At 36.0% G+C, this 72,089-nt stretch overlaps 3 protein-coding genes across 6 annotated transcripts; 1 reads left to right on the top strand and 2 right to left on the bottom strand.

Annotated features, from left to right (window-relative positions):
* Positions 1 to 36,981: 36,981 nt before the first annotated feature.
* LOC142634519 (fructan 6-exohydrolase-like) lies at positions 36,982 to 41,171 on the top strand. 2 transcript variants are annotated; one of them, XM_075808830.1, is made up of 6 exons: positions 36,982 to 37,185; positions 37,649 to 38,511; positions 38,630 to 38,788; positions 39,182 to 39,420; positions 39,501 to 39,591; positions 40,735 to 41,171. In XM_075808830.1, exons 1-6 carry the CDS (start codon positions 37,002 to 37,004, stop codon positions 40,912 to 40,914), a joined length of 1,716 nt encoding a protein of 571 aa, XP_075664945.1. In that variant the 5' UTR covers positions 36,982 to 37,001; the 3' UTR covers positions 40,915 to 41,171. The 2 variants fall into 2 exon arrangements, with proteins under 2 accessions (XP_075664945.1, XP_075664946.1); XM_075808831.1 differs by lacking the exon at positions 36,982 to 37,185 and adding an exon at positions 37,223 to 37,360.
* Positions 41,172 to 49,093: 7,922 nt separating this feature from the next.
* Positions 49,094 to 53,379, bottom strand: LOC142636348 (nucleosome assembly protein 1;2). 2 transcript variants are annotated; one of them, XM_075810537.1, is made up of 12 exons: positions 53,154 to 53,376; positions 52,828 to 52,871; positions 52,328 to 52,423; positions 51,506 to 51,598; positions 51,212 to 51,299; positions 51,059 to 51,120; positions 50,755 to 50,939; positions 50,497 to 50,674; positions 50,371 to 50,414; positions 49,665 to 49,875; positions 49,516 to 49,533; positions 49,094 to 49,411 (listed from the first exon to the last, which is right to left on the bottom strand). In XM_075810537.1, the coding sequence occupies exons 1-12, from the start codon at positions 53,218 to 53,220 to the stop codon at positions 49,343 to 49,345; spliced, it is 1,155 nt and encodes a 384-aa protein (XP_075666652.1). In that variant the 5' UTR covers positions 53,221 to 53,376; the 3' UTR covers positions 49,094 to 49,342. The 2 variants fall into 2 exon arrangements, with proteins under 2 accessions (XP_075666652.1, XP_075666653.1); XM_075810538.1 differs by lacking the exon at positions 49,516 to 49,533 and having other exon boundaries at positions 53,154 to 53,379.
* Positions 53,380 to 56,092: 2,713 nt separating this feature from the next.
* LOC142637450 (glyoxylate/succinic semialdehyde reductase 2, chloroplastic) lies at positions 56,093 to 67,825 on the bottom strand. Of its 2 annotated transcripts, none has more exons than XM_075811725.1 (12): positions 67,494 to 67,825; positions 66,611 to 66,692; positions 66,262 to 66,327; positions 65,553 to 65,628; positions 65,420 to 65,475; positions 58,443 to 58,527; positions 58,258 to 58,318; positions 57,894 to 57,946; positions 57,737 to 57,807; positions 57,563 to 57,635; positions 56,537 to 56,641; positions 56,093 to 56,462 (listed from the first exon to the last, which is right to left on the bottom strand). In XM_075811725.1, the coding sequence occupies exons 1-12, from the start codon at positions 67,681 to 67,683 to the stop codon at positions 56,295 to 56,297; spliced, it is 1,086 nt and encodes a 361-aa protein (XP_075667840.1). In that variant the 5' UTR covers positions 67,684 to 67,825; the 3' UTR covers positions 56,093 to 56,294. The 2 variants fall into 2 exon arrangements, with proteins under 2 accessions (XP_075667840.1, XP_075667839.1); XM_075811724.1 differs by having other exon boundaries at positions 66,611 to 66,689; positions 67,494 to 67,802.
* Positions 67,826 to 72,089: the final 4,264 nt, after the last annotated feature.

Genomic DNA, 72,089 nt, shown 5'->3' with positions numbered 1-72,089 from the left:
AAAGAAAAAAGAAAAAGAAAAAGAAAAGGAATGAACTTTAGTAATAGAAAAAGATCAGAAGAAGCAAAGACCAAAGAGGAAAGGACAAAAAAGTTCAAAATATATGAACGTTGGCTGGGGTAGTTTGTCTAAAGTACCAGCTAGTGTGTTCATTCCAGTTTTCTTTCGAAAATGGGAGGATTGAATTTTTGTGGGCACAGGGAGAAAACTTCCAAACCCCACCAATTTTCTCGCTCTTCTCCACTCCCGACCAAATACACATTATTCATTTTCTCTCCTATTTTCTCTCCCCCATTTTCTATCCACCATGTTTTTACCCCAAACAAATACACCCTTAAAGAATTGAATATGAGTTTTGCCTATGATAAAATGTGTTCCTTTGAAAAAAAAGATGAAGACATATCAGTAATGGGGTCAGTGTGAAAATTTGGAGTCTGATCCTACAATCTCTCCAGATTGCTTTCTTTCTCCTATCATGCAAAATATTGACCATGCATTTCTCACCTTTGATTACTAAAATAATATATTTTGGTTACAAGTTATCAATGTCAAGTCATGCACCACTTTAGAAAAAGGCAAACTCACTAGGACGGCCTTGTTGAAGATCCTTTACTCCGACAGGATCTAGGGTTCCAAGAATAATATGATATCTCACACTAGGTAAATCCTATCCCTTTCTCCTCTTATTAAAACAACATTAAATTCAATTATAAGGTTGGTTTATTAAACTTTTGATTTTTTTTATTATATTAAATATATAAATATAGCATGACGAAAATATATAAAAACTTAAAGCTCCACCAGTAATATGATTAATTTTTTAAGATTTTTAGAATATAATCAAAGATTTCATGAGATATTAGAACAATCAAGCTTCTTTGAATTATGAGATATATATATATATATATATATATATATATATATATATATATATATATATATATATATATATATATGAACAATAAATAATGAAAGCACGTTTTAGGAAAATTATTTAAAAGTTTTTACTAGTTATAAAAAGACTAATAGTTAATTAGTTGTTATTGAATAAAATTCCATTTCGAAATTAAGGCCCTGTTCTAGAAACATATTTGATAAAAAGGTACAATTTAAGTATGGTTAATTAGATGATCTACCTTAGGTTTTTCTATTTGAATTTAATCATTTAATTATATTGAATAATATCACATGGTTGAATTTAATTGTACTTTGAAAAAGGTAAAATGATTTCTACTGTATTGATCAATACGATTATATAGTTAAATTCAATTGAAGAAGCTAATTTATAACAATTAATGAATTGAATATGAGTTTTTTTATGATAAAATTAATGTGTATCTTTGAAACAATATGAAGATAGATCAATTATGGGGTTCAGTATAAAAAGTTGGGATCAAAACCTACAAACTTCATACTGTTTTCTTCCTCCCATCATGCAAATTATTTACCATGCGTTTCTCACCCCTGACTACCAAAATAATATAAATCACAGGTTCAAATCTAAATAGCTAAAGTAGGTTAGGCAATTATTATAGCTAATTAGAATACTAAAAGAATGTTTAAACTCACTCTTAGTTGATTAGTTGTTATAGAATAAAATTCCATTTCGAAAGGCACATTTTCTACAAACATATTTGATAAAAAGGTAAAACTTGGGTACATTTGTTTAGATAATGTGTCCTAGGTTTTAATAAATCACATGGTTGAGTTTAATTGTACTTTAAAAAATGTAACATTATTTCTACTGTATTGATCAATACAATTAAATAGTTAAATTCAATTAAAGAACCTAATTTATAACACTTAAAGAATTGAATATGAGTTTTGCCTATTGTAATATGTGTTTATTTATATAAAGATGAAGGCAAATAAATTATGGGGTCCAGTGTAAAAGGTTGGGACCTAAACTTACAATCTCCAGATGATTTTCTTCGTCCTATCATGCAAATTAAATAACCATGAATTTCTCACCCCTAATAAAGAAAATAATATAAATTATAAGTTCAAGTTCAAAAGGCTAAAGTAGGTTAGGAAATTATTATAAGTAATTAGAATAGCAAAAGAGGGTTTAAACTTTAAATTCACTCTTCTTAAATAACCACTAGTTGATTAGTTGTTATTGAATAAAATTCCATTACCAAAGGCACGTGTTCTACATATATATTTGATAAAAAGGTAAAAATTAGGCATAGTTGTTTAATTAGATGATGCTCCTTATGTTTCCCAACTGGATTCAATCATGTAATTATATTGACTAATGAATCACATGGTGGAATTTAATTGTAGTTTGAAAAATATAACATTATTTCTACTATATTAGTTAATGTGATCATATATTTTAATACAATTGAAGAACATAATATATAACTCTTAAAATGTGAAAGACAGATCAATTATGGATTCTAGTGTAAAAGCAGGGCCGGCCCTAGGCTTAGGCCACTTACGCAATCGCCTAGGGCCTCTATTAGATAAAAGCCCCCAAATTTTGGGGCAAAAATTGAAATATATATATTTTAAAAAAAATTTGAGATATAGGAAATAAAAATTAGTTTTATATTTTTTTTTACTTTTAAGAAGTACCAAAGAATTGAGTAATACTAGAGATAATACAACTTTAAATATATAGGGCTTACAAATATATGTCACTAATTACAAGAAATAATTTAGATAGAAAAATACTATAAATATTATAATTTTTACTTAAAAACCTTTATACAAATTGATGTGACAATTAATATAATTTGTAGACGTCAACAACCTATTAAATGTATTTTTAAATTATTTAGTGATACATCTTTATGAGTATCATGTTGTAAAATTTATAATATTTCCAACATCATTTATTCAAATACTTGTTTATTAGATTTTCAAAAAAAAAAAAAAAAAACTTGTTTATTATCTTCTTGAAGTGTTATAAATCACATTCATTGCTACAACATTTATAAGTTTTTTTTGGGTAAAATTTGTTATAGTTTTAAATTTCTTCAACAACAAAAAAAATATTACAAGATAAAAAGAATGCATTTTTGTTATATAAAAATTATAATATTGAAAACTAGTTAAATATTATTTAGTTAATAATAAAAAGCCCCAATTTAAATATATCGCCTTAAGTCTCAAAGTTTATTGGGCCGCCCCTATGTAAAAGGTTGGGATCTAAACCTACAATCTCTAATTGTTTTCTTTGCAAACTATTGACCATGCATTTCTCACCCCCATTACCAAAATAATATATTTTGGTTACTAGCTATCAATGTTAAGTCACAAGTACTACTTTAGAAAAAGGAAAAATAATATATTAAAAATTATAGCTATATCAATATGTAATATGATTAATTTTTTAAGTCTCTCAGAATATTTTCAGACTTAATAAGATATTAGAAAAATCAAAATCCTTTTGTTCCTGAATTATTTTAGATAATTAGAATAGCAAAACAGAGTTTAAACTCACCCTTGTTAGAAGAACCATTATAGTTGATTAATAGTTATTGAATAAAATTTCATTTCCAAAGGCACGTATTGAATATGAGTTTTGCCTATGATAAAATGTGTTTCTTTGTAAAAAAAAAAAAAAAAAAAAAAGATCAATTATGGGGTTCAGTGTGAAAAGTTGGGATCTAAACCTACAATCTCTCCCGACTTTTTTCTTCCTCCTATCATAGAAATTATTGGCGGTGCATTTCTCACCCCTAATGTAGCTATCAATGTGAAGTCACACATACCACTTTAGAAAAAAGGCAAAATAATATATTAAAAATTAAAGCTATACCAGTATATAATAAGATTAATTTTTTGTAAGTTTTTTAGTATATTGTCAAAGAGCTCATAAGATATTAGAAAAATTAAAATCCTTTGTTCCTGAATATATATATATATATATATATATATATATATATATATATATATAATGGCAAACCCATATGATTTTTTATAAAGTTCTATATGTATATATTTGTATATGCTGGTAAAATCCAGTTTCTTTTAATTTTCTTTAAGAGAAATGAAATCATTATATTATGTCTCATATCCTGTGCTTCTATCCACACTACTTTTAACATGCCCTCCACGAGCATAAGCATGAACAATAAATAATGAAACCAAGTTTTAGAAAAAAATTTTAAATTTCTGACAAATAGCATACTTCAGATTGTGTGACTATTTTTTTGGCAACATTAGGGACCTCACCATTTTCAACTTTTTCCATCGTTAGATTCGGTAGCACAGAAAGTCTTAGTTATCTTTTTGCAAAATAATATCTGGGCTATATCCTGTGAGAAACTCAGTTGTCTTTTTTGATGGTCAATACGAACTTGACTAGCTATTATCGGGGCTGTATCTTCCACCCAGATTACACTATCAGATACAGAGCTAGCATGCCGCGCTAACAAGTTGTCTTTTATCTACTACATGGGGAACAAAGACTCCTGGTGACCATGTGATACTCATTAAAAATATATTAAATTCTTCGTCCAAATTTTAGTAGTCTCTTCATGTCCTCTCTTGGTACTAAAATGTACCCTACAAACTGAAAACTATGCTTTTGGCAAACAACTTGCACACATACAATGGGAACTCCCCTCACCAAAGGGGTGGGTTTACCTAGCTCTATAGCATGTGAAACTTTTCATTTAAATAGCATTTGAAAATTACCTCTTTCTATCTATATAGAGTTTTACTAATGTGTGACTTTAGTAATTTGAATATTACCTCTCTTTATATATATAGCATTTGAATATCAATTTTCTTTTTACAATTTTTTCAATTCTTCATAAAATGTTTCAAAAAATGAATGATTTATGTGTGCCTTAAGAACATATATTAACCAAACCCATATATATACACACATATATATGGTCATGTATTTCAAGTTTAAGCTAGTAAAGTCTATGCCATATTATATCCCTCCATAGCTTTTCATTAAAATGCATTTTGACGAATAAACTATTAAATTACATATTTTTATTATTGTTAATACACATGTCAAACCAGTAACCCTACAAGACTTAATGATAGAAGAAAAAATGGTAAAACAAGAAATTAAAGAAGATAATTCTACAGACATAAATGAACAAAATATTACAAAAATAGTGAATTGAAAAGAAATTCCTAAACCCATGACAGACCCCCTTTTATTGGAAAAAGATTATAACAATAGACAGAATTTTTTGAATTTAATTGATAGAGTAATCTTTCAAAAATGGCATACAGAAGTCACTTTAATAATTAATAAAGAATTCTCTTTGACAGAAATTGCTCTAATAGACTTAGGTGCTGACATGAATTGTATTTAGGAAGGATTAATACTTTTAAAGTATTATGAAAAATCATTTGAAAGATTAACTCAAGCTAATGGAGAAAAGCTCATAATTACTGTCTAAATATGTAATGACAGAATATGCGAAATATGCTATGAAACTGCTTTTAAAAACCTTTTTCCTAAAACTATTTTAACAAATCCCTTTATGGCTTTATTTTATTCCCTTCTACCGACAGATGAAAGAATTAAAATTAATGAGTTAGGAAAAGATATACTCTTTAGAATCATTTCATCCCTTATTCCGAAGAGGTTTCTTTCCTCAATAATGTCCTATCTTAAAAGAAGAAAGAACTTGTAGAACAAAAGGACATTTGATAGAAGAATCACTTGATAGTCAATTGATAAATAATGAGATAGAGATAGAGATTTATTCTTGTTCTCCCACTGCTTTTTTGCATAAGCATCGACATATAGTCCAAACACATATAGTCCAAACACCTTGTGGAAAAGATATAAATGATGGAAATATGCTTACAATTTCTTTCAATCAATATGAATGGACTAACAATTTGACAGATATATCAAGTAAAATTGTGATAAATGATATACTCACACCTTTTACAATAATTTCAAATATTCATACAAAGGATGTCTTCATAAAAGAAGTCTTGGCAGATTCTTCTTTACTGATTATTAAAGAAAACATTAATTGTGGTAATTTCTTGAGCAAAGACAGATTTAATTTCTTAATAGACAGAATTAATTATAACTCTTTGACAGATTTTCCTCAAACTATTATAGTAGTTGATGAAAGACTTTATGGAGAAGCTTTATTTTACATATTCTTGCAGAATGAGATATATAGTAATACTTATAAAAGGGATAGAATCATAGCAGATTTTGTGAATTTTCTGGATTCCAATTACTCCAATATTAATTGACTTCACTATGGATACTCTTATACCACTACCACTACTCAGCGAGAGCATAACGGTGTACAGAAAGTTTGTTGTTTTATTATATATACTTTAAACATTAAAAAGGATTTTCTTTTAAAATATTTCAAAGGAATTTTACAAAATGATATTGGCCAAAAGATTTTAAAAATAAGTTTGAAAGAAGCTTTGCAAGAAAATATTTATTTTCAAGAAATTTTTTCAAGACATAATCCTTTTACAAAAATCCAACTGTAGACTAACATGGATAAAAGACCCTCCTGAGCAGACAAAAAAAGAAAGGCACCAATGGTGCAAGCTAAAAGAAAAAGAAATCTTTGAGACTATCCCTTCAGGATACGTTGCTAGTAGAGGCAATGTATTCATGTAGTGGCAAAAGTGAAATTCTGCAAGAAGTGCTCCGCATTGATCTTACTTTTCAGGACGGAGAATTTACAGACCTCCCTTTTCATATTAAAATACTTCTTGATAAGTTACAGGCAGCCTTTACCTTCAAACAAAAATCATTATTCTGAAAGACTCTTAAGGCTTTGGAATTACATCTTGTTAACACCAGTGTATTTATTAAAGCACTTGGTTGTCAACTCCCTGGCAAGGAGGATGGAGATTCAAGCTCCACAAAGACAGGATCACAGTCTTTAAAAAGCTATCTTATGGGAACAAGCTTTTCAAAACTCCACCCTAAGATTCAGCAAAAAACGAGACTTGCCATTAGAACTTTACCCCCTGAGTTCCAACAAAATATTCTAATTCATAAAACCCTAACGAGTTCTTATGACAGCTGGATGCAACTTTTTAAAGTTTTAGTCTCTACAGCATTTATCAGGACAGACATGCTAGATGATTTATGGCTAGCCCATAAAGCCATATGGTATGAAAATTTTGGAGAAACTAGAAAGAGTTTATGATGGATAACATCCCTATCTGAGATTACTTATTAACGCAGAGACAAAGGATCCGGTGATTTGTGATCATTCATGGTTATTTGAGATGCTAGAAGCAGGGTTTATCAGCAAGTTAATCCTAACTTCTGGAGATCAGATTAGTTTATTCCCCAGAGTCATCCAAAAGGCAGCTAAACAAATTGGAAGACCTAATTATATAAAGCTTACTATTTGGAGTACTCTTCCAACATGGGATACTAGCTACTATATGGAACTTCGGCCAACACACATTTTGGTTCTCATCAATGATTTCAGTTGCAGCCCTGATCTTTACTAGTATACAAAGGAGACTTATCTATCTCTTGATGATCCATATGATCTGGCACAAGAATGGTCGAATTTCATGAGCAATAAGATTTATGATGTATAGAGAGAATTAGATAATAATTTCCATTTAGATGGCTACACCAATAGGATAGCTGTTTATGGACCAAGACCCCCAGCAAGGAGGCTCATTGGGAAAAGAAAGATCACTAAGGACCATAGAATAATGACAAAGAATCATGCTCCTACCTTTCTTCCTATAGTATACTCTACTTTATGTGAAAATTATGGAGCATTCCATCAGCATGATGCTAACTTTGACTCTGATCTGTTAGATTATGATAACTATGCGGATACAGATTGATAGACAAACAGAAAGGCAGAAAGACATGCTAGACAAACTACTCCCCTAGACAGACAACTATAGCAGATCACTATTCACCAGCACACATGAATAGCCTCTAGACAAATCCCAAACAGTCCAGACAGATGCAGACAAACAGATATATATTTATAAGTCATTACTGTTTACCAGCATGCATAAGACCTGATAGATTCTCAGGCAGATTACTGCTCATCAATAGTAGTAATGATAAGTCTCTATCAACAACTTCTATCGACAGTTTAACTTGAGTTAATCCTACCAACTCAGGTTACTTTTCAAGACTTATCATGGTTCTCTTCATCTATAAAACAGACAAACTCAGAAGACAGAAAACAAGCTTAAAATTTTAGTTCAGAAACTTAAAGTTTTAGAAAGCCTTTGTAATAGCCTCCCTCTCCCTCAAAAAGACTCTTATGATCCTTCTCCTCTTGTAATCTTGTAACCTTTCTCAGACAGATTTTACTTTGTAATCTTGTAACTCTTCAGACAGTTTTTATTTTCAAAGCTTGTATCAAAGACAAAAGTTTTCAGTTTTAATCAAATACAGAAGTTTTATTCAAGTAAGATTTTACTAGTTTCTGTTTTCATATTCCATATTCCATTTTAACCTTATTTTGAATATATCTATTTTGCTATTTTCTTCTTTATCATCTATTTTATCATTGTTTATGTTTCCATATTACTGATGTGCTCTCTCTTGGGTAGTTAATGCAAATTTCATGTGTATATATATATAATTTGATCCCTAAACTCATAATATTTTTTGGGAACAATTTCAAAGTTAAAAAATAATAGTTTTTTTTTTTTTTTTTTGGGAACAATCATGATATTTACCAAGCATGGAGGGTAGAGAGAGATAATAAAAGGCCACCTTTCAATTTTTTGAATGTCATCATGCTGATGTAAGTGTGAGTTTGCCCCTAGCTTTTTCAAGCTTTAAAATTTTTTAAGATATAACTATTTTATAATTTTCATCAAATAAACCTTTTAAAAAAAAGCTGCATCCAAACAAACAGTTAGTCTAACATAACACTAAGCAACCTATTTTTATTTTGTATTTAATTTTTAAATAGAATTTCAACTTATAGTGTCTATTTTTTATGATTATATTCTTTATCATTAGACCGAGACGCCAATTGATTTTTGATATAGACGAAGATTGAACCAAAAATCTTTTATTCAACTATTATAAATTTTACAAGTTGATCTTATTAGAACCCACGATGAATTCAAATTAAAACTCAAACATTTTGGAGAGTTTGCCAATATTGATTTTTATTTTTTTCCTTTTCTGAATTTGCCAATATAAATTAAAGTTAGTGAGGACCAACCTCAAGCCAAAAAGACAGTCTCTGACTTCTAAAAAGGTAATAATCGTACCAACTTGGATTATCTTGTTTATTTTCATTAAACGTGCTTGCATAAGTTCTTTTTGACCTAAAAGCTTTAGGGCAGCAGCTAGTGCTGGACTGTGAATGTTGGTATATATTAATTATCAATGTCAAAGTTTCCAGTAAAGGTAAAAGGAATATTCTTAATCAATTACACACACATACATACATATATATATATATATATATATATATTGTTGTTGATACAAATCAATTATATATTAGTTGGTGTCTGTCTGGCTTTTTAGCAATATTCCACTTCATGAAAAGGCGAAAGAATATACTTATTGGAGTGTGTGGGGTTTTTTTTAGCAGTATTTTAATGCTAGTACTGAAATCAGTTAGTTGACACGCATAAGCATAAACCCTAACCTATTATTCAGCCAAAAAAAAAAACCCTACCCTATTGTTATAAAGGATCCGGTTAATATATGCTCTAAGGACACATATTAAGCTTTTCATTTTTAGAAATATTTTTTCGAGAATTGAAAAAACTGTCAATACTTTTTCAATTTTCGAAAAAATATTTTCAAAAGTGATTTATTATTGTGTGTCCTAAAGGTACACATTAACAAAATCCTATTATAAAAGGAATTGGTTTAGATTTAAAGATTTTACTTCTTTTAAATGGAATTAATACAAGATCGATCCATACTTATGATCTTCATTAACTCATCTTGTTTTATTCAATTACCTTTTTTAAAAAAATTATAAAATATAAATCATTAAAAAATCTAGAGAATCATGATTCAGAATAAAACTTACAAGAGTCTTATAGAGACATCTATATATTATAATGGGTCTGATTAATGTGTGCCCTAAGGGCACATATTAAGTCATCTATTTTTAGAAATTTTTTCTCGAAAATTAAAAAAATTGTCAATACTTTTTTAATTTCTGAGAAAATATTTCTAAAAATAATTAATTATTGTGTGCCCTTAGAGCACACATTAGCAAAATCCTATTATTATAATTAAACCAGCTTTTGCACCTTTGCTCTAGCTAGGATAAATAGAAATGAACAATAGGAGTAGACTAGACCAAACCTGGCCATCTTTTTTGGCTGCAGCACACGCATGCTTTCCTTTTATAATATTATTCTATTTATGTATGAAATTAATCAATTAAAATTTTGGCTAAACTAACCAACTTGCTGAAAAAATAATGTTTTCTTTTAATTTGCTGCAGATATGAAATCATTGTGTTTTGATATTTTTAAGAAAACAGGAGCCATTGTGTTATGCTCCATACGCTTGTGTTAAAGAAACAGGAACCATTGGTCCATTGTATTACCTACTTTACTTTTAACATGCAGTCCATGCGCTTAAGCTTTTACTTAAAATAATATACACATTATGAAGTCACATATATTTTATGAAAATGGTTCCAATTCGTGACCCAATAGCAATATTTTAGAAGGTGAAAGCACTGTCCTTTTGGTCAGAGGAGGGTCCTCCTCATGACTACTATCAATTTTTTCATAATTAGATTCGATATGATAACAAATTTTGACTATCTCTTTGCAAAACTAATACGCCATCGATGGAAGCAGAGACTCAGTGCCGGCTCAAGGCCTAGGCAACTTAGGCCTAGGCCTAAGGCCCCACAACCAAAAAAAAAAATTCCCCACTAAAAAAAGGCCCCATTTCTATTTGAAAAGATCCAAAATTTTATAAAAAATATAACATTTTTTAAATAATTAGTACTTTTTTTAAAAATGATATTAAAGATACTACAAATTTTACTATAGGTTTAAATTTAAATTTAAATAACATGTCACCAATCACATAAAAAATTAATTCAAACACAAATAAATTAAGTTGTTGAATTTTATCAATTACAGTCATTATCACATTATATTGTGAACATTTTTAAAACCAATTGTTCATTTCTAACAAGGCTTCCAAAATAGGAGACCAATAGAAATTAAAACCAATTGAAACCCTAAAATGTTTCAAAAAAAATGCTTCAAATGTGATAGAACATTAATGATGACTAATCTCCTCTAATAGTTTGAGATCTTAATTTTTGTAAACTAATATGCTATAAAGCCAAACACCAAATAATATTTATCTATCTCTTTCTCTTAAAAAGAATATATAAATTAAAATTTAGGTTACAACTATACTTAACTATGCATAGTTATATATCCAAGTTATAGTCAGTTTCTTTTTTAAAAAAATAATATTTTTTCTAGTTCTTTTTGTTTAAATTTATGGTTCAACTATGATATTCAATCCTCTGTATGAAATTAACTTTAGTTTAATTATTATTATTCATAAATTTTTGTATTTACATCAAATTAGTCTTAATTTAATTTGTATTATATATATTTATTTAATTAATGTTTACATATAAAAATGCCTCATATAAAATTTCTGCCTTAGGCCCCAAATTTTGTTGGGCTGGCCCTGCAGAGGAGGTGGTATATCCTGCACCCGGCATATATGCCGGGTGCAAGATATAATTTTCACCTGCAGAGACTAATCACCATGTAATATTTAAAATATTAGGCATATATATATATATATATATATATATATATATACAACTTGGCCAAGGCTCCATCAGATTTTGTACTCTTTTAATTGAATTTCTGGTCTCTTATTAGAATACAATAAAGAATAATATTTCTTATCCAAATTACTGTTAGTATTATTATTTTATGGATTAGTTTATGTTGAAATGTTGTTGAATCACTATGTATCTTGACTTGCCATTAAAAAAACATACATAGCTCGGGCGTACATGATCATCAAGTTGCCCCGTTGAATAACATGCATGGGTGTACGCGTAAGATCAAATTCTGTCGGCATTTATGTTAATGGTTATGGGTTAGTGGTTTGGTTTGCATCTAGCGCATTCACATGATACGAATGCAACACATGTTCACAAACTTTCATATCAATTTTGTGTTCCATCCAATATATTGGAGTACTGAATAACAATTTTATCTATGACTATAAGTTAAATACTTTCTCACTATTGTTGATGGTACACATAGTTTTAAAAACCGGACCAGACCGTCCGGTCTGACCGGTTCAACCAAGAATTGGCTTTCAATTCGGACCTGTTATAGGAAAAAACCAAAAAAAGCTTAAAAATTGAAAACCGGCCGGTTCAACTGGAAAATCGGGAACCAGCATAGTCGAATCGGTTACTGGCCGGTTGGGATATTTTGTCCTTTCCTAGCCTAAAACTACATAGTTTTGGCTAAAACATAAAAACTAACCCTAAAGCCTAACTAAACACTCTTACACTCTCATCATCTCACGCACACGCAGTCATGCCTCACTCTTTGCCTCTCTGCCTCACTCAAGCTCACTCTCATCAACGATCAACCACTCCACTCTCATCTCTAAATCCGAAGACCCCAATAACTCTCTCTTCTTCCTCGCCAAAGCCACAGAAAAAATTGACCAAAATCTCTAAATCCGAAACCAAACCTGAGGATTTTCAATGGACGGCTGTGATTGAGTTCAAGAATTGAGGAATCCGATGGACTGCACCGTAGTTTAAGGTTTTGGGTTTTTGGTGATTAGATTAAGGAAATGAAGTTATGGGATTGGAAATTTAAGCAAAAATGGGTTTGAGAGACAGAGAGATAGAGTTTGGTTTTCGGAGCTAACTAGATAGATAGAGACAATTTTGATTTTCGGAGGTTGCAGTGATGACTGAGAATTTTCAGGCTTTTTTTATTTTGAGTATCATATGATATTTTTGGATTTTGATGTGCACTGTGTTTAATTATTATGACATGCATGAGATAAGTTTGCAAGTTAATGACTATTTACTTATATACTTGTATTTTTTTTAAAGGAAACATATTTATTACTATTAGTTTGTTAGTTTTAGTATATTTAAAAAAATTATTAATTATTTATATAATTTAAATAAATAATATTAAATTATTTATGACGTCACTGGTTCGACCATCGGTCAGACCCCGGTTTGACCATAAAACCAATAATTAGCTTCTTTTTTGGTTCTTTCACCACACCGGTTTTTAAAACCATGATGGTACATACCAACACTTAGTTATGCAAGGTAACTTTTCGCAAGCAAATGGTATCAAACTCGTAACCTCTCTGCCCACTATTTAGATTACAATACATTAATTAACATGTCATAAAATCATTTTCTTTGTTAGCAGTTATCTCTGTCCTAAATTTATATAGTGTTGAATTCATATTACAAATATTACATGTTACAACATTTTTTATAATCTTAAATTAGATTTTATCAATCTCATTATTGGATTATTTGTCTTCCTTATCATGCATACTAATATTTTTTAGATAAGTTATCGTGTGTGTTATATATATTTCTTTTGATTAATTTAATATGATTTTCAATTATCGAAATCCTCATATTTTTAGTAGATATTTAAAATTTGTAAAGAATTAGACATTAATTTAGATAAGATAATTTTTTATCTCGATTATCATGATATATCAAAAAATAATGGGTATTTGACATTTTTACAAAGAACTTGAATTTAATCTTACTTGGGGTGGAATTAATATTTTTTGCTTGGAGAGGTCGGATTATAGCAATGATATAACAATCAAGATAAATTCAATATACACACACACACACACACACACACATATATATATATATATATTTGCAAGTTATTTTTTAATAACTCATCATCTTTCTAAACTCAATAATATTTTTTTATATAAACATGTACAAATATCTAAAAAAGATATTGTAGGGTCATTGGGCCCAGGAATACATATAGGGTGGCCCAAGAGTATTATTCGGGCTAGAAGCCCAGTCCGAGGACGTGGAATGGTCTGATTGTGTATGAATATTAACTCATAAGAAAATACTAGGTAAAGAAGAGATGATGTCTGAATAAATATGTCCGAGGAAGATTGTGTCCTCGGCGAGGTGAAGCTGAGGTAGGAGAATGGTTGTTTGATATCCACAGGCTATGTTCTAGAAATTCCTATAGGATGGGGAAGACATAGTACACGTGGGGGATAAAAAGAAGGGCGGTGGAATATCTAAGATAAAACTGTTATCATCGCCTTTGCATTAAATGCTCTGCAGCTGATATTCTGGCCACATTAATAGGGAAGTGAGACCTAAACATCAGGCTTGAAACTTGGCCCCTATCTCCAGAGACTTCAGAGAAGATGGATGGGACAAGTATCTAAACCAGCGGTCTAACCATGAGGTGGAAAGTGAGGAGGGAAAGAAGAAGAAAGGAGTATAAAAGGGAGAATGGACCTTCAATAAGAGGGAGGATTCTTTTGGTAGAGAAAAATAGAGAGAAAATACATTGTTAACTTGACTATCCATACTTGTAATCTATCTTGGGAAGCAGTAATATAAGTCTTCCTCGGCCTGTATCTGAGGAGAAGATTTCTTTCATATTCATATAAACACTTCCTCATATATGCCATTATGATCAAAGCCCATCATCTTTTGTCATCTGAATATCATTAAAACCTAAATTTCAAGTCCACTCTCTACAAATTTCATTGTAAAAAGGCTTTTCAGGCCCATCCCCTTCTAATTATGGGTCCAGGCTCGAATTGTATCCTTACAATTAGTGCCGTCTGTGGGGGATCTTGTGTTTTAACAGGTTTAACATTATGGTGGGCTCAGGACCACAACACTGTGTGGAGTCTGTGGGGTCCCAGCATAAGGATCACTCATTGCATCTTGAGCACGAAGAAGACCGGGAGGGTAGTGTACATACTACGCACACTACTAGAAGTAGGAGTCACTCACGAGGGGGAAGTAGAGTTCCTCATGAGGAAAATACCAAGGCCATGCAGAAAGAAATTGACGGCCTAAAAAGGAAGTTGCGTCACGAAAGGCGAAGGCGAACTCCTTCTGTCTCCAATCCCTCTTCTGAGGGTTCCGGGGATGACAATTACAGGCAGAGGTCTAGAACTCCCCCAAATGAATCTTTCTCTTACGAGGAAGACAACCTGCATGGGCAGAAAGGTAAAAACTATTCCTCTAGGGGCTTGGGAAACGATGCTATGGGTAGGGCATTGCATCAAATCTCTAGGTCACTATTCACACGCAAGTTGGAGGAAGGGAGGCTACCTCGGCGCTTCACACAACCGGCCTTCACTATTTACAATGGCCAAACGGATCCTATGGAGCATGTGAGTCATTTCAGTCAAAGGATGGCAGTACATTCTAAGAATGAAACTTTGATATGCAAGATCTTCCCCTCCAGCCTAGGACCTGTGGCGATGAGGTGGTCTAATGGCTTGAGGGCAGGTTCTATCAATTCTTTCAAGGAACTTACAAGGGCATTTGGCTCTCGTTTCATCACATGTAGTAGGGTTCATCGGCCTCTAGATTCATTATTGTCCATGGCCATGAGAGAAGGGTTAAGGAAGATCAACAACAAGGGAAAGGAAAGGTGAAGGTTATCCCTCAGGAAAGGAGGGATTTCAGGTCAGACAGATACAACAATAACAGGCCTGGGAGAGATTTTCCAAGGCAAGCTAGTCCTACCCCCCCTCAGGTGGTTAATACTGTTTTTAGGGAACCAGTGCAACAGCTGTTAGAGAAAATCAGGCATGAATCATACTTCAAGTGGCCCAATAAAATGGCAAGAGACCTTTTGAGGTGTAACCAAAGCCTCCATTGCCATTATCACCAGGAGAGGGGTCATACCATTGAGGATTGTCGGACACTGTGGAACCATTTAAAGCAATTGGTTAAAGAGGGAAGGTTGAAGCAATTCTTGTATCAGCCAAATGGGCAAGGAAACCACTCAGGGGCGGCGAACCAGGGTAGCACCTCGTCAAGGCCTCCTCTGGGTATGATCAATGTTATTTTCGTTGCACCTGGAAGGACTGGCTCACATCCTTCCAAGGTGATGTTTGTGTCTCAGACCCTGGCCGAGGAGTCTAGGGATCAACCAAAGAGGATTAAAGTGAATATCCTACCAAGTTCGGTTTTTTCAGAAGAGGAAAAAATTGGGACTATCCAACCACATGATGATGCCTTGGTTGTTACCTTAAGGATAGGGGACTACGATGTGAGGAAGGTGATGGTTAACCAGGGGAGTGGCGCAGATATCATGTACCCTGACCTGTTTAAAGGGTTGAACTTAAAGCTTGAAAATCTTACTGCTTATGATTCACCCTTGATAAGCTTTGAGGGAAAGGTTGTTGTACCAAAGGGGCAAATTAGACTCCTGTGCAGTCAGGCCTAGAAGTGGTAAACATAGATTTCATTGTGGTAGACGCCTATTCTCCCTACACAGCCATTGTGGCAAGACCTTGGTTGTATTCTTTAGGTGCCGTTTCCTCAACCTTGCATGTCAAGGTCAAATTCCCGTCTAGGGATCAAGTAGAGGAACTACTTGGAAGTCAATCTGTGGCTCGACGGTGCATCACGGCTGCAATTCTGCATCAACTTGAACCAGAGTCCTCGACCTCCATTGACAAAAGGCCATAGAAATCAAAGTCTCTGGCCATGACCAAGGTACCATCAGTAGAAGAACCTGCATGTGAGGAACTGGAGAAGGTTCTTATAGACGATGACCTCGAGAAATCTTTCAGGTGGGAGTTCAATTGCCACATGATGAGAAGGCGGAGCTGGTTATGTTTTTGAATTGCATGGAATGCTTACGAAGCCCCTGGGGTTGATCCGGGTTTCTTTTCTCATCATTTGAATGTCAATCCAGCTATGGTACTGAGGAGGCAACCACCTCGGCGATTCTTTAAAGAACATTTTGAGGCTGTCAAGGAAGAGGTGCTCAAAGTTAAGAAGGCTGGTGCAATCAAAGAAGTTTTTTATCCTGAATGGTTAGCTCATACAGTGGTAGTAAAAAAGAAAAATGGAAAGTGGAAAGTATGCGTGAACTTCACAAACTTGAACAAAGCTTGTCCTAAAGATTCTTTTCCAATGCCTCGGATAGATCAGTTGGTGGATGCTATTGTTGGGCATCCTCGGATGAGTTTTTTGGATGCTTTCTAAGGTTATCACTAGATACCTTTGGCTGTGGAGGACCAAGAGAGGACTGCATTTGTCACTCCTACGAAAAATTACCATTATAAGGCAATGCCTTTCAGTTTGAAGAACGTAAGGGTTACCTATCAAAGGGTGATGACTAGAATGTTTGAGCCACAGCTGGGAAAAACTATAGAAGTATATGTGGACGACATGGTGGTGAAAAGTAAAGCGGTTTCCACACATTTGGAATATCTGAACGACACTTTCCAAATGCTAAGAAGGTACAAGTTGCGACTTAATGCCTCTAAATGTTCTTTTGGTGTGGGGTCGGGCAAATTTCTAGGCTACATGGTAACTCACTGGGGAATTGAAGTTAATCTGGCCCAGGTCAAGGCCATTAATAACTTACACCTACCTCGGAATCCTAAAGAAGTTCAGAGGCTGACAGGAATGACTGTAGCCCTCAACCGGTTTATTTCTTGGTCCGCAAACAGATGTAGGCCTTTCTTTCAGTTGCTGAATAGGTGGAAGGGATTTGAATGGACCAAGGAGTGTGTTGTGGCTTTTCAACAGCTTAAGAAGTATCTCTCACGACCACCCGTTATGTCTCGACCAGAAATTGATGAAGTTCTGTTTGTGTATGTTGCGGTGGCTAATCATACAGTTAGTCTGGTTCTCATACGAGATGATAACAATGTGCAAAGGCCAATTTATTATGTGAGCAAGTCTCTGCATGAGGCCGAGGTGCATTATTTACCTTTGGAAAAGGCAATCCTGGCAGTGGTGCACGCTACACGCAAGCTTCCCTATTACTTCCAGTCTCATACAGTTGTTGTTCTAACTCAACTCCTTCTTAAATCTATACTTCGGAGTGCTGACTACACAAGAAGGATTTCCAAATGGGGTACTATCCTAGGGGCTTTTGATATCAAATATATGTCTCGCACCTCTATAAAATGATAAGTCATTGCAGATCGGATGGCAGAGTTTGTTGAGTCCTCATTAGAAGAGAATGTTGAAAGATCAGGCATGGATGAAAATCAGTTGGCATGATCTCGTGCAAAGAACCTTCATTGTGGAAAGTGTATGTTGATGGAGTAGTAAATTAAAGAGGATCTGGTATGGAACTAGTTCTGGTTTCCCCTGAGGGAATTACTTTTGGAAAATCCTTGAGATTGGGGTTCTTGACCACCAACAATGAGGCAGAATACGAAACTCTATTGGCCAGAATGGACATGGTTCATAAATTGGGTGGAAAAACGGTACATATGTTCTCGGATTCACAATTGGTGGTAGGGCAAGTGGAAGGAAAATTAGAGGCAAGAGATCCAAGAATGCAAGGATACCTAACCCAGGTTAGGTATATACAATCCAAATTTGAATTTTTTTCCTTATTACTTATATCTAGGTGTGGGAATACCCATGCTGATGCTTTGGCCACACTCGTAATGTCCTCGGCGCAAAGCCTACCTCGGGTCATTATTGTTGAAGATCTGTGGAAACCCATTGGGACGAATGGTGATGCCATCCAAATTCATCAAATTAGGGTGGGGCCTAACTGGATGGATCCAATAGTAACATTCCTCAAAGATGATATCTTGCCTAAAGAAAGGTCCAAAGCAGAGAAGGTACGCAGAAAAACACCTCGGTTCTGGCTATCCGAGGATCAGAAATTATATAAGCGCTTTTTTTTAGAACCATATTTGCTATGTATACACCCAGAAGCAACGAAGTTACTTTTAGAAGAGTTGCATGAAGGAATTTGCGGAAGCCACACTGGAGGAAGGTCTTTAGCTCATAGAGCTCTTACTTAGGGATATTAGTGGCCCAATATGTAGAGAGAAGCACAAGATTATGCGAAGAAATGTGACCAATGTCAAAGATTCGCTCATAACATACATCAACCAGGAGGTATTCTTAATCCTTTGCTCAATGAGGTTTGGACATTGTTGGGCCTTTCCCAAAAGCAGCAGGGAATAGGAGTTGGTTACTCGTTGGAACAGACTATTTCACCAAATGGGTTGAAGCTGAGCCATTATCAAATATAAAAGACGTGGAAGCAAAGAAGTTTGTATGGAAGAACATTGTCACCAGGTTTGGAATCCCTCACACTCTCATTTCAGATAACGGTCTACAATTTGATAGTAAGGCCTTTAGAAGATAATGTTGCAATCTAGGCATCACGAATAGATACTCCACTCCAGCTTATCCTCAAGTGAATGGACAGGCCGAGGCAGTCAATAAAGTGATAATCAATGGGCTCAAGAAAAGGTTAGATGATGCTAAGGGAAGATGGGTGGAAGAATTGCCACATATCTTGTGGACATATTGAACTACACCACGAAGGTCCACAGGAGAAACACCATTTTCTATGACTTATGGAGCCGACGCTGTAATACCTTTAGAAACTAGGTTCCCAACACTAAGGACGAGCTCCTTCACTCCAAGCAGTAATGATAATCTGTTGTAGAAGGGTCTAGACTTAGTTGAGGAATGACGAGAGATTTTCATGGTTCACCTAGCTTATTATCAACACAAACTCAAGCAGGGGTATGATTCTCATGTAAAGCTACGGCCTCTTGCACTTGGAGACTTGGTACTAAGGAAAGTTTTGGGCACTGCGAAGAATCCAGCATGGGAAAAACTGGGGCCCAACTAGAAAGGACCTTATCGTATTACCTCAGTCATGGGCATAGGGGCTTATAATCTTGAAGATCTAGATGAACATGTTGTACAAAGTCCCTGGAATGTAAATAAACTAAGAATATACTATTATTAAATAAAAGGTACTTTGGCCATTTTTATTTTCTATTGACACTGTATTACGTTGATTATTATATTTTTCTAAGTATCAAACTGAAACTTGGATGTTTGGATCTTCGGACCACATACCTCGTCTAAATTGATATCTTATTAAGTGTTGAACAGGTTCTTGGTTATGCTTGGTCCTCGGATCATCTACTTTGGTAAAATTAACACTTTAGTTCATTTTTCTAAATATCAAATTGAAACTTGGTCATGCCTGGATCTTTGGACCACATACCTCGTCTAAATTGATATCTTATTAAGTGTTACACAGAACCTTGGTTATATCTGGTCCTTAGATCATCTACTTTGGTGAAATTAACACTTCAATTCATTTTTCTAAATATCAAAATGAAACTTGGTCATGCCTAGATCTTCGGATCACATACTTCGTCTAAATTGATATCTTATTAAGTGTTGAACAGAACTTTAGTTATGTCTAGTCCTCGGATCATCTACTTTGGTAAAATTAACACTTTAGATAATTTTTTCTAAGTATCAAACTGAAGCCTGGTCATGCCTGGATCTTCGGACCACATACCTTGTCTAAATTGATATCTTATTAAGTGTTGAACAGAACCTAGGTTATGACTGGACCTCGGATCATCTACTCTCGGGAAATTAGCACTTCTTGCTATCCGTGTATCTCATGTACGTTGGTATTCTATTAGGCATTGGTCAGAGTTTAATTGATCCTTAGCCTGTTTATGATTAATTTGGATCCAGGCCTAAGTTTGCGCTTCTGCTCGCCAAACTTGAAGACTCCCAAATATAGTGATAAATGGATAGAAGCCCATGAACATCACTAAATACATTTGCAAGTATATTGAACATATTGCTTAAATCATTCCAGATTGTCTCCTTAGGATTGTTAGTTATTTTATGAGAGTAAAACAGACTATTGTTCTAAGTGTGGTAAACAAACATCAGGAACCGTGAACAAATATAACAAAACAAGCATCAAATAAAAGAGATAAACTTGCTTTTTTCATTGATTCAAAATTTCTTTGGAAATACAAAATACTTGCGAAATAGTCAAAATTACAAAAGATAAAGGTAGAAGTGAGAATAGGGAAGAATAGGGTGATAATGGCTTTAGCTTTATCTTTAGGGGGCCTGTGGGATCTTTTGGAAGCTGAGGTTGCGCCGAGAAGTCAGTAGCTATCCTTTTACCTTTTGGATCTTCCCTTAAGGTTATCGAAATTGTAGCTAGGACAAGCTCCACTGTCTGGTCACCCTGCTTGCCTTTGGAAGATTCCTTAGGGTCATTGGGAGGCTGTGTATCCTCAGATGCCACCCCTTTTGTTAGTTCAGCATGCTTGAGAGGCTGATTTTCATTGGAGACAAGATCTTCAGCTACCTCACTTTGTTTGTCATCTGCTCCTTGTATGTCAACACTATCTGTGATTTGGGGAAGGGTAGAGGCTCGGATGGTTGGGAGGAAGTAGACATTCTCTGCCTTCCAAAGAATGGAAGAAGCGTCAATCCCAGCTCGGGAAAGTGCCTCATTCCATACTTGTAGGCAGTAATGCCTACATACCTCAGGGACTTGAGCCTTGAAAGTTGTAAACGCTAATTCTTTACAAGCCCAGAAGAGTGGAAGGCCCAAAGTCATGGGCTAAAAAAAGTATTGTGGAAGTGCCATTAAGCGAGTGGCAGGAATAACGAATGGTGGGTCTAACAAGTAAATAAATGAATCCTGAGGAAGTAAGTGGGCCTAAAAAGGCCCGGAGAAAGTAATCATGAACCAATAGGCTGTATGGATGTGGAAAAGTGAGAATGGGCCACAGCTGCTACGGCAGCACCAAAGTAGTGCAAATAAAGAAAGTAAGAGATTGTGGAAAACCCATGAGCCTCAAGGGAAATGTGAGAAATACTTGGGCCGAGGAAGCCCAAGAAGTTAGTAAAAGCCCATGGGAGACGTAGAATTGAAAAAAGGCCGAGGGCGCCCGAGAGAGTAAGTGGGCCAAGGACGCCCAAATGGAAGTAGGTGGGACAATAGGAGCCCGCAAGTAGCAAAAGGGCCCAATGAGATCATTGGGCCTTCGGAGAAAGAATGAACAGAAAAGGTCCAAAGTGGCCCAGCAGGCTTGGGGTCAAGTAGGCCTCATGGCAAGCATGACAGAATTGTATGGTGGGAGGCAAGTAACAGTGGCTGGGAATAAAGGCTTGGAATGGCCCATGAACAAGCATGGCCCAATCCTCAGAAGATGCAAGCCATAAATGAAAGGTTGGGCGAAATATCCCACGCCAAAAGAAGCCAAAAAATGAGCAGCAGGCTAGGCAGTTTGATGTTTAGACCGCGGCAGACAAATGAGCAGCAGGCAGGATTTGAACAAGCACAGAGGTAAGGCACGCGCAAAGCCCAGGCACCACCATCCTATACCCAGCCAATATAGGAAATGGTGAGGTCATGGGTCAAAGGTAACGAGATATGGTCAGACGGTGGGGAAAAGAAAATACCCATTTTTGTGTTTCCTGCTCAAGCCCTTTTGGAAGTAATGTCCTGCTGGGAAGGCATGGGAACCAAAAGAGGCAAGGTTGAGTGGGAACCACCAGGTGCATGCCGTGAGGGGTAAAGGGAAGGGGAGTATTCACTCCGTGGTAGGTAGGAATGCCCAAGGAGTGAGCAAAACAAAAAAACAAAAACAAAAAAAACCTTCTCTGACTGAGGCAGGGTAGCACTGGCTGGGTGACTGACCAGTCAGTAATAGTCGGCAAAGGAGCCCATGCCAGAAAAAAACAGTTGAGGGCTAAAATGGTAAAAAGCCAAGCATGGCTGGCCCTATATAAGAAGTCCTACAATGCACGACGGGAGGACAGACGCAAGGGGAACCTCTGTAAAATAGTTGCAAGAATCATAGAAAACAGGGGAATAAGTAAAACGCAGAGGAGAAAGGAGAGAAAGGATAAAAAAGAAAGAGAGTAAAAAAGAAAAACGAAAGAAAATGAAAGGATTAAAAGAAACAGAGTGAATGGAGTGATTGGCATGCACTGAATGGATTAATCTCCCTCTCCCCTTCCAACTCATGCTCTCTGTTAACCATTTAAAAAAAAAAAATCTCATTCAACCTAAGTCACTTAGGCCCTTTCCTTCAGAAGCAACTAATTTCCACTTAGAGAAATTAGTCGCGTTGAGGGAGTGGTTCCCTTTCCTAACGCAAGCTCCGTAAAACGGCTCATCGCAGTGGGCTAACATTTGTTTCTTTAATACACTCCTGACTATCCATCTAACATTCATTATTCTGATACTATAGTGTAAAACGACCACCCTTCATTGAGACCCACTGACTATATTGCTTAAATCCCTATTATTTTCTTTTCTTTTTTATCATATTTGCTTGCTATAGCTAAGGTGATGGTTCTACCTGCTATAAAGATCTGATCACCAAATGGCATTATTTGTACATAAGCCAGACCAGGAAGGTTTGTTCTCGGACCGGTCCTAACTCCTCAACCCAAAAGAAAATCTTGGGCCTAGTGTAGCAGCAGGCGGCCTAGCCCAACACTTGCAAAAAGGACCACACAAAAGTTTCTATGGTCTCTGTCACGCTGACCTCATAACCTTCTTGTTCAGCTCGGTCCTTTGCCTTCTCAACCTCCTCTTTTGCTTGGATGGCCTCTTCTTTAGCCTTGATGGCCTCCTCTTTTGCCCTCTCTGACTCCTTTAAATCATTTTTGAGACCCTCAATCAGTTTTTTTGCAGCAGCAAAGTTCTCGTCAGCTTGCCTAAGCTGCAGTCTTTGGTCCTTGGCCTACTTCTCAGTTGTCTTTAGAGTAGCATCCAAACTGGACCTCTCACTCTCTACTTTGGTCAGATTATCCGAGACCTCTTTTAGTTTCTTGTTCTACAGGTCAAGGATCCTCTGGGAGTTGTCATGCCTTAATTCTTCAGCTTTGAGGGACTTGTACATGCTAATAATAATCTTCTCTGCCCTGTGAGCAGACTGAACAGCCTATGCGTAGAACACATCAAAATTACAAAAAAAACAAAGTTAGAACTCTTCAAATGTAACAAAAATGGAGGTAAACAAGACTTGGATGAGATCCTTACCATAGCAAGTTCCTTCTTCAAAGTCATAAAGACATTCTGATCTCTCATCCTTCTGAGTTCACCCATGTCCTTAGGTAACAATAAGGCTTGCTCCAATGCATCTGCTACACAAGCAGCTGTCCCTGCATCAGAGTTCCTGATGGCAGCGTCGGCAGTGACCGCGTAGTCATCAACGGTCACCTCAGGAGCCCATATTAGGGCATGTATGGCTATATGGGACTCGATCCGTTTATCTAACCTCGTCTGCACTGTATAGGCCAGCTTTCCCCCTCTTTCAGGCTCATGTTCCTTGGGAAGAGAGTCTTTCCCTCCCTTAATTGCGTCTCTCCATTTTTGCTGATCCATTTTTCTTTTGTGGTCAGCGTAGTTAGCACATTGAGATTGAGTAGGAGGAGGATGAGGAGGAGGGATATTGGATTCAGGGATTTTCTCAACACCTTTATCTTTGACTTTGGTTTGAGGTACCTTAGGAGGCTCTTGGGTCCCCACTTGAGCTTCTAGTACGTCCTTGAGACTTGGCTTTGGCTTGCATTGGATGCCCATGATGTCAGGTTGTTGGGTGATGCTTGGTAGGACTGAGGAAGATGCGCCGAGGACAGCAACTTGGTCTTCATGGGAAGGGAATTGATTGAAAACCTCGAACTCGTCCTCGGAATCAGATACTTCGACAATCTCTTCTTCTTCCTTTATACTGGGTTGAGAAGAGGTTGCTTCGCCAGATGTGTGTTGAGTTAGGAGAGGGATTAAAGGAATACCGTTTGGTAAAGGTTGAGGGGGTGGTACGGGATGTGTGATAAAGGTGCCTTGAGGAATAGAAGTTCCCTCAGATAGCAGGAAACCTTCGACAACAACACTTATCTGGCGTAGACGCGGGTCCTTAACTCTGATCACGCACTTCGACGCTTGGAAAGCCTTAGAGATAGGATCGTAGCCGAGGATTAGATAAGCCACTCGGAGTTGGCCGTTTGAGTGTACAAAAACTTCAGCCTGCAATATCTTGTCTAATCTTGCGAAATCAACAAGATGAGGATGGCGATCTACTGCATATGGATCTACAAAATTGTTGAGAAGAAAAAATTATTAGAGTAAATAAACGTCTTATACAAATATAGGTTTGAAAGAAAAATGGTTCTGAATAATTTAACCGGATCCAGAACTTCACCTGGTGTTCCCTCCTTTGTCGGACAAGGAAGGCCGTCGTGCCAATCCCCTGATATGAGTAGGAAGTCATTTTTCAGACCCTTGTTGGATTTAGGGAGGCACTGAATTAACCTAACCTCTGGATATCTAGATTTTAGATAGTATCCACCTTGTTCTTTAGGTAATGAAGGTTATAAATCCAGTTCAGATTATGATGGGTGAGTCCTAGGCTCATCTTTTCATTCAAGGCATCTATAGAACCTAGAATCTTAAACATGTTTGGGGCGCACTGGGTAGGGGTTAATCTAAACGCCCTAAGATAATCCCTAGTATCGATTCCCATTGGGATTTTCATCCCTCCTTCTATGAATGCTATCATCGGGATTACTACCTCTCCTATTTTCCTTTTTTTATACCACTCCCCTTCCAAACAATATTTGACAGATACCGTCGGTGGAATTTGATACCTAGCCTTAAATTGTTCTATTTTTTTCGCTTGAATCTACTAGCGATGCAAATCTATCCATGTTTAGGAGCAAAGTGTGAATGTGAGGGAAGAATTAAGAAATTATATGAGCCGAGGAAAAATAGACACCAGAGAGAGAAAAAGAGAAATAATGAAAGATGGAGTCTAGGAAACTTACTTTAAGAACGACAGAGTCACCTCGGCCTAGTTCTTGGTAAATGTGAGGGCGTGTAGATTTCAAAAGATTGGCAGATATGCTGAGTAGATATTGTAATATGTGAAATGGTTTGAATTGTTGGTTTTTATACCAGTTGAAATCATAAAGGCATGAAACTTCCCGCCTATGTCTCTATGTCATCCTCAACCGTTGAATGCGCATCAAATCACTAGGCGTGGGGGACAGAAAGACATCAGAATTTAATTTGGAGACGCTTCGCATACCGATACGTTAGGGATGTGCTAAGGGCAGTTCAAATGTCATCATCCCTGTCAGCGAAGATGTATTGTGTACACAAGCTAAAACAGTGACAGGTGTCGAGATCCTCTTTTCCTCCTGAAGTGACAAAATGAGAATCTCGAGGGACTATTGTAGGGTCATTAGGCCCAGGAATATATGTAGGGTGACCCAAGAGTATTCTTCGAGCTAGAAGCCCAATCCGAGGATGTGGAATGGTCCGAGAGTGTATGAATATTAACTCATAACAAAATACTAGGTAAAGAAAAGATGATGTCTGAATAAATATGTCCGAGGAAGATTGTGTCCTCAGCGAGGTGAAGCCGAGGTAGGAGAATGGTTGTTTGATATCCACAGGCTATGTTCTAGAAATTCATATAGGATGGGGAAGATATAGTACACATGGGGGATAAGAAGAAGGACGGTGGAATATCTAAGATAAAGTTGTTATCACCGCCCTCGCATTAAATGCTCTGCAACTAATATTCTGACCGCATTAATGGGGAAGTGAGACCTGAACATCAGGCTTAAAACTTGGCCCCTATCTCCAGAGACTTCAAAGAAGGTGGATGGGATAAGTATCTAAACCAGCGGTCTAACCATGAGGTGGAAGATGAGGAGGGAAAGAAGAAGAAGAGAGTGAAAAGGGAGAAGGGACCTTCGGTAAGAGGGAGGATTCTTTTGGTAGAGAAAAATAGAGAGAAAATACATTATTAACTTGACTATCCATACTTGTAATCTATCTTAGGAAGCAGTAATATAAGTCTTCCTCGGCCTGTATCCGAGGAGAAGATTTCTTTCATATTTATATAAACAGTTCCTCATATATGCCATTATGATCAAAGTCCATCATCCTTTGTCATCTGAATATCATTAAAACCTAGATTTCAAGTCTACTCTCTACAAATTTCGTTGTAAAAAGGCTTTTCAAACCCATCCCCTTCTAATTGTGGGTCCGGACTCGAATTGTGTCCTTACAGATATTTATAGTGATTTAAAAAGAAATTTTATTAAAAGTATGTTCTCAAACTCATCAATTATCCAAAATTAAGTAAACTTGAGGGCAAAACAAATTTTAAACAAAAATATCAAAGTTTACAAATGACACACAAAAGTATTTTCACTTTTTTTTTTAAACATCTGCATATATATATTTTTATTGAATAATCAATTATCATCATCAGGTGATTCGTGGAGGACTTCTGTTCCAAAATTTTATAATGATTATGGAATATATAAAATTAACTTTTGTACCAAATAATAATCAGAATGGTGCACGGCATGTGGGACTCGAAAAAATCTTTTCCTCCTACTAATTTCCAAACCGAACTACAAGCCAAAAGAGAATGGCATGTAGAAAAAAGAAATTGCGGATCGAGGTCACTTTTTCTGTTCGTCCTTTTCTATCATCGTATTGAAAAGAATATGCATGTGTTCTATTAAACAGCAAAAGAAAAGGCATCTACAAGCAACATGTCTTTCACTCAAGCTTCGCACACAACAGAAAGAAGCGAGTCATTATTACACTTGGAACTAATCCAGTGACAATTCTAGACATCACTATTTAAATTATTTAATGCATTAAAGCAAAGTTTAGCATTTACTGCATGTGTTCTACTATAGTAATATGTTTGGCAAAATTTCAATGTTGTCTCCTAAATTTGAACTGTGTTTGTTGTTCTTTTTTCGATAATGTCTTTTTCTTTACTTATACCTTAAATAATTAATAACAAAAACTAATTGGAGAGTCTTACCACGCATTTAAGGGTATGTTTAGAATGAACGAAGAAGAGAAGAAAATATGGAGGAAGGTGACCGAAATATACTAAAGTTTTATACATTTCAGATCTTCATTATTCTCTCTTCCTATCTCCTTTCATCCTAACACCAGATAATTTTTCATGTGTCTCACATTTGACTATAAATTTAAAAGAATTGACAAATTTAAATTTAATTTGTACTTCTAATGAATACATCTATCGGTCAAATTTCTTCTTTCCTAATTACCAAATCATCAAAAAGAATGTAAGAGCATATTTCTCAATATTAATAATAACAGATGGACCAACATACTATTGTACAACCTTGTCAAACTTTCCAATGCCGTGTTTGACTAAGAAACTAGGGTAAAAGGGAAGAAACAACCTTAGGTAGAACATGAGCTACAGCATTATAGTCTCTCTTAATCCAACAAAAACAGCACTAATCAAAGTTTAACTTGAGTTCCACAAAAATTGACAATAGAATCTTTGCAATCTAGGGACAATTCTAGACATCACTATTTAAATGATTTAATGCATTAAATCAAAGTTTAGCATTTAATGCATGTGTTCTACACTTCTACTATAGTAATATGTTCGGCAAAACCATCAATGTTGTCTCCTAAATTTGAACTGTGTTTGTTGACAAACTTTCCAATGCCGTGTTTGACAAAGAAAATAAAAAAGATGAAATTTTGTAAACTCTCATGTCCTTTTTCTCTTCTCATCCGTGGTTCTATCCTATCCACAAAATTTTACCTTTTGGGAAAAAGACACGAGTCTTCAAAACGACACAATTCGCTCACTACTCAGTTCACCACCGATCATTCGTCGCCCCAACTAAAAAAGTTAAAATGATCATGGGATAAGCGCAGTGCTTCTGCTATTTCATGTCAGAAACATGAATTTGGTGATGGATATTCAATTATGTGTTTTGGAATAGCTTTCTTCTTGATTTTTTTTTTTTTTTGTTGAGAAAATTCTTGAATTTTATTTAAGTGTGTTGTTTATATAAAATTTGTTAAGGGTAATGTCTCTTACACATATCTTATTGCATATACTGTATTTTTTTGAATTGAAATATTGTGTCTATTTTATGTGTGATAAGAACCACGTATAATATACATTGCCCATTTTTTAAAGGATGGCTGTTACTCATCAAATCCAAACAAATAACCCGTGGATCCTGCTAGCCAATCAAACAGCTGGGTCACTATTTATAAACATTAAAAGTGAAGAAAGTGAGCTGTACTTCTAAAATTCCTCAGGGCATTGAATTTGAGTATGTTGGGATAATGTCGCCTTCAAGTTTGAGGTGATCAATTTGTGGAGTTCTATTAAGGACACATTTTATGTAATTGACTAATTTTTTGATAAAATATACTTTATTTATAATTGGGTAGATCTAGACTAGGTTTAGTATTTCAAGAAACATGTTATTCAAGTCGAGTATTAAAACTCAACAGAAGCTCGATAGAAATGACATCTATCGAGGTTTAAAGTCGAAGCTCGACAAAAGCTCAACATAAGCTGTATTTGTCGAGACTTATTGTGATGCCCCAATTTAATTGATTGTGTGATGTGTGTGGATGTGTGATGAGTCCCACATCGGGTATTTACTGGGTAGATCTGGACTTTATTAACAACTGCAAGGAGCCTCAATAGTGACTAGTCCTTTTAAGGTATAGCGCAGATGTGGCTAGCGCTTTTCCTTGGGTCGTTACACTTATGAAATCAAAATTTTCAAATCTGATTTTCGGCCCAAACTTATGTATTTGTATAGGGTTTCTTTTCTCACAACCTTAAACATATATAAGACTTATTTTAAAGACCGTTATATAGAGAGAACACATACAGAAAGTGATCTAGTGCCTTATTCTCTCTGCAATAAGTTACTATGTTTTTTGCGCCATAGGATTTTGTAATCAAGTACTTCTTAATCTTCATTATTGATGAAGTGATGAACTTTGCAGCTAACAACATCTTCAAGTTGCTGGAATTAGTCACATACTGAGATCCGTGCAAAAGGGTGGCGTTTATATATTGAAGAATTCAGAGGTTCTGAAGCGGTAGAAGGTTTCTGCTGTAAGTTCATCTATGAGGATTGTAAAGTTTAGGGACAAAGATTTTATACTAGATCTAAAACTTCTCTTTACTATAATGAATTGTTTTTCAAAAAGGTTTCCTCCCTGATTTTTTTACTATGAAACTAGTTTGTTTCATTGGTTTTCCTGAGTCATCATATCTTGTCTTATTTACTATTCCGTTGTGCATGATATTGATATTTGTTTGTTTTAACAAGGTTTATTTGTAATAAATCTAATTAGCAACTTAGGTTTAAAACTTGTTAATTCTATCAACTTAGGTTTAAATTTCCCAACAAGTTCCTTTATTTTTTTTAAATATAAATGTTAAAGATATATTAGCCCATTAGCATAGGTCCAAGCCTAATTCTACTTTGTGTGCAAGCCAAGTCTCCTACTTGTATTAGAAGTCTATTAGTCTAGGGTTTAGTCTACTATATATACACATATTATAGTTTATTGTAACACAGGATTTAAACTACACTCTAATATATTATTGATATAGCTCTTTAGGGTTTCTTCCGTGGATGTAGGCTGTTAGGCTGAACCACGTAATTTTCGTGTCTTATTGTGTTCTATTTTTTATATTTTCGCTTCTGCATTCATACTAGCATATTCAACATGGTGTATCAATGCTAATATTTAGCATGGTATCAAAGCCAAATTTCTGTGACCATGGTTTTTTGTCCTTACGGTGTATTTAAGAGCAATTTTTATCTTCCTCGATGTTTTTCTGCTGCGTTTATCTTCTTTAGTTTCTTACTACTGCTGTCAAAACTCCCGGTATAGTCATGTCACTATTAGAAGTCGCATCAATACTACAAGACCATTGTCTTCCTCAAATCACCGTCACAGAGTCAAACTTCATTCAAGGAATCTTCTCAACCTTATCAAATCTCAAGATTTCATCAAGCTTTCATCTTGAGTTTGAAAGGGGGTGTTAGAGATATATTAGCCCATTAGCATAGGCTCAAACCTAATTTTACTTTGTATGCAAGCCAAGTCTTCTACTTGTATTAGAAGTCTTTTAGTCTAGGGTTTAGTCTACAGGATTTGTATATGTGTTATAATTCATTGTAACACAAGATTTGTACTATATTCTAATATATTATTAATGTAGCCCTTTAGGATTTCCTCTGCGGATGTAGGCCGTTAGGCTGAACTACGTAATCCTCGTGTGTTATTGTATTCTATACTTTATGTTTTCGCTTCTACATCCATACTAACATATTCAACATGATGTATCAATGCTAATATTTAACAGTAAAATTTTAATATTTTGGTTTACTTGGAAGGGAAGACAATGACTTTATGTTTACGCAGATTTAAAATTAGGCTTGTCAAACTCAACGTTAGCATAGTCATAAAACGTTTTTTGTGTTGAAAATCACTTCAAAATTAAAATTGATGTGTCTAAAAACCTACTAAAAAATTGTTTTCACTTTTAATTTTTAAGAGGTCATTAAAAAGCTGGAAGCAGCTCTAGGCTGAAGTACGTTGAAATTGGGAGTTTTTTAAGGAAAAAAAATCTGTATAATTTACTATTCATAGTTTATGAATAATCTAGAATTTTGAAGCTCTATTCGTAGTAATTTGCAAAACACTCAAAACACTAAAAGAGCTTTTCAGTTAAAATTCTATAGATCACAAAAGATCTACTTCCTACTACAGTATCAATCGGCCGCTAAGGGAGTTTTCCATGGCCATAGTTTCCATAGAGTGTCTGTTTCTTTGTTATGGGAATGGGGAAGGGTGGTTTGGTGTGTCTTTGAATGGGTATCTACTACGAATGGAGCTTCAAAGAAAGGATTTTTCTATCAGCGTTTTTCATGGATGAAGTAACAATCCAGTTTAGGGAGGAAAGCATTACCGACAATATAAGCATGTAGTCTTTTTGTGATGTGCAACAAACACATGACCAACATAATAATAATAATAATAATAATAATATAAGACAAACACAAACATACGAGATAAGATCGTTCTGGTTAAGTACATAGTATTTGGTCCCACATTTTCAATTCTTCCCATGATTGAAGCTTTTATTTTGATCTTTATATATTTCATGTTTTGTTTGTTTTGAAAAAATGTTTTCCCGTGTTTAGTTGTGACTTCGAAAATGATCTCAAAAACATTTTATGTCATTTGGATTATATAGAAAGTCATTACCATTTCTTGTAAGTGCAGTAGTGAGATGTGACTGTTAGGGTTATGTGTTTTGGTATTGCTAAACCATGCCAAATAATTTGTTTTTTATTAAGATTTGATGTGTCTTAAAGTTGTAACCAAAGACCAGGTTGAAGTTGATCAAGAAAAAGTCTAGAAAAATGCATTTTTAGCATGTGCTTTAATAGCAGTCTCGATACCTCTCGATCAAGGAAGTTAATACCGTACCCGAGGCTATACCGATTTGGCCACCGGTACGATATATTTCGGATACCGGTCAATACCGATGTACCGTTTCGGGTTTACCACTATTATATATATATATATACACACACACACACACACACCAAAATCTCTAGAACTATGTTTATAAGCATATAATATTTCACTTATATTATAGTAAATATAAAAGTTTATCATAAAACATTACCTCAATTCAGAACAAATTATTCATAGTTTTAGACTTTAGTATCAATTAAAAGGAAAAAAAAAAACACAATATAAAAAATAGAAAGCTTAGTTGTTCATTGCATACTAAGAAAACAAATAATACTAATAAGTTAATGTAAATAAGTTACCATTATGCCCTTACAAAAATTCAAAAATTACAAAACTAAAAAAAAAAAGTTTTTTTCTGTACCGGCCGGTACACCCGGTATCGGCAGGTATTGCCCGAAATTGGCCGGTACGCGGCCGGTATTTTTTCCGGTACAAAATAAAAGTGTATCGGTATCGGTGCACTGGCCGGTACGGTATGTACCGGCCGGTACCGGTATGGTATCAGTAACCTTACTCTCGATACATCGAGAAACCTATTGTCTTCTCGATAGAAGCTTGATTCTACTTCAATACATCGAGCTTCACGGATCAGCAAAAATCAACAATGCGAAAAATTCTATAACTTATTCGTTTGAAGCCCGAATTGAGATTCGTTTGAACCAGTATTTAAAAGACATTATAAGTCATCTATTAGAAGGCTTTTTAGAGAGCGAAACACTATGTTTATGTGGCTAGGGTTTTGTAACCAATTTTTTTCTATTTCATCATATATAACTAAGAGTTTTTAAGTAAATCTAAAGCTTCCATTGGTGAAGAAGTTGAAGTCATAGCAAGCACCACAGACTTGCTGTTGTGAAGAAAACCTTCAAGAGGTTCTTGAAGTCAATTGGAGATTCCAATTGTAATTGTGGGTAGAGAGTTTATATATTGGAGAGTTTAGAGGTTCTGAAGCGGTAAAAAGTTTCTACTATAAGTTAATCTACTGGGATTGTAAAGTCTAAAGACAAAAGTTTTATATTAGATCTTAAACTTCTCTTTACTAAAGTAGATTGTTTTTTAAGAAGGTTTCTGATACGGGAGACTCAAGAAGGTTTTTATTTGTATTATTTATGTTTGCAAGTCAATTGTATTTTTATATTTTAGGTCCTAGTAGTTTATTAGGTTATTTGTATTTTAATTTGGAAGCAAGATTATGTTTGTAATAAGACAATTAGGGTTTCCTAACCAATTAGAACTAGAGTTTAGCAATCCTTTATAAGCAACCTATTATACTCATTGAGGAGGTAATCGATATTTTGATGAAAGAAAAAAAATAGCCTTCAAAATACTAGATTAATAGAAACTTAATCTAGTATAACTCTCTTACCACGACAATATAAAATTGAAAATTAGATTTACAACTTTATTTAGTATCCAAGATAAAGAAAACCTATATATTTAATAATAATAATATTATTATTATTATTATTATTATTAATAATAATAATATTATTATTATTATTATTATTATTATTATTCACTTATTTTTATTAAGTTTTATGCTTGAACTATGATATTTAATTCTTTATATGAAATTAATCTTAGTTATATAGTATTAACTCATCAAATTAACCTTGTTTTAATTAATTAACATTAAATAAATTTATTTAATTAATATTTAAATATAAAAGACTCCACTTAAATTTATTATCTTTGGCCGCAAACTATATCAAGCAGACCCTAGCTAATCTGATCGTGAGTGGCTAATCGATGAAAGCCTGCAATGGTTGGTGTGGGGTTCAGGGTGGGTTGATCTGGTTCTGATCTGGCGTGAGTTGACCTAGGCGCGCGCAAGGGCTATTGTGAAAAAAAAAAACATAAAATGATTATTTTAGATTATCTAATATGATGTTTTACAAAATAAAAAGTAAAATATTAAATGTATTGCAAAAGGGAATGACTAAAATAGAAAAAAGTGACTCATATTTAATTGATAATTTTGGTCAAAATTTTCAATTATACCATATGTAATGTGAATACTCTCGTAGTTAATCTAGCATCCCTTACTACTTTTTGAGTATTATAAGAAAGAAATCACTTAAAACGTGTACATAGTAAAGTAACATAGAAAAGGAAAGTCAGCCATAGCTGCATTCCAATGCTACAAAGTTGAGCACAAAGCTTTGAAGCTGCAGCAGGCATGCTTGATTGGGTTATCTCCAAAGTAGTTGCGTGCGGAAGAATTTCATTGGATGTACTCAGTTGTGGACATTACTTTAGTCTATACAAGTTAGTTTAAGTTCTTTTACTTTACAACCACACACTTTGACACAATTTTTTGTACAACTCGTTAAAGTGATTGACTATGAATGATGAACACTCATCATTATTTCTTTATCACTAAGAGTTGACTACATCAGAATTGCAATGAAAGTTGTAACATAAAAGTTATCTCCTTATACTTTTTTAGTTAGCTTACATATTATTCTTATTTTAAACAATGTATATGCACTTAATTATGTTGAATTCCTTATAATAATAACAAAAAATTGCGTTTGAATTCTCTTCTTCAATTTATGCATATAAAAAAAATACTACTTGGATGTAGGAGTTTATTTACCATTTATTAAAAGATGGAATGCAATATCACGTTGTTGTCTATCTTAATTATACCCATTAAGTTTTAGACTCTTGGAAAACATAATATGTTTAACCTAATTTATTAGCCAATTAGTTACATAGATTAATTATTTAGATCTAAGTTAAACATTCATCACATATAACATGCACAGTGGAAAAGTAAGTACAACAAGATGTGATGATCTAAGAAAACCAATGAAACAACTTGTTTCAAGGTAAAAAAAACCTAGGGGGAACTATCCCAAGAGAACAATCCACTATATCAAATTGAGATTTAAAGTCAAGAATACCAATTTGTTGTAAATCTAACATAGTTACCAAATTAGGCTCTGAACTCCATAGACTTCTTTGATCTGGATTGGTTCTCACATGAACCACCTGTTCGTGTCTTGATCTTCAGTACACTTGATAGCTGAAAGCTTGACTGCAACTTTACTCCACCGATACTAGCAATATAGATTTGATCTCCGGTAGGTGCTTAATAAAGTTAAAAGGTACAGAGCCTCCCAAATCTCACAGGAGTAACTCTCAAGACTTGAAAAACATGTATTAAGGTTTTCCTTTTATACTTAGAAGTGTTGGAGTCAAACTCCAAACATTTCGTGGGTTGTTGAGTCTTATTTAAAATTCTATAGATTCGTAGTTCAATTGATCGAAGCTCTCTCTTGATCGATCAAGCTTGACAAATTTTGATTTTTTTTTTTTTTTTTTGCAACTTGTACGTTCTTAAATTTTGACTTGTATCAACTTGAGCAACCTCTATAACACTTCAAAGACCCTAAAATCTAATCCTAGACAAGTTTTTGTTCTCGGTTAGCCAACATACAACAAATTTAGAACCTAAACATTTATGAGTAAATATTTAGAACCTAACAATACCCTTATCCAAGCAACACTTAATTACTTGTTAATTTATGATAGGATATAAATGTATTAATGTTGTTATTATCTTATTGTCACATAAATTAATCCATTATATAAATGCCACTTTAAGTTTTGAGATAAAATTACAATGTGAATCTTTATTTCTATAAAGCAATATTTTAATCTTTTGAATAAAATTAAGTTAATATATAAAGGGTCATACTAATAGGCATTCTTAGTGTAATAGCTAACAAACTATTTTAAGAAAGTTTTGACATAACTTTTACAGAAAGAATAATACTAGAGATACAAACTATTTTACAAAAAAATTTACAAACAGCTGATATAATAAGTAATTATTGGTAAATGAAAATGTAATATTAATGGTGGGCCTAGATGAAACTAATAAGAGGTTGGCCACATTAATATTTTATAAAAATGCTGTAAAATAGTTTGTGGCTGTAACATTGCTTTTTACCAAAAATAAAAAAAATTGTCCAAACGTTAATTGTTTTTTTCTTTTCCCATAAAAACCTTCCTAAAATGGTTTCCTAACAAATGTCCTTAGTACATCAATTAACATTTCTCATATATGAATGCAACATAAATTAAGTTTTAAGCCAAAATTACAATGCAAATTATTCCATATTAAGCAATATTTGTATCTTTTGAATATATATACATGTGCAGTAAACAATACTGCTTTTTAAATTTTCAATTACAATATATTGTACCTTTATGTTACAAAAATCTACTTTTTAGGTTCAATTTTTGTGCTTTGTCAAAAAAAAAAAAGTTCAATTTTTGTAACAAGTGTGAAGTGTGCCTCGTAGAAAAGCAGCTCAAATGCTAGAAGCGCATGTGACTAGTTACGCAAATGGTAATTGACTAGACATTAAGGTAGAAAATGATTTTAATTTGATTGATACAAGGTCTTAGCTCTCTCTCTCTCTCTCTCTCTCTCTCTGGCGTTTGTCTCCCAATAAAGTTGTTTAATTTTGACTGAAGTTAATACTATTTGGATCTTTCAAATTTTATGACTTGTAAACATTTAACGTGATTTAAAATGTAACTCTATCCTCTCCACATCACAGCCTCATATCCAGACCTCTCTCTCTCTCTCTATAAATACTCAATCGTATTTTCTTCCTTCTCATTCCCACAAAGCCAACATGGCCATCTCTTCTGCTTGCTTTTTTTTCTTCTTATGTTCTCTCTTTCTAAGCCATGGTGTTCTTGAGCTTGAAGCTTCCCACCATGTTGATCAAAACCTTCAAGTTTCATCAACTACTCCTTCTAAATATCAACCATATAGAACTTCTTATCACTTCCAACCCCCCAAAAATTGGATCAATGGTATTAATTTCTTTCACCTAACTTTCTTTCTCTCTTTTTTCTTATCTTTCTCTCATTTTTTTTATACTTCCATATTTCTTAATATAACTTTTTTTTCGTTCTTTGTTTTTTCCTTATAACTTGTTCTGATGGTGAAATGGACAAATGGATGTCTCTGGATATGCAGATCCTAATGGTTAGTTCTTCTCTCTGACTTGGTTTTCCTTCAAAAAAAAAAATTTTTGGTCACTCTATTCTTGAAACTAATAAATATGGCATCTTCATAAATACTGAAGAACCAATAAATGTAACCATGAAAAATAAAATAAAATACAACAATACTAGAGTGTGTGTTTGCATGAAAAGTTTTGTAGCACGGTTATTCTGGAAAATGCTTAGAGTGTATGCCTCCTTTGTTTTATTATATAATCAAAAAATTTTGGACATATTTACATGTGATTAATATCTACGACTCTATATGCAGGACCAATGGTTTATAGGGGAATTTACCACTTGATGTACCAATACAACCCCAAAGGTGCGGTTTGGGGCAACATTGTCTGGGCTCACTCTACATCAACGGATTTAGTGAACTGGACCCCTCATGATCCAGCCATCTACCCATCTCAGCCGTCTGATATCAATGGTTGCTGGTCAGGTTCCACCACAATCATGCCCTGGGGCACACCAGTCATTCTCTACACAGGGATCAACCCCCAGAACCAACAAGTGCAAAATTTGGCCAAGCCCAAAAATCTCTCTGACCCATACCTTATTGAATGGGTTAAATTACCAAATAATCCATTAATGGCACCTTCTTCATTGAACCAAATTAATGCAAGCTCATTTAGGGACCCAACCACTGCTTGGTTAGGCCCTGATGGGACTTGGAGAGTGTTGATTGGAAGCAAAACGGACCGTAGGGGATTAGCTATTCTATATAGGAGCAAAGATTTCATTACTTGGATTAAATCCCAACAACCACTTCATTCAGCTAAGGACACTGGAATGTGGGAGTGTCCTGATTTTTTCCCAGTTTTGATTAATTCCAAACTTGGTGTTGACTTTTCAACTCTTGGTCCTGATGTTAAACATGTGCTCAAGGTGAGCTTGGATGATACCAAATATGAATACTACACCATTGGAACTTATAACCCTGACAAGGATATCTATGTTCCGGATCATGGATCCGTGGAAAGTGATTTGGGCTTGAGGTATGATTATGGGAAGTTTTATGCTTCAAAAACTTTCTTTGATAGTTTAAAAAATAGAAGAATCTTGTGGGGTTGGCTAAACGAGTCTTCTATTCCCGCGGATGATATAAAGAAGGGATGGGCTGGAGTTCAGGTAATTACTTTTGAACTATTGCTTTCATTAATTTCTAGTAAAAGTCTAAGCCTTCCAACCTACAGGGTAATGTTTATGGTTGATAAAAGTTTTTTTTCTTTTTGGGCACATGTTGCAGGCAATTCCAAGGACTATTTGGCTAGATAAATCCGGAAAACAATTAGTGCAATGGCCCATAGCAGAAATTGAAAAGCTGCGTGGCCAACAAGTGCACTTGCCTCAGCAAGTGCTTAAGGGAGGATTATCACTTGAAGTTTCTGGTGTCACAGCAGCACAGGTTTTTTTTTTTTTTGGTGGGTAAATTATATTTTGTCTATGGGGTCATTTGATTTCATTCCCTTGAATATAGGGTTGGTTCAATTTTTGTCCCTTAAATGTGCATTTGGTTTTATTATATTTCTAAAAAATAAGTGTCTCAGCATCCTGTTAATCACATAATTAGAAAAATGGATGAAGGCAGCAAATTAATTTCTTCTTAATATTTCAAAGACCAAAATCTCAATTTTTAAATTTAAGGTACCAAAGTCAGAGTTATACTAGATTTCAGGCATGCAAAGTCTGTGCAAGTAACCTGTAACCCACTAGGCATATTGCTTATTTGTTATTTGTCCTATCCATTATGCTAAAAACAGACATTATTCTTCTTGTTTTATGTTCTTATCTTTTACAGGCAGACGCTGCGATTTCATTCAAAGTAAGTGACTTGGGGAAGGCTGAAGTGCTGGACCCAAGTTGGACCAATCCACAAGTACTTTGCAGCAAAAAGAGTGCATCAGTTAAAGGGAGTCTTGGACCATTCGGGCTGCTTGTTTTGGCTTCAAAGGGCTTGCAAGAATACACAGCAGTGTTCTATAGAATATTCAAAGGTCAAAACAAATATGTGGTGCTTATGTGCAGTGACCAAAGCAGGTGCTCCTCAATCTCTCTCTTTTTTTCTAGCCATCATTGTACCATTCAAATATTTGAACTCACAAATCTCTGGTTGACAGGTCCTCCTTGAATAATAATAATGATAAAACCAATTATGGCGCTTTTCTGGATGTGGACCCCGTTCATGAGGAACTGTCACTTAGAAGCTTGGTAAGTTGCCCCGAAATTATAGATGATGTGCAATTTTCAATATGTTTAATTGAATTGAAAGTCAACCTATCTGAAAGATCATTCCTCCCATATATCGCAATCCTGGGAAGCTTGTTAGAATTGCATGTGTAAAAGTCTTACCCACTAAAGCTTTTATCAATCCCTTCACGATATGGCCCTTTCCTAAAAGTCTTGCCCATCAAAGCTTATCACAAAATGCTGCCTCCGTAGTGCCTTTTTTTTCCTCTCTCTCTCTCTCTCTCTCTCTCTATATATATATATATATATATATACTTTTTTTTTTTTTTTACTTGGTCACAAATTTTTGCAATCAAATGTATTCATTACATTTAGTACTGGTTTGGATACTGCGTTTTAAATCAACGTCTGCGGTTGGCGTTTGTAGTCCATGGGACCCACGGCTGCAGTAGCTAAAATATCACGCTCAAGATTGAAAAATATGTTTGTTAGCGGATCCCGTGCACTGTTCACGGGACTCACAAACCTCTTTTTTCAACAAAATTTTCATTTAAAATGGGTTTCACGGCACTATTCATACATTTAAAAATTATTTTGCTACAGTATTTTCAATTTTCAGCAATAAGCGGTATCCAAATAGACCCTTAATATGTTCCTCTTAATATTTCTAACAAAAAAAAAAGTGTTTATTACACATTATATATATATATATATATATATATATATATATATATATATATATTACACATATATAAGTTCAAAATAAATAAATTATATATAGTGTGTGAATTAACAATTACCTCCAACGAAAATGTCTAAGTTCAAACTCTCATTTCTGTCCCTCTTCCATGAAACTGAAGGAAAAAAATAAATTAATAAATAAATAATAAAAAGGAAAAAAGAGAAGGTCTTAGGTTTTGACCACCAAAAATCGACGAAGCTACTTTAATAAAGGAGTCTTTTGCAAAGAATCCACTTAATATTATTGGGCCCCAGACCCACAATTGTTGACACGCATGAGTACTGTTCATGCAGTTACAAACCAATAAGGCAATAACAGCCTTCCATATGTACCATACCAACTTTACGGTTTCCTAAGCCCTTTTACCCATTTCATCATTGTTTTTTTGACTCAATGCATTTGATGTCCATTCTTTCACACAGATTGATCATTCGATTGTGGAGAGCTTCGGTGGAGGAGGAAAGGCTGTTATCGCAGCTAGAGTTTACCCTACATTGGCAATTGATGGAAAAGCCAACTTGCACGTCTTCAATAATGGAACTGAGAATGTCAAAATCACAAGCATGAGTGCTTGGAGCATGAAGAAAGCTCAAATCAGTTAAAATTTGACAATGAAATTGAGAGTGTTATTTCTGTATCACCCACAGTATATTTGAAAGCAATGATTACCTAATCATTTTTAGCTACATGCACTCACTCTTAATATTGTATCACTTTACATGGTTGAGAATATTGTCTTAATTTTTGTTTATTATGTCATTTTTAAAATTCATAATGTTAATGATATCAGTGCAAGTTCAATGTACCTGTACGTTGTACAACCATTGATACTATAATATAATACTCCTATTTTATACTACGCTCTAGAGTTAGTTTATGATTAGGGTTAATTAATCTCTTTATATAACATCCCCTTGTTGGGATCTCTTTATATAATCTCTTTATCCTCTTAACAAGTGATAGATTAGGCAAAAATTAAATTAAGAGATTTTAAAAAAAATTGGATTTCTCTATCAAAAAAAAAAAAGGATTTTGGGTTGGATGTGGTAAAACATGGTTATTCAATTAATATCTTTTACACACCATTTTTCTTATTAGCCCATTGCAGATTATCTAACAATCACTTAGGCTAATCTTGTCCTTATCAATTTTTTAGAGCTTTTCACTTTTTTTTCTTTTTCTTTTTCTCTCTAAAATCCCTCTCTCAATTTCAGACTTTTCTTCATTTTGGCAAGGAAATTGCTAACTTAATTTCAATAATTAAGGAAAAAAAAACCATCTCTACAAATAGCCGAGGAGGTGGTTGTGCATGCTCTAGATTTGTTTTGGGAAGGGTTTTGCAGCGTATGTGACCAAAAAAAAAATTGATAGTATCTAAAATCCACCTGATTATGTGCATTTTTATTTTGGTTAAAAAATTGAAATGAGCATTATGTCAATTTTAAATAATAAAAAAATAGTAGAGCCTATGAGGCTAGATATAGAGTAAAGCTGTTCCTTAGACATCTTGTAGATTAAGCAAGTGGGTCAGATTTCATCAACAACAACGAAAAAGTAAGTGGGTCAAATCGGGTCAAGTGGGCTCATGTTTAGGATTTTCTGAGTTTGAGTCAAAAACGAGTTGAACCCAGTATGACGGGCAGGTTAGCATGGAGAAAATGATTGCTTTATTAGGTAATGAGCCATGAAGCCCATCAATTCTAAACGGCCCAAAGTTTTCATTTTTCAGTCTAGATCCAGCACCATCAACTCGAGTATATGAAGTCTGGACACATTCTACTGCTTAAGCTAATACATAAGAGCAATACTAGAATGTTATCAATCTTATACAACTTCATCACAAATTTACGAGCTTGGCATAATTCCATTCCCTGTTATAAAATTCCTATTTCCTACGAGATGGTCATTTTTAGTTATTTAGGTTTTTTGGAAGTCCATATGAATTTCTAATATGATTGCCAGAAACTAGTTAGTGTGATGTTAGTGATGTTGGAAATATAATAATGAATAAACAAGTTTGACACGAACAAACAATATCTCAAATAATTAGCAAAAATTTAAATAAGGAATAACAAAATAAATATATGTAAATTTAGATACAATCTCATAGTGCTACAAAATCACACAAAGAGTATTTTCCTTTAAGGTTGATTCGTGTCACCCAAAGTAAAACTTGGGGCAATTGGTTCTCGTAACCAAACAACCTTCCAGGATTAGACCATAGCGTCAACCTTTGTGATGTACGCACTTTCACTCACAAAGGTTTAAGAATAATTTTCTATTGTGTTTCCTTAAAAACAACTATTCTTATAGAAAAATATGTGGGAGAGAGATAATAGAATTGTGTATTTCTAAATATAGAGTAGTAAAAAGACTTATGAGAAAAGGTGTTGTGGTGAGTATTATACTATGAAGCACGGGTGCATTTCTGAATTCGAGTGCGGGAATCAGTAATTTTTGAAAAAGTAGAATACAAGTGCAGTGGGGTGCGGCAATTAAAAAACTATTAAAAATATTTTTATATAGTGAATTTAATATTTTTTATATAAAAAAAATTCAAATAAAGGGGTAGAGTTTATTGTTAAAAAATAATTATTTATGATTTGTTTCAATATTTTTGGTAATTGTAAACAAAAAACCACATTTCAAGAATGTTCATTTACTCCTTTTCCAATTCCCAAGCCCACCCACGTGAAAAAATGACTTTCTCACCTACTTAATTTATATTTTTTTTGTTATATACCTTTATTCTTCTTCCTCACATCTTCTAAGTTCTAACCATTTCTTTGGAGAGGAAGACAAGCGGCTGCGGAGCGGAAGGCGCGGTTTGGCATAGTGAACGCAGATTCTGCGCTTGCCTGTGTCCTTCGATCAATGGTGGGGCAAGCAAGATTTCTCTCACTTGTTCTTTCTCTGTTTCTTATCACATAGAGAGCTAGAGAATGTTCTAGAATCAAGTAGAAAAAGAAAAAGTAGAGAGAGAGAGAGCTAGAGAGAGTGATCTGGAATCAAGTAGAAAAAGAAAAAGAAGGGAAGATAGAGATAGGAGTGGGTATATGTGTGTGGTGGAGAAAAAACAAGAGGAAAAAAAACGTATGGATGAAATTAAGAAAGGAAAAATAATATAAAGAATAAGAAATGACAATTAAGAAATGCTATCATAATATTTTTCACAATAAATTTTAAGTAACAGATTGTTATTAGTTAATATTGGTGAGTAGAAAAATAATTTCAGTGGTAAGTTCAAATTAGAACTAGTAACAACCTTCTACATAAGATTTTGTTGTAATTCTTGTGAAAATGTTACGAAAAATGTTGTGGACATAACACTTCTCATTGAAAAATTTAGCTGTTGGGAATGAACATTGGAAGAATAAATGATGATTAAAAAAAGAATATAGAATAAATGAAGAAATAATATTTAAATGAGATGAAGAAATGATAGATAATTTATTGGAAAGTGTATTTAAAAAAGTAGGTAGGTAAAAGTTAAATGTCACTGTACACTGTCCAAACAGTACAAAAATTTAGATAAGCTAGAGGAGATGCTCTTAGATTAGATCGGGATGATTTGGGTAGAGAACTAGCAACCCCTGGTTCTAATTGGGTGGTTTGGGCCACACCTCTTGGATCAAAGCTTGGATATCCAAAGCTTTGCATCACCTCCTTCAAGGTGTTCTTCATGTTTTTTTTTTGTGAATCTTGGTTGAATAATGACAATTCGTGGATGTTTGGTGTGTGAAAATCGATTGAAGGTCATCTTTGAGTAAAGTTTTTATTTTATACTAAGGATGTCATAAACAGTCACCTAATGGCTCTTTCCCAAAAGAACTTTTAAAGATTTTTGAGTGCCTTGCAAATGAGCGGAGTCTCTTCTTTTTTCTTTTTTCTTTTTTTTTGGTTGAAACTCCTCATGGGTTGAATTTCAGCAAATATTCAAGAAAAACTAGTCACTTATGAGCTAGAATTGAACAAATACCCCCCCCCCCAAAAAAAAAAAAATTTTGGGAGGAGTCTATGCTCAAGTACGGAATCGGCACTTGAATCAAGCCTCTGAGCGCCAATCGACACTCGTATCCTTTCAAGTGTCCACGTCCTTTTGCGCTATGTCTTGAGTTTAAACTATTTTTGACTCTTTTAACTTGGGAGTTCGGATTTAACCTCCTACGAGACTGAATTGATTTTTAAATATCTATAACATTAAAGTTAATCAATTAAGATTATGACACCTAATTAATTAATTAATTAAGATTATCAAATAAGTTGTTTAAAACTGTTGGACTTATTGACAATTCAAACTCTTAAAATTTATTGTACGTATGCATCTCTACAATTATCATTATGGGAAATCAATAAGGTTATGACACCTAATTAATTTTATTAAACATTTTGATAGACCAATCATAATTAATGAGTAATAATCATTTTTTTTTTATAGAAGTAATAATCATACTTTTTTTTTCCAAGGTGAAGTAATAATCATACTTGATTCACCTTGTAAAGTTGCGATTTACAACTATGTTTTATATTGGCTTTATTTCATAACAACAAGTGTTGTAATTGCATTAATTTTGTTCCTTGTATTTTGTGGAATCTTATTGTATTGAGTTTAGTATTAAATTGGTGAAGAATCGAGCATAAAATGAATATTAGTGCAGTTTCGCGACTAGCTTGCCAGAAGCTCGCAAGAAAAGGTTCCCACGAAAAGGCCACGTGAGAAGCACATGTTGAAAGCTAAAAAGTCAAGTGACAGGCTGTATTTCGCGAGTACTTCGCAAGACAGCTCATCTCGCGAGGTATTTGTGAAACTCTCTGCCGAGATAATTTTAAGTATGACTTTCTTACCCTTTATACATACTATATATACTCTCATTACCCACAAAAGTAAAGAAAACTAATATTCAAAGAGAAAACCCTAGATAGGTTTCTACAACACAACACAACACACCCTCCTTTTAGAGAGAGGGCTACTCATCTTTAGTGAGAAATCATTGTAGCCTCTTCTCCTTCCCTCTTCAGTTGTCATACCTTAAGAGGAAATTTTTACCCAAACAAAACTCATACATTTTCAAAGTGTAAAAAGTGTTTTGGACCTTAAGAATCTTTAGGGACATGCCAAAAGAAGCCAGTGAGGCTTAGCGGATACAATCGGGCAGTATTGCAAGATCCGAAAAGCTAGTAAAGACAAAGACTCTAAGAAGTCCGTTGGTAGTAAGAGCTTGGAGGGCTCAAATATATTGGGTAGACTAGGCTTGGAGGGTCTTTTGTTATTTATGTACTCCAACTTATTCACTTGTGGATCGATTTCGACTTGGAGGGTCATGAAGAGGTTTTTCACCAAGTACTTCGATTTCTCTTTGATAACACATCTTGGTGTTATCTTGCGTTTACATCTCTCTTCCCTTGCTCTTGTGCTTTACATTTATTGTTTATTGTTCATGTTTGTGCACTAGAGTAGTTTCGATGATTGCGCTTCATTTATTCTTATTCTGCACTTAGATAAGTTAGAGTAAAAGTTATTTAACTGTAATTTTAATTTTGGGGGTCTAAACAAGCTCGTGTGTTTTAGCACAAATTCGAGCTTTCAATTGGTATCAGAGTCGGTACACTTATTGGATTTCAATATGCTTGTGTGATCCAAGACCCCGCTTGAGATGGATAGATCTCAATCCCTTAATGCACCTCCCTACTTTGATGGGAGTAATTATGCCTTTTGGAAAGTATGTATGCGTACTTTTCTATGTGCTATTGATGAGACTGTATGGAATTCCGATGAAAATGGATGGGTGAGACCCATAATAGCCAAATCTGAATGGGATAAGTTGCTCTTGCTTTGGCAAACGCCAATAGCAAAGCTATTAATGCTATTTTCTATGTTGTTTTTATAGATGAGTTCCACAGGATTTTGCATGTGAAGACCTCCAAAGAGGCGTGGACTATTCTTGAGACGACCTACGAAGGAACCAAGATTGTCAAGGACACTAAGCTTCAAATGCTCACTACTCGACTTGAGGAATTAAAGATGAGTCATTTGATTCGTTTTATGAGAGAGTCAACGAGATTGTGATTGCCAAGCTCAATCTTGGGGAGAAGATTGAAGACGCCAAAGTGGTGAGGACGATCTTAAGATCCTTACTAAAAAGTTTCCGGGCTAAGGTCACTACCATGGAGGAAAGCAAAGATTTGGATGAGATCAAGATTAAAAAAGTCATTGGCTCTCTCCAAACCTATGAGCTCGAACTGCCCTCTCACAAGTCCAGCAAATCACTTGCTCTCAAAACCATAAATGAAAGAACCGGTGATTCCTCTAATAAAGACGATGTTGAAAAAGATGTGGAGTTTCTTGCAAAGAACTTCCAAAAATTTCTCAAGATGAAGAACAATAGGAAGTCGTTTGGCAAAGGAAAATTTTCATCCTCCAAAAATGACAAGAGAGAGTTCAAGAAGAAGGATGGGAAAGACTCATCATCAACCTAAGGAATAGGTGTTATGAATGCAATGGTCATGGGAATCTAAAGAAAGAATGTCCAAACTATTTGAGAGGAAAGTGTAAAGTGCTTGATACTACCATTAGTAACTCGGAGAGCTCAAACTCCAATGCAGAGGGAGAATGTGATAGTGATGGAATCTATTTAGCTTTCATGGCAATTACCGCTATTGACTCTATAGATGAGTTGAGCGACTTGGTTGATGAACTAGGTGTACATTCCGAAGGTGAAGAAGTTGATATTTCGGAAGATAAGGATGTGTACCTCAGTGAAGGTGAGAAGAATCTTCAAGAAGTGTATGATGCCTTGCTTGAAGATTGTGTCAAATATGCTAAGGTTTCCAAGAGTGTTGTTAAAAAGATGAAGAAAATTGAAGAATAACATAAATCCATTCTTGTTCAACTTAGGGATGCCAAATGCGAAGTTGAAGAGCTAAAGGAAGAGTTGCTAAATGTTTACTCCAAAATGAAATTTCTTGAAGTTGAAATAATTCAAGCAAATGTCAAAGTGGAACGCATCTTCACCAAAAAGCTTGACAGCGTGCTCTCTTTTCAAAAACCTGCAAATGACAAGACCGGTTTAGGCTACACCAGTGAAGGAAGCTCAAGCAGTGAACCCAAAAAGGAAAAGAAGTTCGTACTGGCCAAGAATATAGAGAAGCCCAAGGTAGAAAAGTCCAAAGCGAAAAAGTTCAAGGTTGAGATCCATACTATTGTGAAGAAGGACATTGGTCCAAACCAAAGGCAAAAGGGAAATCGTTGCCCAAGAGTCAAAGGGGACCTTAAGTGAGGCATTTTTGTCATCATTGTGGTGTACAAGGGCACACAAGACCAAATTACTTCAAGTTTCAACCTCTTAAGAGGGCTGACTCTCTTTGTGGTCAAGATAACTTAAGAAGAATGCCAAAGGAAAATCAAGCTAAATGAGAAAATGAGAAGCAATTCATTGGAGATGTTATGGAAATGTTGAATAACATTTCATCATGCCTAGCTAGTTTCACCCCGAGGTTTGAAAGTTATCTCCATCATACCCCTCCTTCTATGGACCTCGCCCAAAACACTCATACAGTGTGGGTGAAGAATCATACCCATTTATGATCACTCACTATGTTCATGCATTAATACTTCCAATGTAATGCATTTTCGAGTTTAACTTGTTATGTATACACATTGTTAAATGTGAACAACATCTAGAAATCTACGTCTGATTGTTGTAAATAAATCTTCAAGCTAGTCATAAATGATTAGCCAATAGTCTTATTTGATCTTTTTAGATGCGTAGACTTGTGAATAGAGTGCATACATGAGACATATATCCTTTTGAGACATATAGACTTGTAAATAGAATGCTGTTACATATATACATACATATATAAAAGTTGAGTTCAAATTACATTTGGTGTAACTCTAAATAATATTACCCCACCCAATAACTTATTATAGAATTCATATTTGAAATTTCATCGTTGAATTACATGTTCTATATGTTTTTAACATTCATACCAATTTTCTTGTCAATTGGATTTTATTTATTATTCGATTCATACACTCAACTTTTATGCATTATTTTAAATTACAAAAACTTAAATTTAAACAATTAATTGATGATATAACTATTAATATTTAATTATCTTGAAGTTTTGCATGCATAGAAAATGCACAAAGATAATATAATACAATGATTGATTTGTTAAAATACACATTCAATTAAAAAATATTAAGTGGTATAACATTGCTTAGATTTACATCAAGTATAACTTTATATATTTATATATATAGACACACACACACATATATTAGATTAACATTGTTTCTTACGCATTACAGCCCTAGCTAATTGGTTGGATTGGGTCAAGTCAGTTCAGGTTTAGGATTTGCTGGGTTTGGACCAAAAGCGGGTTGAACTAAATCGAATGCAAAGCTTATTGGGTTAATCCACTAGCATGACGGGCAGGTTAGCGTGGAAAAAATGATTGCTTTGTTTTGTAACGAGCCATAAAGCCCAACAATTATAACCAGCCTAAAAACAAAGTTTTTAATATTCTGTCTTTCGCAAGGACACTTAAGGAGTGAAAAATAGTAAAACGTCGCCTATGTACAAACAAAGACAACGTGGTCCCTAACAAGAAACAAACAAATGGCAACCACTTGTGTGAATTCTAGATCCAATGCCGTCAACTCGAGGCTCCGGACACATTAAGTTGCTTAAGCTAATATGTAAGAGTAATGCCTTATCAAAATCCAACTCATTGCACCCAGGTCATATAAAGTAAATTTACTACTTAGCAAAGGAATCAAACCAAATGAGTATTGGGTAACTTTACTATACTAGGTAATTGTTAATGTTGGAAACTAATTTTAAAGAAACCTAGCAAATGAAAATTGTACAAATAGTCCGTAACAATTGACAAACGACATCAATTGAGAGTATAGACTGTATAGTGCATTTTACATATACTATTTTGAGTAATAGACACCAAGAGACCCAACAGAAGCCTCTTAAAGGAGAAATACAAAAAGAATAACAAGAAAATAAAATAACACTACTGTTGTTTGCATTCAGGAGGGCGCTCACCCAGCTGAACGTCCCCAGTTTTTGCCCTTCCACTTTTCTGCAGTTTATAAAAAGCAATCCAGCAGTCATTCGGTCACTAATACAAAAGAATTAACTCATATGTTAAATTACCAGAAAATACAAATGTTAGAATCATCTCACCTTGGGTCCAGCAGATGACTGCAAGAATCAATGAAACGATAAAAAATAAGAAATAAAAAAATCCATTAGAATTTCAAACTGATAATTCTAGTGTTCAAATTATGAAATGTGGCATAGGATACAAGTGAAAATCTTGATGATGTCTATACCTTTTTCCTGCCCTTGCCTTCCTCTTCTTCTTCCTCCTCGTCATCATCCTCCTCGTCTTCATCGTCCTCCTCATCTTCATCATCTTCATCTTCATTATCACCATCCTCATCATCCTCATCATCTCCTATATCGTCGAATTCATCCTCCTGTACAGCCTCCCCAGTGAACCAAGACACTGCATGAGGTATGATTTTGTCCCGAATTGTTGATCTACACAGCAATACCAGCGAAAGGTCATTTCAGAAAACAATAATAAATTCAGACAACTAAACACAAGTCAATACCCCTTCCCATGCTAAATACCCTCTACAGAATTCAGACGTTGGCAGAATAGATCGCAGCTCAAATAAGTCTTCAAACTTCATTTTGTTTTATATGGCATGTAAGGCATCCACCTTCATGCTATGTCACCATAATTTATTTATTCAGGAAACATTTATGCGTTCCAACACATCTGTACAACCCGTTTCATTTGTAATGACTACAATTACAAACAATACATACAGGATAAACCAACTCTTATTAAATGCCCAGCAAACCCTAAGCATCAAGCAGGTTTAATCCAATGTAGAACAAACACCACAAAATGATTTTATATATATTCACAAGACATTAAGGATGCTCATCAATGGATAAGCTAAAACACATTATCTCTTATAATAGAAAAAACCTGAGCTCCCCAAATTACAAACCCTCATAACTTACCCAATGTCGTAGTCTTGTTCCATTTGACTTTGAAGTTCTTCAGCCTGTCAATAGATAACAAAGACAATAAATTATATTACACTTCCAACTACATTGTCATCTTGTTATATAAGAAACTGCACTTACAATATCTTCATCAATATCATCATCATCCTCAGGGACCTGTGGAGGGCTAAAAAAGCTAAAGAAGCTTGGACAATTCTCAGTTTTTGTGATGGGTTTGGCATTCTTGGATCCCTTTTTTGGTTTCTTCTTCAAGATCTTATGCGTCAAGCTTTTCCCAGGATACCATTCAATCTCCGTCCTACAGAATACCCCAACATAAGAAGAGACTCAAAGAAAGAGGAGACAAACATTTCAGTAGAACAATAGAGATGAAATTACCCAATTGCTTTCTCCAATATAGGATCATCTTCATCAATCATGTGATATGTTTTTGTAAGGACAGAATTCTTGAAAAACGGATTAGTATCAAAGAAGAATTCCAGCTTAAAACCCTTTGGGTCATCAATTCTACACCATTTGATATCTTTGAGGAACTTAAGAGCCTCTTCATCACGCTCCGTGATCTAATCCAAGGGAATAGCATATTATAGTTCCGCAATCAATACAAATATAACAAAGAACCCTTAGTCCCAAAACTATGGGGAATAGCCAAAATAGATCATAGTTTATAAAAGATCATCACCTCCCCGGCTAGTATTTCATTAGTCTTCATTGCTGTAAGCCAGAAGTCAGGCACTCCTTTTTCTGCATTCCCGGAGAAAATCATAAATCAAGTTCAAGGAATAATAGTTCTCAATCAAATGAAAACTTGAACTGTAAGCCAGAAGTCAGGTACCTTCTGTGGCTTTGTCCTCTTCTTGGTCCACACCAGCTTCACTTGTAACTCCTTCTACTTCAACTACACCATTCACAATCTCGTGTCTCTGCAAGGACCCAATCAACAAATTAACTGAAAAGATACATACACCAACCCTGTAGATGAACAGCACTGGAGTTGCAATCCAAATAAGTTGACCCAAGGCTAAACGTGATTTATAAATCTCTAACCTGGAAAACATGCTAATGATAAAAATGTAGTGATATCAATAAATATGATGCATAACTTACTGCCTGTCAATATCACGAATACCTTTGTGTAAAGTGGTTCATAAAGCTTCTGGTACTTAGCTTCCAATGCCGCTCTTTCCTCAAAAAATTTTGCCTCCAGCTCATTATGCTGGTTCTGCAAATTTAAAATGTCTAAGGTTATCTTCAGAGCAATATTTAAAAATCAAAAGAATCATATGCCACTACTAAAAAACATCTCACAAAGACCCACTAAGTTCAAAGGCATGCAAATTTTCAGAAGCACTAAATCAAGTGCCTTGTAACAGGTGCTACACATGAGCATCACATTAAACCGATACCTTTCTTGTCAAATTTACTTTAGTCAATTTATGCTTCCCTTAACCCAGAACATAGGGGCCCTTTTTTTGGGTTCAATGAAATTCAATCTTCCTACAACAAGTATTTAAAAAATAACAATAATAATCATAATCATAATCATAACCATTTCTCAAGCATTGCATGACGTTAGCCAACCCAGCATTACACTCAAGTGATTAACAATCATGCAAGTGATATAATTCAGCATGTGCTTCACTTTCTAATGGTTGTCCAAGGTATCATCAAAGAGATTTTTTTTTTGGATATAGGTAAATTGGAAGGGGGGGGGGGGTTGTTTTTGAATCCAAAACACCGAGCATCACAAGGGTGCTCGCACCACTGGGCTATCACTCAAACCCCATCATCAAGGTGATATATATATATACATACATACACTGGGCTATCAGCCTATCACTCGAACCCCATCATCAGGGTGATATACATAGACTAATAAAAGAGGGATCCAAGAAAGGTAAACCAAAGCAAAACGACACTCATAACTGATAGCATTTAGAGGCAAGCTAACCTGAATCTCTCTCAGAACCTCAACGCGCTTCCTGACTTTGGGTGACAAAGTTTCTAGGATATCTGAGTGCCCAGCTGCCAAAGTCTGAAGCTTATCCTGCACAAACATCAGAACGTATCCAACAACGCAACATCAGCAAAATAAGACCCGCAAATCAAAACATCAATTTAGCAATGAAATTAAATACCATTTTCAACTCCTACAACTATATTTAATCATGAAAATGGATCTCAAAGCACCCATTATTTCCCAGTCATTTTAGCTCACCTCTTTGAAAATGCACAAACCCCCTTCTTCTTTTTTTATCTCAGTTAAAATCAATCCATTTCAAAAACATATCCCCAAACCGAGCTTTTACCAGCCACCAAAGCATATTTTTCACATTATTCTCATTACCCAATTCACAAAAAAAAAAACATTATTGCCCTTAATGAACTGATTACTAACTAAACTCTACCAAAACCAAAACCATTTCTCACTAGCACAAAGAAAAAACTTGCCTTTAACGCATTAACAAGACCGGCACGATCCTCTGCACTAAGAGCTACAAAAAAAACAACAACAAACACACTCAGTTTATAACTCGTTCATTTCCAAAAGCATAAAAAATGCTAATAATATCAAAATTTCTAACATATAAATACAAATACGTGTGTGTTTGCTTATATCACATGATTCTAAAACTAACATCAAAATTCAAAAATACAACACAATAAAAAAAAAACAAAAAAACTCAATGATACAACAAGAAGTACTCAAAAGCTAATACACTAAAATCACGAGAGAATTCAAAATTCTTGCTTGAGAGAGAGGGGTTTGAAGATACCGGCGGCGGCGGCGGGGAGAGAGGAGCCGAGATCGGCCAAGTCGAAGTTGTCCTTGTTGTTACTCATTTTATTTTCGCTTTAATTTCTCTGTTTGGGAGGCGAGAAAATAAGGTGAACCCTAGAGAAAGAAAGTGAGAGAAAAGGAGGGAAAATGAAATAGAGAGAGAGAGAGAGAAAGACAGAGAGACAGAGAGTTTGTTTCCCTTACGTTTTTAAAGGTTCGGCGATTTTTTGGATTTTTATTTAGTATTTGGTTTTTGATGATGATGATGATGATCGGGTGAGGGGTGTGTGTGGTTCACGTGCTTTAGGAGAGCGTGGATTGCACGGGCCAATTAAGTGGTCATTTCTTGAATGTGCCAGTTGGGGTCTTGGGTTGGGCACTTGGGCCTCACTTAACTGTGTTTATTTACGTTTATTATGATTAAATTTCCTAATAAAAACAATTTTTATTTTGAAGCAAAAAAATTCTAAGATTAGAGATTTTGCTATCATTTTATAATTAGCAAAAACATTTTGGTATTTTTTTTTTTTGGGTTAAAATTTTGGTATATTTATAGTTGATTCCTGTTGTTTTGAAATTAAATAGTAAGAATTTTATAATTTCTTTCATGCCAATATTGGGTTAAATAAATAAATATTAAAATGAGATAAAAGTGGATGCATGTAGTAAGTATATGGATCTTTATAACAAGTTTAATGGCATAATGTGTCTGCATGAAAATTGTTTAATTTTGGTAATTTATTTGCATGATACTATGTGAGACAAAAAGTTAATAATTAATAGCTTTTAATTGGTTGTTAAACGCTAAATGTCAAGAGCTTTATAATTTATTGATATTATTCAACCTCATTTATGAGAAGAATTAAGAATTTAATTCCTCGTCCTTATTTTCCTTGTCCTTCTATTGTAAGTTGTAACAAATGATATTTCATAAATACAACTCTTGGATTTTATTCATATTTTACAACCACTTATGAATATGAATAATTATTCTATTACAACATTTTATATTCTCACTAATAAAAATTATCATTTCTATTGTGGTGGGTGAAAAATAGTGAAAAGTCAATCAGTAAATGTTGATTTTTTATTTTACTACAGTTCACTTACTTAATTAATTTGTAGAGATAGGATGCAAGGTTAACATTAAAATACTCATTATGTAAAAAGAAATTTTAGGCTTAAACTTTGATATGCGAGATATAAGTATTCAATTTTAATTCTCATTGACATTTGCTAAGTGTTCATCCTCGGGTTCACAACTAAATGATCTTTTTTTTTTCTTCTCCTTGCTTTTGCACCCCCCCCCCCTTGATCCCAGTGCTCCTTGGCTTTATATAAGTTGCAAGGTTGCATTTGAATCTTACATTTGGAGGGTTGAGATCAAATTCTCTTGATACTTGTCCCATCAAGACCTTGTTAGAAGGCTTCTACAACAAAATATAAGCTGTCATGAACATTGTTCATGGTCATTTTTCCATTAATGTGATCAGTTAAATGGTTGAAGTACATTTAATGCGGAGGGAATGGCTTCCTTGTCCTTCCTTTTTCTTTTCTTCCTTGTTTAAAACCAAATTACCTTTGTCTCCCCGAGGGTCGGACAGTGTTACCTTCATTCCAAAGTCTCGACCTTCCAGAGGTCAAGTAGGCACCCTCAGCAAAGTCAACAATAGCATCATCTCAAACTCCTTACTAGTTAAACAAGTCCTCTCCGTTTAGTTCCCCTCTTCGGAATTACTCTAATTGCCTCCATTAACTACCTTTGATCTTTGTCCCCTCACACCTATCATAATCAGGATTCAATGTACCAAATGTGTCCTTATAATCTTTGCATTCCCGTATTGGTAATACCTCACATTCCCTAGAGGTGTGGTTGTAATCTTCCAAGCGAACCAAAATATTAAATGCATATACTATTTTAAAATTGGCATTTGATTACTAGGGGAGTGGAGTGTGGCCTGGGTTTCCTCAAGGACGTGGTGGTGGTGGTTAAGGTATATACGCCGGTGGTGGTGGTCGAGGTGCCAATGGTGGCTTGAGGTAGTGTCAAAGCTCTTAGCCTACACTTGTATGGGCTTTTAATTTGTTTTATTATGACAACTCCAGACAATTCTTTCCCATCTCTTACTTTAGTTAACTTCTTCATGTTCTCATCTAGAGAATATAGACACCAAGTCAAAAAGATCATAAATACAGTTAGTTGGGAAGTGAAGACATCAATTATATATAAAAATTACAAATTAAGAAAGAGTTGTAATGCAACTTTAGAAGAGAAATAAACTTGATTCATTGAATCCAAACTATAAATTTTAGATAGAACCATAGAAGTGTAGGCTTTTATTGATATTTATGTGCAGACAGTTGAGTATTAAATAGAATTTAATTGATGTAAAATCTAATTTCTAATATATTGTATTGTTCAAGAGTACGATTTAATGGATGGGATTTGATATTAATATTTATGAGATTGAAGAGTTTGTTGTTCAAATATTTCTAACATAGTGATTTGACCCTATGTAAGTGGGTATATGGTCCCATAGCATAGCATATTAGCATGTTACCACTCGAAGCATTACCCTTGTTTCTTTTATAGAATCTCTTTAATTGTTCTACAGCCACTTGAAAGAGATTATTTAACTAGTCTCTAGAAAAGGATTCAATACAATCATGTATGACCAAGTATTAAAGAGGAAACGTGTATGTAACTTAAAGCTTTAAAAACAAAGAGAAAACGTGTACAAACAAGCAGAGAATTCTTGGTACTTTTTAAGTGGTTGTGAAATAGGATTCATTTTCCCAATTAACTGACCAAAATTAGAAAGTGGGTTTGATTTTATGAGCTGGAATTGTATTCCATATGCATAATTATTAATTTGGTGAGGAACATATTTCGTGCAAGGAATTGAATTGCATTGTTATTTAGAGCCAGTGACAGAAAGTAAAGAAAACTTTAAAACTCAGTCTGATTTTTAGGATCTAAAAGCAGGTGGGTTGTCTTGTAAAATGAGTCTGTTTAATAACCTGCTATAAAACAAAATGAACAAAAACCTCAAACTGATGGTAATTAGAGAGCCCAACCCAATTACAATATCAAAGGCCATACTCATATTTATTCTCTCCTATAAGATGAATTCTTCTATCTTGGTGGGTTTTGCAATTTAGCTTTCAATGCTTCAATAACTGCTGAGAAGTCTTGGTCACTAAGGCCATGAGATTTTGCAACCTTATATAGTTCATTTGCAGCTGCTGCAATTGGAGTAGGCTGGGAAACAGATTCTGCTAGTCCCAGAGCAAGCCTCAGGTCCTGCCACCATTTTAACGTCTTGATTAGATCACTAAAGTTGTCAATGTGATACTGACAGTAGTAAAATTACAAACCTTTTGTTGATGCTTTAAAGGAAATGCGGTTGGATATGTGGATTGGATCATTGATGGACCTTTGGTTGAGTACATTGGTGAACTAATGGCACCCTGTGAGACAACCTGCAATTCCATAGAGATGAAAAGATATTAAAGAAAATTCATGACCACTTTCTTTTGGAACAGAAATTTTTTTTTTAATTGGACAAGCAGGTTCATGTAAGAAAAGAAAAGAAAAGAATACATCACCAAGGAGTAATGTCTCCTATAAAGGCTGATGGCAAATCATTGTGCCAAAGAGAATTGGAATTTGGAAAAAGGTCGGAGTTTTCATTTATAGACTCTCATCCAACGCCAAGACTCATTGAGATATTAAATAATGCAAAAAGTCCTAACTTGTTTGTCTACAAAACCCTGGCACTCTTTGTCCACACCCAGAAGGAAAAATTGCCCGGCAAATAGGAGAGACTCTTGGACTATTGATATGTATAGATTCTTAGTATGAAAAATAAAACATTGTGCAACCAAATTTAATTCTTTTTCAACAACACATCAGGCTTTCCCTCATTGAAATCGTGTAGATTTATCTTCTTTTGGACCATATAGCAAGACATAAAGGGAAACTCGATTACATTTATTTGTTTATTTACTTTTCTGAAAAAAGGCATCAAAATTATTAGACTTCTTAAAAATTTCCACCATGCATATCAGGTTAATGTATTGATTAGGAGAATTTACTTCAGTGCCCAAAGTGATGGGTGGAGACACTGAAATGGGTTAAACAAATGACTGAAACACAATAGAAAAGTCCTGTATGTGAGATCCTATCATGATCCAACATGTTATCCTTCAAGCCACACTCAACTAGCAAGAACTACCTGGCAGCCTGTGTTCAACTATTCTGCAACCTAAATCTGCATATGCTTAAATTATTACAATTACAATGAAAGAAAAAAAGCCGAAATCCAATCAATTTATGTGGAGTTTTATTGAAGGTGGCATATAGTGAATAATTCAGCAAGGTATGAATGGTTTGAATTGTACCTCTACTAGTACACTTGGATCCAGTCCTACTTTCTCACTGAGAAGCAATCCTTCAGAAAACGATGCCATCATACTACACATTGTTTGAACATGAAAAAAGAAACATTTCACTATCATAAAAAAAACAAGCACATGATAAAAGGAATTTTAAGTGGAATTAAAATTCTGTAGAACCTTCCCATGATCATATTCACAACTAGTTTCATTGCTGCTCCATTCCCAACATCCCCAAGGAAAAACCTTGACTGGAAAATGCATAAATTCTCAGACTGAATAAAATATGGTAATAAGAATACTAGATTAACAGCATATATCAAAAAAGGGATAATACCTTCCCCATGATGTCTAAAAGCGGAGCAACCAATTCATACAGAGATTTGTCACCTGAAAACAAAAGCATCTGATGGTTTATTTCTGTTAGGCCCCCTACAATATGTCGCATGACAGATTTTGAAAGTGTACGAAAGGTTATATTCTAAACAATGGATAAAACAAGGATGGTATAGAAATTTGAAGCAGACATATTATATGATCACATAAAAAATTCAATTTGCAGATACATCAATAATAAAATAAAAGTTCCATAATTTTGGAATTTGGTAATTAGGTGTGACATATGTATTAGATAGGGTAACAGCCTTAAGTCTGGTATCCAACAGTGAATTCAATAAATAAATAAATACATACTGACCTACCTGCTGTAAGAAATATCAGTTGCCCATCTTCTGCAGGCTTTTTGGATCCTGAAACTGGAGCCTGTAGAAAATATACCAAGCTCAATAAAATTTCATTAAACACTATCGTCATGTCCTTGAAGAGCATGCAGCAAGGACACAGTGTTTATACATCATATTTGAAATGAAACCAGAAAAAAACTCACCTCCAAAAATGATGCCCCAGTAGCATTAATACGTCCACTAATCAATGTAGAAGTGGCACCATCAACTGTTGAAACATCTACATACCTGTCAATGCCAATCAATGGTATCATACATGCTGTTGAGCAGCTTGGGAAGAACAAGCATACAGTTAGGGAAAACCAAAGGTCAATGGTGTAGAAACTTGTGTGTATAACATAGATTCTTAAATGTAAACTAAATAACATGGATGCCAATAGCAAGTCAAACACGAGCATTTGAGAGCATTCTAGTTTACCTATGCCTTCTAGAACAGTTGACGTAGGACAACCACAATAGTGTAATATGACAGAAAATTGATAGGATAAACCCTAGAAGTCAGCACCTAAGGGCAACTGGAGTCGATACCAGTGTAAAAGAAAACAAACGTTTTTTTTATATTTCTCCAAAGCTGTGTTACAATAATCAAAAAAATGTTTAAATAGCTAACAACACAAAACCCTAATTATTAAATGTTCGGGCTTGCTTAATCTCAAGCCCAATAACTAATAGGCTCCATCCATAAGGCCACAGGTTGGGCCGTCTTCTTTTTGCTCTTCCTCCCATACGTGTGTATAATTGGGGGCCTATATCTCGTGTCCGCACCAACTCCCTCCGGGTGAGAGGAACTCGACCCCGTCGAGTGGAAATCTGAAGAGCTTTGATAGTACTCCAGTAAGTCAGGATCCAGTCGCTGTAGCTCATCTCTAGTAATCCATGTGCAATCAGAATTTGGTCGCCCGCGCCACCGAACTAGGAAACGGTGAACTCCTCCATCCCTGGTAGAAACAATTTGCTCATCTAAAATAGCATCAATAGATTCTTTATGTGCATAGGGCAAATTTAAGGGTAAAGGGGTAGGCATAGGGGTATCAATAGGATTAAGCAAAGGCTCATCAAAAGGAGTATCAGGAATAGCAGTAGGGCTTTTATAAGCAACTAGATCCTCAATATTAAAGGAGGAGCTAATACCATAATCATGAGGAAGGTCAATGACATATGCATTTGGGCCCATTCGTTCCAATACCTTGAACGGACCAGCACTACGAGCCTGCAATTTCTTAACGGTCCCAGAGGGAAACCGTTCAGGTCGGATCCGAATCATGACATAATCTCCTACCTGAAACTCTGCATGACGCTGATGAGTATCAGCATGAATTTTATATTGAGAATTACTTACCTGAATTTTTTTGTGAATCTCAGTATGCAAATCATGAACATGTCGTGCGAATGCCTCAGCAGATTCAGAAATCCTAACATGTGGGGACATGGGCAAAAGATCTAAGGGCTTCCTAGGTGTATATCCATGCACAACCTCAAAAGGACTAACGCCTATAGACCTATTGACAGAGCTATTATATGCAAGTTGGGCTATAGGAAGAATTGAATCCCAATTCCGATTGGCTTCACCCACTAGACACCGAAGAAGGTTTCCTAGGCTACGATTAATCACCTCAGTTTGACCATCAGTTTGAGGATGAAATGCCGTGGAAAATTTCAATTTGGTGCCTACTAAATGCCACAAGGTCTTCCAAAAATAACTCATGAAGCGAACATCCCTATCAGACACTATGGTTTTGGGGAGACCATAAAGCTTGACAATCTCATCAAAGTAAAGCTTTGCAATTTTAGAAGCATCAGAAGTCTTAGAACATGGTAGGAAATGAGCCATCTTAGAGAAGCGATCATAAACTACTAGGATAGAATCATGCTTCCTAAAGTGCGGGGCAAACCTAGCACAAAGTCCATACTCACGTCCTGCCACGGGCGATCGGGCACGGGTAAAGGTGTGTACAGACTAGTGTTTTGCTTGCGATGCTTGGCTAGTTGACATGTACGACACTAACCAACTATCTTGGCGACGCCCCTTTTAAGACCAGGCCAATAGAATTGACGTTCCACTTCCTCAATTGTCTTATCTCGGCCAAATTGACCTGCAAGGCCTCCTGCATGTATCTCCCAAACTAGGAAATCTCTCACTGACGACCGAGGGATACACAACTTGTTGGCTTTGAACAAGTAACCATCTTGAAGGGTATAATCATCCAAGACGGGATGTGAAGCATTACTTAGGCTAGTGTAGAGCTCCCCAAAATCTTGGCATGACTGATAGTCATCCTTAAGTCGTTCAAACCCAGTGACCTTAACACTCATGACTGATAGCAAAAACACTCTTCGACTCAGTGCATCAGCAGCCTTATTCTCAACTCCCGCTCTATGTTTTACCACAAAGTAGTAGCGTTGCAGAAATTCAACCCAACTACCGTGCCTAAAATTTAGCTTTTTTTGGGAATTGAGATAGCGCAAAGCTTCATGATCAGAGTAGATAATAAACTCTCGAGACAACAAGTAATGGCGCCAATGCCAAAGAGATCGTACAATGGCATAAAATTCTTTGTCATATGTGGAATACTTTTGCTTCGCATCATTCAACTTCTCACTGAAAAAGGCAATTGGGTGGCGCTCTTGACTAAGTACTCCCCCTATGCCAATACCTGAGGCATCACACTCCACTTCAAAAGGCTTGGTGAAATCAGGGAGACGTATGACAGGTGCCTCAGTCATCTTCTGTTTCACCTCCTTAAAGGCCTTAGTTCCAGCTTTTGTCCAAATAAACTCCCCATGTTTCAAGCAATTAGTGATGGGGGACATAATAGTACTAAATCCTTTGATGAATCGGCGATAAAAGGAAGCGAGCCCATGAAAGCTTCAAACCTCATGTATAGTTTTAGGCTTGGGCCAATCCATAATGGCTTGAACCTTCTGGGGTCGGCAGAAACTCCTTCAGGTGACACTATGAAACCTAGGAAGACAACTTTATCTGTAAAGAAAGAGCACTTCTTGAGGTTACCATATAAACTCTCCTTCCTAAGGGTTGCACAAACTTGAGTTAGGTGGTCTAAGTGTTGCTCCCTAGACTTACTATAAATGAGGATATCATCAAAGTACACAACCAGGAATTTTCCCATAAAAGGCTTAAGCACTTGAGTCATTACTCTCATAAAGGTACTAGGAGCATTGGACAATCCAAAAGGCATAACCATCCACTCATATAAGCCATCTTTCGTCTTGAAGGCAGTTTTCCACTCATCACTAGGACGAACCCTAATTTGATGATAGCCACTTTTCAAATCTATCTTGGAGAAGATCGTTGCTCCAGCCATCATATCCAACATGTCATCCAACCAAGGGATAGGAAAACGATACTTCACAGTGATCTTGTTGATGGCACGACTATCAACACACATCCTCCAAGTCCCATCTTTCTTTGAAGTTAAAGAGTGCAGGGACTGCACAAGGGCTCATGCTCTCACAAACAAAACCCTTCCTCAGTAGTTCTTCTACTTGCCTTTGCAACTTGGCATGTTCTGCATGGCTCATCCTATAATGGGGCAAGTTAGGTAGGGTCGCTCCGGGCACAAAATCTATGGCGTGTTGGATATCACGCATGGGTGGTAAATGATGGGGGAGTTCCTCAGGGAAAACATCCTTAAATTCTTGGAGCACGGATCTCACTTCTTCAGGTTGCTCCTCACAGGTCTCTCCATGAAGCTCCCTAGCAACTAAGACAAACACAATGGATTCCTAAACTGCTACCCTTTCAAATGCCTTTGGGCTTATGATGTTCAGACCTTTTGCCTTCGGTACTTTTGGCTTCTTGCTCATGTCGATTGGCTTGGGTTTCAAGGGATTAAGCACAATCTTCTTGCCTCCAAACATAAATGAACAAGAATTGGATCGCCTATGAAGGGTAACATCCAAATCATAAAGCCAAGGTCTACCTAAGATAATATGCCCTACATCCATGGGAATTACGTCACACCATATTTCTACCTTGTAGGTGAGGAATTGAAGTGGGACAACACATCTTTCTTTTATGGCTATGGAGGAAGTATCCACCCAAGAAACTTTATATGGGTTAGGGTGTGGGATCAATTTCAAGCCTAGGCGGGAAACAACGTTAGAGGACACCGCATTAATGCAACTCCCACTATCTATAATAACCTTGCACGTTTTATCTCCACACTTAGTGTAAGTCTAGAAGATGGCACTTCTTCGCCAATCATCAGTTTCTCTTTGTTTTGTCAAAGCACACTTTACCACATTCACTCTAGGGACACCAAAAACAGCCTTGGAATCATCAACCTGAGGGGAGATGGCTCTAATGCACGTGAGATAGCTGGGATCATCTTCCCATTCGGCCTCAACATTTTGGACTTCTTCAGCATTTGGGTCATACACTAGCTCTTCAACATTTTCTACCTTTTCATCATCCTCTTGAATGACAAGGGTCCTAGAAGGACATCTAGCTGCGACATCTCCAATTCCATTGCATTTGAAGCATTGGAGGCGAGAGCCTAATCTTGAGGGCTCATTGATCACACATTTTCCCTTGTCCTCTTTTTGTTTCGGGATGCTATTGGGGTTGACCTTAGGGGGTAAGGCAAGTTTAGGTTTGCTACCAAAAGGTTGAGGGTTGGGAGGAATGCTTCGAAGCTCAGAACGTCGCCAAAAGATAGATTTGGATGCTAACTCACAATTGCTAGCAAGGTCATAGGCTTCTCTTAAGGTGGTGACTCCTCGGGTGATAATCTCGCCTAATAGGTTAGCAATTAAACCTTTCTTGAACCTATTGAGTGTGACAACCTCTTCCTCAACGATTCGAATTCGCCTCTGGAATTCCTTGAATTTCTCTATGTATTCGGTCACAGGAGCAGTGCCTTGTCTTAGGCGATCCCATTCCTCAAGGAGGGAGCTCCTATAAGTTGGAGGAAGATAATTCCTCGAGAGGGCGTCCTTCATCTCCATCCAATCAATAATGGGGGGCTCACGTCGTCGCCTAAGGGTTTCCTCAAGGTCCTCCCAGAAAAGATTAGCTCTCCCAATTAACTTCATCCTAGCATACCTCACTTTCCTATTCTCAGCCCAATGGTAATAGTCAAAGAATTTCTCCATTTGACGTAACCAATCAGTAAAAACCCATGGGTCTAGGCAGCCATCAAAGGTGGGTGCTTCTATCCTTTCCTTAGACATCCTATCATCATAATCTCTAGGACCATAGTGATTATAGTGATCATGTTCAAAGTGTGGAGCCCTATTAAAGTGACCATTGTTATTTTGCCCATGCATGTTATCTCCTTCATGGTTAGTGGTCTCTCTTTGAGATGTTTCAATTCACTCTACCCTATCCAGCAAATCACGGACACTCTTAGCTAGATCTCCTATGGTTTGCTCTAAAGAGGGCCTAGATTCGGAAGTGGATTGAAGTTCAGGGTTTGACATGACGCGACAACTACGTAGATGCATGCAACACAGTATTTATGAATGCAGTTGAGATTCCCAAAAATTCAAGTAATCAATTCTCAATGTAAAATTAAAGGTCAAACAAGAGTGCATGTAGAGACTAGATCGATGAATCAAAGGAAGGAATTGCAGACAAATAGTGACAATGTTCACAATATTAAAAGATAGCCCAAATAAACGTCAAATTCCAAGAAGCTCCACAATTAATAATAAGAATCAGATATTTCAAAGAAATTGGTTTTTTTTTGGAATTTTAGAGTGGGTACTAAAAGAGGACACAAACAGTAAAACGATTTATTTGAGCACAAATTGGATAGGATAATGGAGTATGGTGGGATATGCACATAAAAAACATAAAGATAATATTTTTTTAATGAGATAAAATTGAATCCACAAAAAAAAAAAAATGGAGTCAGAATTGTACCCTAGTCAGTGGCTCCACGTATTGCATTAGGTAGCCACGGTCTGCTCTTCAAGTAACGAATTGACTTGGACTGAGGAACCTGTGAGAACAATTAAAGCCCAATACAAGCAATGGGCTGTCACAGCAACAGTGTCTTTTTTTTTTTTTTTTTTGAAATACAATAAAATAACTGTAGCTTAAATCAAGAGTCTGCTAACCCAACTCCCAAACATAAACATTGAACTAAGGAAGCTGCTAGAAACAAAAAAGGAACTAAAAGGGAAAGAAAAAGAAACGGTGGAGCCATCGACGGAGGCAGCGGCTGGAATCGCCGGAGTTGTCGGCGGAACTGGAGGCTGCTCGTCTTGGCCTTGGCATCGGCGGTGGTCGAAGTCCTCAGCAGTGATGACGGCTGGGCTTCGCGGCGGTTGGTGAAGCGCTGGGTTTCGCGGCGGCTGGCGGCTGGGTCCGTGGGTCTCTGCTTCTTCTTTTTTTTTTTTTTTTTTTTGTTGATTTTGTGGGTGTTGAGATCAGAGGCGGGCACGAATGGTGGTCACCGGCTTGGGAGGCGCCGTTGGCTTCTCTGTTGGTTTGGGGGTGAGAAACTCATGTGGGGCTTCGGGGAATACACAGATTGCAGGGGCTGGCTTGGGCTTGTTTAAAATCTCATGGGGCAAAAACTTGAAAGGTACTGTCATTGTTGGCTTGCTCTTTTGTTTTTGATGGTTTTACTTTAACGTGGTTGTCTACGGTTGTGTTGAATGGACCGAAAGTCTGCTCTGATACCAAAACTGACGTAGGACAACCACAATAGTGTAATAGGACAGAAAATTGATAGGATAAACCCTAGGAGTCAGCACCTAAGGGCAACTGGAGTCGGCACCAGTGTAAAAGAAAACAAACGTGTTTTTTATATTTCTCCAAAGCTGTGTTACAATAATCAAAAAAATGTTTAAATAGCTAACAACACAAAACCCTAACAGCACAAAACCCTAATTATTAAATGTTCGGGCTTGCTTAATCTCAAGCCCAATAACTAATAGGCTCCATCCATAAGGCCACAGGTTGGGCCATCTTCTTTTTGCTCTTCCTCCCATACATGTGTATAATTGGGGGCCTATATCTCGTGTCCGCACCAACAGTTTTAAAAGCAATGACTGATATATCATGGTTTGAAAACATATTACCATAAGGGAACACAAAGTGGTAGTAGTAGTAGTAGGAGGGAACACAAAGAGGTAGTAGTAGTAGTACCCTTTGCCTGAGCTCATTCCACTTGCAGCCCCGTGCTCCCCACAAGCAACCTCCAACTGAAAAACAGAAGCAATAAGTTGCTATACTAGGATAGCTGTGTAAAAAAGATAAAATCTAAATGAAACATACGCACTGCACTTTCAGGATTAGCTAGCATAGCAAATGTGACATCACAAGAAGCAGCTACTTCCTGAGGGGAGGATTTATATCTGCATAGAAGAACAACTACCATGATAACAAATATTTCCCATATTGGAGCCTCTCACTATGGGCTTAATGAAGCTACAGAAGAAAGCACCAGCAAAAATTCAATGAGAAACTAGTTCCCAGTAGATAAAGTGACAAGCCAGACAAGCATCTTCATGAATCAATTCACTACTATAGAATACATATGATGCACCCTCAAAAGCTCCTTTTCATAGATAGTGTTCAAATATTGAGCATGTCAAGATTTACACGTGTACAAACTATAAGATGGATGAAATTTCTACCCGCTGTGGATTTGTCTGTTTCTTTGACTTTAGCATATAGAGGTAATTACTACAGTACACAAAGCCCCAGGTTCATGGATAAACAACAATGTTCCAGCCCCATTAGGTGAAAGCCAATATTCCCATTGGCGAATACAGACTTTGGAGGGCTGAGCCATTGGACCTGCCAACAATTCACGTAATGGGTATAACCCAGTCCTTTGGCAGACCAATAGTGTGTCATGGTGAAAGCTGAAAGCCTTAAGAATATAATCCAAATTATGTCAACATTTGGATCATCAATGCTGAGGGTATTGCAAAATAATGTGGAAATGCAAGGAAAATTAATTTGGAAGCCTAACACCTACTTACTTTGCACCTAAGCTGATAAGGGGATCACATTTGATCTTGGTCCTATTCCAAACAGTCACATCACACCTGTAACACGCCAATAAGTGGATTAAAATCCAGAGAATAAATATTGAGATCAATGTATCTCATATTAATGGATAACCATTTCACCCTATTAATATTTATAGTCACAAAAAATTTCCTAGAAAATTATTAGGATATAATTCAATTCAAAAAGGTTTTGTCCCTATTTTTTTAACGTAATAAATATTTCAATGAATTCAATCATAAGAAATAAAGTAAAATAAAAATGGTCTCATGTGCTGCACAGCTGCTTCTCTCTAATAATTAGGAAAATTTTTAATCATACCCAGCTTTTATAAGGTTTTGTGCCATTGGAGAACCCATTATTCCCAGACCTAGAAAGCCAATCCGGGCTGACAATCCATCTGCTGCAAATTGATGATCATAATTGGATAAGTGAGATAGCACCACATGTAGTGGCCATTACAAACCATGAACAAGGAAGATGACGTCTAATTAAACTAAATGGGGTCTAGATCAAAGCACCATGCTACAAAGAAAGCATGAATGACACAGAACATTGCATTTGATAAGCTTCTTTTTTCAAATAAAATGAACAAAAAAGTGAAAGATTTTCCATATATTTCATCAACAATAGCAATGTAACTGCCACCTCGCTAACTTGTAATTACCATTGCCTCACCACTATGCCCACAACTATCTACAAGATCATCACACTACATGACTACATCCACTATTGCTGAGCATAATGCATTACAACTGTAATCAATTGTAATCGTTCATTTCTTAATAGTGTTTTGTGCATAGATAATTCAACCGTCTCCTTAATTAAGTAACTTGAAAAGATTTTTCTAGACTTCATTAAAGACAAAACAGAACCAAATTAGACACTGAAATTCTTATCTCGCTTCCTCTCCAACCACCTTATTCATGTCATTCATTTTTAACTACCAAAGTAAAAACAGCTTCTTCATATCACAATCATAGCAACATTTAGGCATTTTGGTTGTTACAACTCAAAACAACAACAATAACCAGCTATGTCTCCTCATCAAATTAATCAGTATTCGCCACATGTATTCTCTTTCACCATTCTATTTTATCCGAAATCCAAACCTATTGTTCTATTAGCTCCAGGGAGAGACAAAAATTTAAGAGAAAAATGAGAATACCCATCAAAGAAGCATGAAGATAGATAAAGAAAATACCTTTAGATGAAGCATTGGATGTCTCAGAAGAGAAAGCTTTGACAGATAGAGTAAATTGTGGTTTTGTGGGGAAAGGGCAAATGGGTCTTGCTCTTAACTGGTTTGGAATCTGAGGGCAAAAGCTTGAGCACATGGCCATGGCTGTTGAAGATAATTGGTGACTGTAATTGCTCTTGACCAAGCAGCTCATGACCACCACTTTTACTTTTGGTCTGTGAGTTCCAACTTCCAACGGTTGGCGGTTGTGACAAAGCTGGCAAACTAAGTTGAGTTTACAATCGTTTGGATAAAGGAAAGGATAAGAGGGTATGGAGAAAGTTTAGGAGTTTCCTAAAAAAAATAAAAATAAAGAGGTTTAGAAAGGTACAATAAAATTTCACATCTTTTCTACCAAAAAGAAAAAATCGCATTTTCATAGCATAATTTTATTTTATTTTTACACCTTGAAAAAATTTTGTAAAATTTTTTGTTGTGCCGTAAAAGAACTCAATGTATTAAAATGAAAAGAAATATCTAGGGACATATTAAAATGTCACAACACCCTTATTTTCAATTAAAGTGAGTTAGTTTTAATATAATATTTTTTATGTTATTTTATTTTGACCTACCAGGACCGACAGCTAACTATTATGAAAGGATTATGACAAATTTATTATGTCCATAGAGCAACTTAAAGAATAATTAGGCATTTTATATTTCCATTAATCATCTAATTTTATGAGATATAAAATTATCTAAAAATCATTATTTGATTGTAGAATTATCACATGTATTTTTTTTATATCCTTGTCTTAAAGCTCAAACTAATGAAATTTTAACTTGTTATTAATTAAAACAATTTTCTCTCCCATTCTCCATCCCTCTTGTTTTCACTCCAACCAAATGGACTCTTTAATCTTTGTTCTACTATTTGTTTAGATAAACTATGCATATCATCCAATATCATAGAATTGAAACCATCAACTTAACTTTTTAAAAATAAAAATAAAAATAAATCACCATCCCCTAATGTGGGTTTAGTATTTAGACTGTACATCTTTTTTGAAATTAAAACAAAGATTAGATAGAACATATCATGGCCTGTAAACCTCGCCAAAGTTTAGACTTTAATCTTACTTCTAATCTTTGTTTAAATGGAACATATTGCATATCACCTCTAAATTCTAATATTATAGAATTGAAATCATCCGCTCGATTTCCAAAAAGAAATCACTATCCTCATTTTAAGAAATTATAAGTGTGGGGAGTAAGGATACCTTGATGAGAATATGGGCCGATGGGTCATGCTAAGGAAGGCCGACCTGCTCTTGGGTTTAGGGCCTGTTAGTATTACGGGTCGGCCCATAAGCCGAGGATCCGAAGATCCAGCCGAGGATGCTTTTCCTCGTGCTTGACACCGAGAGAACCGGGACTTCATGGTATAGGTTAGGGAATGACACGGTCAAGTCCTATGGTTAAAGGTTGTGAACCCTTGAATGTCCTAGAAACAACGATGTGGGAAAAATGTCAAAGGTAAAGGCTGCTACCTCCACATTAAAGACCTGGCCTCTACCATCCTGGCCGCATTAATGGGGAAGTGACACTTGAGCAGTGGAAGGGAAACTTCTAAGTTTCTTGTTCAAAGGCACTAAGAAAAGAAATATCTAGGCTAAGGGAGGAGTTGGGGCAACACGTGTATAAAGTATTAAAAAGAGGAGTATTTAAGAAGAGACAAAGAACAGAAAGGGGACGGAACTTTTTGTAACCTAAAAAGAAAAAAGACAAAGAGAGAGATATAATATAAGAACAGCTCTCGGCTTACATCGAGAGGCCTACTTACATTATTCCTTGTTGTTTCCAGTGCGGCAATCTTTAGTTTGTCATTTAATCCCCACGCACACTTCTAACCTAGGTTTAAAGCCCACACTTTCTACAAATTCGTATTGTTTAAGGCTCATTGGAGCTGAGCCCATAACTTGTTCTTGGGTCCGGGTGCAATTGTGCACTTACAATTGGCGCCGTCACAGTGGGGATCTAGTCTAGAAGAGGTAGGGATATTATGGCGAGCTTAGGCTCTCACCATGCGAGTCACAAGGATCACAACCGGAAGATCATTTCGAACGTCTTGAACATCGTAAGGATCGTGAGGGAAGCGTCCATACGGAATACCCGGGGGCTAGCCATACTCGTGGATGGGGTAGCACGCCCACGATGAGGGTTCTAAATCCATGCGAGAAGGAAATCAATCGTTTGAAGAGGAAGTTACGCCGTGCTAAACGTAAGGTTTCCCCGTCCTCGTCTAGTTCTTCCTCGAGAGAAGGATAGGGGACTTGGGTACGCTTCAAGGTCATGTTCCCCCACCCCGGCGCAACATCCTGCGGTGAGGAGGACGACCCGGCCAACCCCGCGGGCGTAAGAAGCTTCGTTCTAGGGGCTTGGGCAACGATACCATGAGTAGGGCGTTGCACCAACTCTCTAAATCTCCGTTTTCACGGAGGATTGAGAGGAGGCTTCCCGGGAGGGTTCACCCGGCCCGCCTTTACCATCTATAATGGCCGGACTGATCCGGTGGAGCACGTGAGTCACTTCAACCAAAGGATGGCGAGTGCACTCTCACAACGAGACTACGATGTGTAAAGTTTTCCCCTCCAACTTGGGACTGTGGCTATGAGATGGTTTAACGGCCTCAGAATCGGGATCCGTAGGCTCCTTTGGGGAGCTAACTAGGGCATTTGCTTCGCGGTTCATTACGTGTAGTAGAGTCCCTCGGCCATTGGACTCGTTGCTATCCATGGTCATGAAGGAAGGGGAGACAACGAAAGCATACTCGGCCGATCTTGGGGAGATGTTTAATGAAATAGACGGCGACTTTGATGAGGTGGCGCTTAATACCTTTAAGGTGGGTCTTCCTACGGATCATGACCTAAGAAAGTCTTTGACGAAAAAAGCCCGTCCGCGAGCGTACGCCGTCTTATGGATCGTATTGATGAATATAAAAGGGTAGAGGAAGACCGGCCGACGGCGGGGAAAGGAAAGGAGAAGGTTATCCCGCGGGGGAGAAGGGATTTCGGGTCGGACGGATATCATAACAATAAGTCGAGGAGGGATTACTTCGGACGATCCGGCTCGGCGGCACCTCGGGGTGTAAATGCGTGATTCGAGAACTAGTGCATCGATTATTAGAAAAAGTTCGTAAAGAGCCCTTCTTCGAGATGGCCCGGCAAGATGGCGGGGGACCTGCGAGAAGAAATCAAAACCTTTTCTGTCGGTACCATCGGGATGTGGGCCACGCTGCGAGAAGCGTCGGACCCTGTGGAACCATCTGAGCGACTCGTCGGTGAGGGAAAGTTAAGCGACGCACTTGTGTCGGCCCGGCTGGGCGGGTCGGTCAAGTTGGTTCGAGCAACCGGAGGAACGGTTCATCTCGGCTAGCATTGGGAACAATTAATGTTATCTTCGGATTTTGGTAGGACCGGCTCGGGTCCGCACTAGGGTTATGGCGGTTTCCCATCCGCGAGGGCCGAGGATGTGGGTAGCGAGCCGAAGAGATTAGGAGCACTTTACCTGTCTTGGGTTTTTCAGGAGGATAAAGTAGGGACTATCCGGCCCCGTGACGATGCTCTTGTAGTTACCCTCGGGATAAGGAATTATGATGTGAGAAGGGTGATGATAGATCGGGGCGGCGGTGCGGATATCATGTACACGATCTATTTAAAGGGGCCGAGGTTGGAGTTGGAAGATCTAACTCCTTACGATTCCCCACTTATAAGCTTCGAAGGAAGGGCGTTGTCTTAGAAGGGACGAATCCGTTTACCGTTCAATCCCGCATGAAACGGTTGAGGTAGATTTCATTGTGGTTGACGCGTACTCTCCATATACGGCCATCCTCGCCGAGGCCATGGGCGCACGCTTTGGGGAGGCTCTTCTACCTTACATGTTAAGGTGAAATTCCCCTCGGGGGAGCATGTTGAGGAAATCCTCGGCAGCCGGTTAGTGGCTAGGCAATGCATCGATTTGCGGTGCTTCGTCGATCGGGAAATTGAGTCATCAACCTTGCCCATCCGGGAGTCATAGCAATTAACGGCTCGGAGGCACACAGAGCGATGGACGAAGATGAGGGGTTTGTTTGTGAGGAGTTAGAGAAATTTGTAATAACGGATGATCCGAGAGAGGTTCTTCCAAGTTGGCATACGTTTGCCACACCAAGAGAAGATGGAGTTGTTGAAATTTCGAAGGATAATTTAGATGTCTTTGCGTGGGACCCATTTATGAGGCTCGGGGCGTAGATGCGAACTTCATTTGTCATCGTTTGAACGTCAATCCTTGCCATTGTTCGAGGAGGCGGCCACCTCGGCGATCTTCTCGAGAACATTCGAGGGTACATTGAAGGAAGAGGTTCTTAAATTAAAAAGGGCGGGGGCTATCAAAGAAGTTTTCTACCCGAATGGTTGGCTCATCTTGTTGTTGTTAAGAAAAAGAACGGCAAGTGGCGAGTATGTGTGGACTTTATAGATCGAACAAGGCTGTCCTAAAGATTCGTTTCCAATGCCACGGATTGATCGGTTGGTAGATGCTACTTGTTGGACATCCTCGGATGAGTTTTTTGGACGCCTTCCG

The sequence above is a fragment of the Castanea sativa genome, chromosome 5 (genome assembly GCF_040712315.1).
Source record: "Castanea sativa cultivar Marrone di Chiusa Pesio chromosome 5, ASM4071231v1".
Classification (NCBI taxonomy): Eukaryota; Viridiplantae; Streptophyta; class Magnoliopsida; order Fagales; family Fagaceae; genus Castanea; species Castanea sativa.
This window is presented reverse-complemented; position numbering and strand designations above follow the sequence as displayed.

Coding starts and splice junctions, on each gene's coding strand:
- LOC142636348 (XM_075810537.1), bottom strand. CDS start 53,220: ATGAGTAACAACAAGGACAACTTCGACTTGGCCGATCTCGGCTCCTCT. Junction 52,424..52,827: donor GTCTTGTTAATGCGTTAAAG/GCAAGTTTTTTC, acceptor ATGTTTGTGCAG/GATAAGCTTCAGACTTTGGC. Junction 49,876..50,370: donor GAACAAGACTACGACATTGG/GTAAGTTATGAG, acceptor ATTGCTGTGTAG/ATCAACAATTCGGGACAAAA.
- LOC142637450 (XM_075811725.1), bottom strand. CDS start 67,683: ATGAGCTGCTTGGTCAAGAGCAATTACAGTCACCAATTATCTTCAACA. Junction 57,636..57,736: donor GTGAATATGATCATGGGAAG/GTTCTACAGAAT, acceptor AACAATGTGTAG/TATGATGGCATCGTTTTCTG. Junction 56,463..56,536: donor CTTTAAAGCATCAACAAAAG/GTTTGTAATTTT, acceptor AAATGGTGGCAG/GACCTGAGGCTTGCTCTGGG.
- LOC142634519 (XM_075808830.1), top strand. CDS start 37,002: ATGGCCATCTCTTCTGCTTGCTTTTTTTTCTTCTTATGTTCTCTCTTT. Junction 38,512..38,629: donor AGGGATGGGCTGGAGTTCAG/GTAATTACTTTT, acceptor CACATGTTGCAG/GCAATTCCAAGGACTATTTG. Junction 39,421..39,500: donor ATGTGCAGTGACCAAAGCAG/GTGCTCCTCAAT, acceptor TCTGGTTGACAG/GTCCTCCTTGAATAATAATA.